The 63,634-nt window shown below is 34.1% G+C and overlaps 4 protein-coding genes across 4 annotated transcripts; 2 read left to right on the top strand and 2 right to left on the bottom strand.

Moving 5' to 3' along the window:
• The first annotated feature begins 12,473 nt into the window (after nt 1-12,473).
• LOC105802966 (dnaJ protein ERDJ3B) lies at nt 12,474-17,611 on the top strand. The gene is made up of 10 exons (XM_012634889.2): nt 12,474-12,884; nt 12,963-13,111; nt 13,222-13,351; nt 14,088-14,199; nt 15,642-15,758; nt 15,919-16,005; nt 16,579-16,638; nt 16,818-16,895; nt 16,973-17,044; nt 17,140-17,611. Exons 1-10 carry the CDS (start codon nt 12,814-12,816, stop codon nt 17,296-17,298), a joined length of 1,035 nt encoding a protein of 344 aa, XP_012490343.1. The 5' UTR covers nt 12,474-12,813; the 3' UTR covers nt 17,299-17,611.
• Nucleotides 17,612-28,448: 10,837 nt separating this feature from the next.
• LOC105802962 (phospholipase A1 PLIP2, chloroplastic) lies at nt 28,449-32,187 on the top strand. The gene is made up of 5 exons (XM_012634885.2): nt 28,449-29,380; nt 29,988-30,488; nt 30,622-30,681; nt 30,902-31,318; nt 31,396-32,187. The coding sequence occupies exons 1-5, from the start codon at nt 28,694-28,696 to the stop codon at nt 31,975-31,977; spliced, it is 2,247 nt and encodes a 748-aa protein (XP_012490339.1). The 5' UTR covers nt 28,449-28,693; the 3' UTR covers nt 31,978-32,187.
• A 2,548-nt stretch (nt 32,188-34,735) lies between these two features.
• Nucleotides 34,736-36,196, bottom strand: LOC105802963 (uncharacterized). The gene is made up of 3 exons (XM_012634886.2): nt 35,865-36,196; nt 35,558-35,777; nt 34,736-35,138 (listed from the first exon to the last, which is right to left on the bottom strand). The coding sequence occupies exons 1-3, from the start codon at nt 36,068-36,070 to the stop codon at nt 34,923-34,925; spliced, it is 642 nt and encodes a 213-aa protein (XP_012490340.1). The 5' UTR covers nt 36,071-36,196; the 3' UTR covers nt 34,736-34,922.
• Nucleotides 36,197-53,340: 17,144 nt separating this feature from the next.
• Nucleotides 53,341-56,180, bottom strand: LOC105802961 (uncharacterized). The gene is made up of 3 exons (XM_012634884.2): nt 55,780-56,180; nt 55,270-55,667; nt 53,341-54,802 (listed from the first exon to the last, which is right to left on the bottom strand). The coding sequence occupies exons 1-3, from the start codon at nt 55,843-55,845 to the stop codon at nt 53,554-53,556; spliced, it is 1,713 nt and encodes a 570-aa protein (XP_012490338.1). The 5' UTR covers nt 55,846-56,180; the 3' UTR covers nt 53,341-53,553.
• Nucleotides 56,181-63,634: the final 7,454 nt, after the last annotated feature.

Below are 63,634 nucleotides of genomic sequence, written 5' to 3' on the forward strand. Positions count from 1 at the left end.
GATCCGACCCTAGAATTCTTAAACCCTAAATCCCTAACTCTTAACCCTTGACATTTAACCCCTAAACCTTAAATCCCAAAATCCATACCCCCTAATCCTTAAAATACCATCCAAAAAATCCCTAAATATTTAATAATCATAAAATAGTTAAAATCGATTAAACCTTAAATCATAAAACATAAACCCTAAACCCCTAACCACTAACCCCGAATCCCTAACCCTATCCCCCAACCCTTAACCCCTAAACCATATTTAATATAAATTAAAACACACTAATTAATCTAAACCCTAAACCTAGACCTGACACTGAATCCATAAACCTTAAATCCCTAACTCTTAATCTCTAACCCCTAAATCACAACCCTTAAACTAGAACCCCTAATCCATAATCCCTAATTCCATAATCTATAAACCTTAAAATTGTAACTCCTAAACTGGCCTTAAATCCTAAATTAACCATATACCCTAAACCATATATATTAAACCATAAACTATAATTAATTAAATATTTTAAAATTAATACTATCGTATCTTTTACAATTATATATGAAATTATTTAATATATAAATTAAAAATCAATCAGTCATGTACCCAAAAAATTTTAAAATTATTTTAAATAATAGTATTTTAATTTTTCTATTTTTAACAAATATTTTTCTATGTTTTTTATTTCAAATTATTTCTACGTGTCATTATTTCAAATTTATCTATTTTTAACAAATATTTAATTAAAAATAAATTGAATTTTAATTAATATAAATAAACAAATTAAATAGTAAATAGACAGATGAAAAGCCCCGAGAATTAGCGGCGCTTCTTGAAAAACGCCGCTAAAGCCCCAAAAGGTCAGAAAACGATGTCGTTCGGCTTAGGTTTTTTGCGGCGTTTTTTGGAAAAACGCCGCTAATGTTCATTTTTAGCGGCTTTTTATGTAAAGCGTCGCTAATGCTCGATTTTTAGCGGCGCTTTTTTGTCCAAACGCCACTAAAAATGCCGCTAAAAACCTGTTTTGGTGTAGTGATATAGTGATGAAATGGGTAGTGAGTTGGTATTGGAATCAATTCCACTTCCTTCGCCTGTCTTCGGATGAAATCTTTAACTATCCCAACTACGTATGAATTGAGTATTCTTTCAATTGAAAGGTGAAGGTAAGACTTGATCGTTGGGACGCAATATTACAAGTATTATAGGAGGAATTGGGAAATTAAATATATGCATGTCTAATGAGATGGCAACATAGTAGCAAATTTTGGCAAATCGGGCAGTTTTAGCTGATTTTTTTTACTTCGAGTTTATCTAATTTAGCTTTACTTTCGAAAGATGAGAATTTTCTTGAAAAATTGTTAAAGCATCGAGATAAAGCGAAAGCAACTCAAAAAGGAAAAAATGCAATTTATTGGAGTGTTTAAATTTTAACTAAAATTTAAATAAATGAGTCTTGAGTCCCTTTCAAACAATAGGTCAGTCTTGTTGAGTCGAATGACCTCAAGGGAACACGGAGGGTGTGTAACTCCCCCAACTTGTATCCCTTACCGGAACCGGGTTATGGAGCAGTACCAGAGTTTACAGATAAAAATGACATAAATTTGATTATTTCATATAACATAATATTCATGTCAGAAACCAATCAAACTCATACATATTGTCCCTTATTCGAGCCCTCAAGGCCCAAAATACACGTTAGAAATAAGTCGGGACTAATTCAGAAAGTCAGGAAATTTTTCGGAATACATTAAAAAATTTCAAAGCTGCAGGGGTCACATGGCCAAACCACACACCCGTATGCTAGGCCGTGTGAACATACTGACTAGCAAACCTTTACAAGCCACAGAGGACACACGACCGTGTCACCTGACCGTTAATCACACACGACGGAGACACATGCCCGTGTCTCTGACCGTGTGGATGAAAATAAGCTATTTTATAAGCCATTTTTCTCACTCAATTTGGTGTCAACCTACAATCAATGTTGTGTATATAAACAAGTCATATTATAGCATCTAAAATCAATCCCTAAACATGTAGTATATTCACATAAAATCAATATGCCCTTAGGCATCTTAAATGACCAATACAATTATGTTTAACCATATATATCATGTAACCAAGTAATCAACTAACTTTTATGTCTAATCGCATTAATACACAACATGTAAAACATTTACTAAAACTTACCATTTGGTACCAGTTGTACCACTTATTCAATAGCATAAAATACATATACACTTACTATAACATAGTACCAAATCACACTAAGTTATAAAACATTCCTCATATGCATTTTCAACTACTATTTTGTCTTTCATTATTCCACACATCAACATCATAAGGCAAATTAAGCACATACTAAAATACCAAAACACAAACCAAATATATGACTAATCTCAACAAAACACATATAGACCAGCATTTAACCAAAATAACCTATACATGTCATTTTAACCAAAATCAAAACATTCAAAAGTACCGATAGAACCGATGGATAGTGTGATATAACTCTGACAAGCTTCCAACCCAATCGAGCTTCTGATAATCTGTGAAATAAAGGATAAACAACTACGTAAGCAATGAATGCTTAGTAAGCTCGTACAAACTTTAAACATAATATTCCAATTTAATAATAAATTTTATATATTAAATATAAAGCTATACCAATGCCTAAAGATTTATCAACTACATAACCACTTGCTCATAAATGAGTAAGTCTATCAACATCATATATATATTCATTTCTAATTTAATAGGATTTTATAAACATTATACACCATCGTTAACCTTTTCATAAAACTACGAATAACTTCATTTACTTATTTTCCATTCTATTAATTAACATAAACTTAAATAACAACATCAATTAACTAATTAATATATTTATTCATAACATAGGTAAGTTCAACCATAACATACGCAATTTCTCATATATATATAAGTATATTAATCAACTCATCAATCCCTTTATCATCATATCACATTTCAATTATGAACTTACCGTTTCATTTGTATAATACTAGACATAAGTATATACATCAATCATAATCTCAAGCTTGACATAAGCTTAATCACCATCATCAATACACAGGTTAGTACATTTATGTATATAACTGAGTTTCATGTTTCAAATCACTATCCCATTTTCAATTCTCATACAATATCATCCAATATCAATCATAGTTCCGTTTTATTTAATTACCCCTATTAACACGACTCGGACTTGGACGGATACATGGACCCAACCAAACACACCAGTTTGGCACCCAGTGCCTCATCGAATAATTTGAAGTAGTAAATTGACACCTAGTGTCTCATCGATTAAACCGAAGTAAGTTGCCACCTAGTGCCTCATCGAATAAATCCGAAGTAATAAATTGACACCCAGTATCTCATCGACTCGAAGTCGAAGAAATCCCTGAATTCTTCCAATCTTATGGCATGCCATCTATATCCGACTCAGCCTGATACAGTTAATAGGGTTCCAATTCATTTTTCAAATACAATCTGTACAAGCCCAATTTCACCCGGCCCATACCAACAAAACAAAAATGGCCTATTTACAAAATTTTAACCCAATTAACCCACTACCCAAATTTACCCATTTTGACCCTGGGCCTATTACAAATAAAAGACCCAATACCCAATTACAACCAACAGGCCCAACACCAATTTACCTAACCCTAGCCTATTTGCAAAAAAGAAAAAAAGAAACAGCAGCAACCCTAGGTGCGCCGCACCTAGGGCCTTCGTCCACCTGCTCTGCCACTTGCGCCGCGCACGTCCCGTCGCCCAATTGCTCACTTGCAAACAAGCAAAGAAGCACACGCAAACAGCAACAGAAACAAGAAAACATCATGTATAAAAACTAAGAAAGGCTTGTAAAAAGGGGGGTACTCTCCACGATTTCGAGAAATAAAAAAATAGTTTGAATAGATTCAAAGAAAATAAGGTGCTAAGATCTGTGTTTTTATTTATTTATTTTTCTTTATTTTTTTCTTCGAAATACATATATCTATACTTTCTTTCTTTTATTTTTAAAAAAATAGTTTATATATACAAATAAATTAGAAATAAAAAAACTTACCTTGAACTCCGGCCACCGCGCACGGCGGCCAACGGCGGTTCCTTCGCCGGATTCTGGCCAATGCCCGGAGGGGAGTTGAGAGAACAGAGAGAGAGAGTTCTCTGTTTTTTTGAAAAAATGAAGTGGGGAATGTTTTTTTTCTTCTTTTTTTGCTATTTATACAGGTCATTAAACGACACCGTTTTGCCCTTAGGGGTCTGGTGCCAAAACGACGCCGTTTTGGCCTTGACCCGCGCGGTGACCCGACCCTGGGGGAGGATCCGCGCGTTTTTGTTTAAGGGTCTATTTGCGCAATAGATCCCTCCTCCTTTGCGTTTTGTTTTAATGTGGTCTTTTATTTTTTTTCTAATTTTGGCCAAAAAGTTTGGCTGTTGTTTCAATTTGGTCTGGAGGCTATGCGCTCAGGTTTACCAAAGTGGCACCGTTTGATCGATGGGGAATATTTCCCTTTTGGTCCTCTTCTTTTTGCGCATGTCTCGATTTAATCCCTTATGTTTTTGTTTCAAATTCGCCCACATACTTTCGTTTTTATTTCAATTTAGTCCGTATTAATTATTTTAATGTTATTATTGTTATCACATTACATCATCATCATCATCATCATCATCATCATCATCATCATTATCATTATTATTATTATTATTATTATTATTATTATTATTATTATTATTTGTTTATTTATACGTTTTAGATTTTAGATTTAAATATACATAGATATGTATCTTTGATTTATATATATATATATATATATATATATATATATGTATGTATGTATACTTCTATACCTTATATACTTTAGATTTCATATATAATACGCATTTTCATGATACATATATAATTATTTTACAACTTATATATGTGCATATACATATTTATATATTTATATATATATATATATATATATATTCTTTTTTATAATTTGTTTACTTATTTATTGTATATATCTATATATGTATTCTTTTTTAGTATATATATACATTATCATTATCTATTATTTATATGTATTTACTATTCTCAAATTTTGTTATACATATACATAGATTTTATTATTTATTTTATTATTTTATTATTTTATTTATTTATTTATTTATTCTCATTATTGTTGTCATTATCTTATTTGATATTTATTTATTTATGTGTTTATTATCTTGAAAGGCATTGTAGTCCTTTTTGTTTATTCATTTATCGTGTCATGTATGCAATTCATTTGTCCTTTTATTTTGTTGCTATTGTTCGTATTATTCGTGCTCGCATTATTGCATTCATTAACATTTTGTTATGCATATTAATATCCTTAAAAATTTTTCAAAAATAAGGCAATGTTTTGCGTTTGAAAGTTCGAGAAAATGTGCCCTAATGTGTTGGGTTTCGATCATTCTCGTTCGACCAAATAGCTAAATATCCTTTTAAAATTTCAAAATAAAGCAATGTTTTGCGTTTGGAAATTCGAGGAAACGTGCCCTAATGTGCTGGGTTTCGATTACCTCGTTCGACCAAATAGCCGAATATCCTTTTAAATTTTCAAAATAAAGCAATGTTTTGCGTTTGGAAATTTAAGAAAACGTGCCCTAATGTGTTGGGTTTCGATCTTTCTCGTTCGACCAAATAGCTAAATATCCTTTTAAAATTTCAAAATAAGGCAATGTTTTGCGTTTGGAAATTCGAGGAAACATGCCCTAATGTGCTGGGTTTCGATTACCTCGTTCGACCAAATAGCCGAATATCCTTTTAAATTTTCAAAATAAGGTGTTTTGCGTTTGGAAATTCGAGAAAACGTGCCCTAATGTATTGGGTCTCGATTTCCCGTCGGACCAAATAGCCAAATATCATTTTATATCTTAATCTATGCCATTCAAGTTTTTCAAGATCGTATTTTAAATCTCTTTAAAGTTTTCAGTTTTTCGACACTAAGACATTAAGTAATCAACTAGGTACCAATTTTGGGTGTATCAAGGGTGCTAATCCTTCCTCGTGCGTAACCGACTCCCGAATCCGTTTTTCTGAATTTCGTGGACCAAAAATGTTGTTTTAATAAAATCAAATCATTTATTAAAAACAACTACTTTTTAAGGTGATCCGATCACACCTTATCAAAAAGGATTGGTGGCGACTCCCATTTTAATTTTCATTTTCAAAATCCAAGTCGACCCCGTTTTCATCAAAAAATGGTGTCAACACAACCAATATTCATTTCAATTCAAATAATCAATACATTCAATATATATATCAATTTCAATCTATTCAATCGACTTGAATTCAATTCAATAACAAAGTGTCAAATACTCAAATTGCACATGCTAACATCTTTTATTTGATTAACAATGTCCCAATTCACATAATTGCTATATAAATAACTATTTACATATCAAACCACAATTGTTTATACATTGGCATTAGCCATTCAATACTCAATTCATGAGTACATAACTCACGTATCTCATTTAGTCACAACATATCTCATTTTCATTTATGTTTGGGTCAATATTCAATAATTAACAAATCTTTCAAATTCATGTAACAATTTATCTTATCGAGATTTTCCATACGAAGAACGACTTACGGATAAGAGTACATCATCAACAGAAGCTCATAGATCTAGTCCACCAGAACACACCAACATAAGCTCGTAAGAGCTAAACAAAAGCTCGTGAGAGTTGATCCACCCAAATCACTTCAAATAGAAAGCAAAACACGAGAGTTCGCAACAGATGCTGAACCCCAGTTTACTTGGGTAATATTTCAATGTCTCCCTCCAATACCACCATACACCAATTTTATGAATGTACTCAAATCCCGCGTTCAATCCAAACTGAGTATTAAATTCGATAATATATTTCCAATAATAATTTAATTCCAACAATAGAACACACACACACACACACACATATATATAATATCCATCACCAAATGACATTCAATTCAATCAAAATTATACAGGATATAGTTCATACGAACTTACCAGGCTAAATTGCAGAAATACCAAGATTCAGAGGCATTTTAGTAATTTTCCATTTCCCTCAATTTTCCACCCGGTCTTGATCTAAATTAATAATTTCATTCAATTTATTAATTTAAATAATAATAAAAATTTCATTTCATGGAATTTGGTCATTTTTGACATTTTTACAAAATTACCCCTAAAATTTTACTTTTATTCAATTTAGTCCCCGAGCCCAAATCATGTAAATTAACCATTTTAATGCAAACTCATGCTAGAAGAATATTCATGGAATTCAATACATCCCAATTTTGCAATAATTTCATAACAAACCATTGTATTTTTACTATTTCAACAAATTAGTCCCCGATAAAATTCATCAAAATTACTTAATAAAATATTTTAAATATCAACAAACATCTTAAATTCATCATTTACCAACTAAAATCATATAGATTCATCAATTTCAACATTCAAAATCTTTAACAAAATAAAAAATTAGAGTAAGATTTAGTTGGACCTAATTGCAACAATCTCAAAAACATAAAAATTACAAGAAACGGGTAAGAATTGAACTCACATGAAGCAGAATTGAAGAACCAGCTCAAGGAGCTCTCCCATGTCTATTTTTGAACCGAAAATTGGGAGAAGAATAAAGAATTGTCTAAAAACTTTCTAATTTCACTTTTATTTTATTTTAATTTCAATTTAATTACAATTTTGCCATTTATGGCTTTATTTTATTATTCTTTTCCATGTTATGCCGCCTCATCTTTTCATTGAGGCATAATTGCCATTTATCCTTATTTATTTATTAATCAAGCCATTTAGTCACTTTATTATTATAATTAGCAAGTTTTGTACCTTTTTCAGTTTAGTTCTTTTTAATTAATTAACTATCGAAACGTTAAAATTTTTCAATGAAACTTTAATAATACCTTAATGACACTCCGTAATATTTATAAAAATATTTATAAAATATTTACAACTTAGTTTATAGAAACGAGGTCTCGATACCTCATTTTCTAAAACCACTAGAACTAGGTTTTATCACTCGAATCTAATAATTCATTATAAGACATAAATTACTAATTCAAAAATTTTTTAAACCATATTTTACTCGTAAATATTAAATAATAAAATTTATGAGCTTACTCGCCACATTTGGTGGCCTCAAACCACTGTTTCTGACATCACTAAAAATCGGGCTGTTATAAGGTGTGAAATGTATGTATCAGTTACGGGCTCCTTTTTCATGGCGTGACATTCTACTCCACTTTTTCTCTCGACACCCTTGTCGTGTCCTCGAAATGAAATTGGTCTATCTTCTCTTAGAACTATCATAGAGCCTCGACAAGTTCTCAATTAGCCTCAGTATCGAGAAGTCCCCTCCATTGAACAAGGTTTTCATGCATTGATCTGTAGTACTTCTGTCGAATCACTTCGTCTGCCATGATACACTCAACATCACGATCATAGGAGGCCTTTAACCCATTGGCGCTCATTTGGACTTACCTCAAATGGGATTCTCCTGGTCCTCATTGAAAGACTTAAGCACACTGACATAGAACAACAGATAAACCTTAAATTTTATTGGCAACTTTAGTTTGTAGGCCACCTTACCTATCCTCTTCAAAACTCTAAAAGATCCCTTTGTGTAAGCTAATGTGGCACAAAATCAAGTGTAATTTAGCAAGGACTAAGTCACCAACTTGAAATTGCACATCTTTGTGATTTTGATCAACCCACTTCTTGTTGCGCTTACTTACCTTATGTAGGTAAGCTCTGGCTAAGTTATTCTGCTACTGCCAATCTTTAGCAAATCAATAAGTTGTTTGATTTGGTCCTGCATAACGGGTCGCAACAATGTTAGGTATGAGTAGTTGTTGCCCCGTCACTGTCTTAAACGGACTTTAATTCGTGGCCCGACTCTACTGCAAGTTATAAGAAAATTATGTCACATCAAACAACTTTGGCCAATCCCTTTGTGTGACACTCACATAATGCCAAAAATAAGTCTCTAATAAGATATTTACTCTCACAGTTTGCCTATCAGCTTGCGGATGCATGCTAATGGAAAAGTTCAAGTCCGATCCCTTCAACTTGAACAACTTTTTCCAGATTCGACTCATGAACTGTCCATTTCAATCACTAACTATAGACTGTGGCACTCCCTAATATTTTACCACATGTCCAACGAACAAACGAGCTGCCTCCTTAGTAGGGCACTTATTGGTTGTTGGAATGAACACTCCATACTTGGAAAATCTGTCAACCACAACAATAATACTCGTAAACCCGTCAAATTTAAGCAAACTAATAATAAAATCCATGGATATACTCTCCCATGGACATTCTGGAATGAGTAAAGGCTACAAAAAAGTGGTCGACGTTTTCAACTGTACCTTGTCTTGTTGACACACTAGACAAGTCTTCACATAGGTCTCAACATCATCACTTATGTGATTTTTTGTGGTAAATTAAGCTTTTTTTAACACTTAATGAGCTTGTATTCAAGTGATTTTATATCTTTTTAGTATATTTTTAAAATTAGTTAGTTTTGAATTTAAGTTTAATAAAATGAGCCTTTAGTGTTGTTTTATGACCTGTTAGGCCAATCCGGACCTAAGAAGGAACTAACATGTTGATTAAGTGTGCAAGACAATATTTTTTGGCCGATGAGTCAGTGGATTGCCCTAGAGGTCACAACATTTAAAGGGAATATTGCAACAACGAAGCAAGCCTCTACACTTAGTAGAATTTTGAATCCAAGTGGTAAGCTACGAGAGACGATGTCACGACATCCATAAGCCAAAGTCACAATATCAAACTTCGAGTCTAGAGAGGGAGCAGACTGCCATAAAAGTCGCGACACCGATTCGATAAGGCCCATTTAACTGCCAGGGTTATTTCTGTCGACACAATCATAATTAACCTGTTACACAGCTTGTAATTAACCTAAATTGGTCATGTAATATAAACACTATAAATATTAGTTCTTAGAACCTGATTAGAGGGTTCAGTTCAGAAATTAGACTTTAGATTTCTATTCTTAGTTAGGGTTTAGTTTTATTTTCAATTTCTTTTAAATTTTTAAATAGTTACTTCGATTTCAATATTAGTTTCGTTGTTATTTTCTCTTTATCATTATCAATAATCAACATCTATTAAGGGTTCATGATTCAAGCTGCAATTAACGATCTTCAGATTTTGAGCATTCTTTCTCTCTTCTCTTTTATTATTACGTGTAATTAAATGTTTAATAAATTGATAGGAGAGTTTTCATCTAGAATGCCTCGGAACTAAACCCTGGGTTGAAGTGGGATTGGTTAGCTTGGGTTAAGGGTTTTACATCTAGTTAGTTGGCTTAAGTTAACTGGATAAAACCCTAGAATTGACGACTCTAGGAAGTCACTTAGGTAGATGAGGCCGAAAGGATAATCTATTAACTCAGTTTAATTTATTAGGTCAAAAGATAAGTAAATTAAGTTAGTCAATTAATCTACTTATAGGCCGAAATGTAATTAGGTTAGTTGTTAGCTAATTAGCGAAAAACCCTAGATCTAAGTTAACCATGAACATCGAAGTGAGCCACCCTTGTGTCTGCATAAATTGATTAAGATTTTGGTATTTTGTTGTTACTTTATTCTACAAACCATCTTCTTTTTATTCTATCATAATATGACCTAGATGTGAGTAGTATTTAGACCTAGTTAGTGTGTTTATTCTTGCTGTCAATTTAGTTTTAACAAACCTTCTTTGGGTATGGTCCTAGGAATACTTTCAAAATGTTTTGTTGTAAAAACAAAACTATATTAAAATTTGATTTGTACACTGGTAGACACCACACATATTTTCATATGTAATTGCCTATTTCTAAGCCCCGACGCATGCACGCTGGGACTCGATCACCATGTGAGGCCAATTGTAACACCCCTATACTCGACTCACTATTAAGTTGAATATAGGAATGTCACATTTGAGTGCTACAGTAATCTTGGCTAAATTCAATTATCTGAACCATTTTCTGATCATATTTTAACCCTACGAACATGTTTTTAACATATTTTCAATGTACAACTTAAAATTGACTAAAAATTTTTAGTAAAAATTAATTTTGGATAATTTATATGCAGAACAGGCCCAAAGTATCAGTACTAGCACTAATGTATCAATACCTAGGCTTAGGTATCGATACCCCTGTGTTGTATTGATAGCATACGAGTTGAAGCCCTGAAAAAGACCATACGAGTTTACAGCTCTCTTCTTGAGGATTTAAGCCGTCCTTTCTGAGAAACTTATAGGTGGATTTGACTGAGAAGCTCCCATTAGAAGACCATTGTGATATCATAGTATCGAGTCCAACACGATGGTTTGGAACCGAAATACCAGCAATGTTGGAGAGAATATTAACATCTAAGAAACTTCTTAGATATTGCCAATCCCAATCACCATTCGTCAACACCATCTCCCTAAGAGAAATGGATTCATCAATTAGTAAAACATTACGACAATAATTAATTAGAGGACCAAACCCAACGACCCACTTATCAGTCCAAAACTTTATACGATTATCATCACCCACTGACCAGCTAACACATTGGCACACAAGAGGCCAAATCTTTGCAAGTGATCTCCAAATAAAGATCAACAATTCCTTAAAATCTCTACCGGGAAATCATCAACTATCTTATATTTAGCTCGTAGGAAATGAACCCATAAAGATTGTTTATTGGAAAGAAAATTAAACCCCAATTTGAGAAGAACAGAATCGTTTTGATTCGTAAGGCTTCTAAGACGAAGACCTCCATTAAAAAGTGGTTGAAAACAGTCAGACCATTTAACTAAAGATGGCTTTTGACTAACCATGGATCTCCTACAAATGAATCCCTGAGCAATCTTTTCAACCTCTTTGCAGATAGAAATAAGGATCTTAAAACTTAAAGATTGCTTGAAATAATTATGTATTGATAACAAAATTGACCTTGTTAGAGTGACTCAACCCGCCATTGAGAGCAACTTGGCATCCCAACTATCCAATTTTCTTTAAACCTTCTCAACAATAAACTTAAAAGTATTTGTTGTAACTCATCGATGAAACAACGGCATATCCAAATAGAATCCCAAATCATCAGTCATGCTAAACCTCAATATACTACAAATCTCAGCGGATATGTTGCCATTGGTGTTTTTCGAGAAAAAAATATTTATTATTGGCCCATTTACTTTATGTCTCGAAGCTCCAAAAGAATATTTATTTTTGGCCCATTTACTATATGTCTCAAATAGAATCCCGGATCTTAATAGCCTGATCTACACCCGCAACAAATCACAATTTTATAAGTTATGTGAGGTATGAAAAACTTTTTAGACCTTATATATATGATTTTAAAGTGCTGTGTAAATCAATAAATTTTACATCATCCAGAAAAACAGATATAGGACCCAGGAAGACGGCAAATCCATCACGTGTCAATACGCTATTGGTGAAAACAACAAGAAGCTTACGCTCATTGGCCAGTTTTCTCGAGAACACGTCGCAAAAGTCGTTTGATGCCTCAAGCTTCGCTTCGTTTCCCAGTTTCGAATTTCAAGTACTCCAACTGAAAAATAAAAAAACCCGATCCATTAGAGAAATTAAATTATAAAAGCAGCGCCAAAGCTTAAGAATCCTTCACCTATTCTCTCTCGAAATATCAACCTTTTTTATTTTTGTTGTTGAAATTGAAGATCTGATAAAAAATTTGTAAACATTTCTTAAGTTCTGGAGAGATCCAATTTCTCTCCTGATCTCAAATCCATGGCGCTTCCTCGGTCGAAGCTACTTCTTCTGCTGTTCGCTTTGTCTTTTGCGATCGTCGCCATTGCAGGGTATGCCTCAATCTTTCCCGTCTCCCTCTCTCTCAAAAAATGCGTTTATATATGTTCGTGGTGGTGTTTTTGCTGCAGGAAGAGTTATTACGACATATTGCAAGTGCCGAAAGGGGCATCCGATGAGCAAATCAAAAGAGCGTATAGAAAGCTGGCATTGAAGTACCATCCTGATAAGAACCCCGGCAATGAAGAGGCCAATAAGCGATTTGCTGACATTAACAATGGTAAAAAAAAAAACTTGTTCTTTATTATTATAATTTTTGAAAAATAAGTTGAGTGATAGATATGATTGAATTTTCTTCTTTAAACGATTAATTGCTTTGACAATGATTAGCTTATGAGGTGTTGTCGGATAGCGAAAAGAGGGGCATATATGATAGGTATGGTGAGGAGGGCCTGAAGCAGCATGCTACCAGCGGAGGCAGAGGGGGAATGGGGGTCAATATTCAGGACATTTTCAGCTCGTAAGATATTTGAATGTTTATATTCCATTTCCTTTATGTAGCGTTTCATGATTGTTTCTTAAATCTATGAATTTGTTAAGATGCCGACCAGTGAATTTCGAATTCTTAAAATATTTTTTAATTTGCTAAATCCATGTTTTTATGCTTTTCATTTTTACCATTTACATATAAATAAAATCCAAATTCATGTTCCTAAACTGAGTATTAATTATCTTGTTAGCTATTTAGTTGTAGTTTCGTTTAATTATCTTGACATCTATTTAGTAGTAGTTGAAATGCTATTATAAATGGTGTGCCGACATTGTACCACAGTTTAGAAGCCAATTAATGTAGCTTAGGTTTATCTTAGGCATGCTAATGTTTCCCAAATTCAGGTTGTCTATAATTGATGTTAGATTTCAGAACCTTTATTTTTTGTACATTACAATTTTGGGGAGGATGAGTTACGCTAGGTTTGAACACTGGTCTTGGGTGCCAACATGGAGCTTCTTAATGTCTTGCTCCTTTGGGTTGTTGCGAACCTTTACATATGTTTCCGTGTTAAGTTGATGATATATGAAATCAACAATAAAATGTAACAGATGTCAAGAACGGTTTCAACTTTTGAAAACCATCTACCTAGCCCTACATTCACTTAGTTTAAACGTGGTTATCCATCAATTTTGAGGAATTGTTTACTTTTATATATTTTATGCTAAATTCAATTTTAATGTTGACAAGATGGTGTTTTCTTCAGGTTTTTTGGCGGAGGGTCGGTAGAAGAGGAAGAGAGAATTGTGAAGGGCGATGATGTAATTGTTGAATTGGATGCAACACTAGAAGATTTGTACATGGGAGGTACTCTTAAGGTGAGAGTATTATGTGCTCCACTAAAATTTCCAAATCGGTAGTTGGACTGTGTTTGGTCATCTTGACTTCTGTGGAACCGAAGATTTTTGTGCATGGCTAGTACCTTATTTAACGTCATAGCTGAATTGTTAGTCTCTGTAAAGGGTTTTGAACATATGCATGTTTTGTACTTGTATTACCTTCTAGTGTCACGGGGCTAGACCTTTCGTCTCGCAATCCGTGCGGTCTTAGGCGATCCGTTCGTCTAAACTCGCCTAAGTCAGCCTTAACTCAAGTGAGGATTCTTTTAGAGTGGAAGCGATTTATGCCAAAAGTAACTAACCAAAGAACAACAGAAAGTCACAGAAAAGATTGCACATAAGGTGTTTGAGTAAATGCTCTCAGAATTCTATTACTCTTAAGAATTCTGGATACAATGGAATGAGTACAAATGAGGGGAGGCTCTCTATTTATAGTTGAGCTCCCCAAAACCGACGGTCAAGATACATTTACATTGACTGACGAGATTTACTATATCCCTTGATTTTAGGGATTTAAAAGATAAGCCTTGTTAAATCTAATGTAATCTTTACAAGATATGATTCCCTCTATCTTCTAAGATTAGTTACCATATTAGCCTAAGTTACCATCTCTTTATTATCGGGTCAACCAGACTTCAATCTGACAGGTTTCTCCAATAGCTCTTTGAATCGGGCCAGTTGTCCTGGGCCAAATGATCCCCATCTAATCAATAGACCTCCATTGGATGCATTTGGTGCGATGGTCACGGGCTTTGAACTTTGGCCCGTGACACTAGGCTCGAGAAGCTGGTTTGTGAGCAGAATATTGTATGCAACTACAGTTATCGCTTTCTCAATGTATTAGTAGTCTAAATATCATATCCATCTAATAATAATTAAACTTGTACATGCAAGCGTCATAGGTACTTAAGATATCTAGTATTTTTTGTGGACCCTTTGCAAATGACAAGGCTAGATTCTCTCTTTGGAGTTTTAATGTTTATCAGCTATAAGGCATCATAGGGTATGGTATAATGCATATCAAGCCATGTAATGTCCTGGCCTGTCTTAGCTAGGAGCTAGATTATTAAAATATTTCTTCTCTTCAGCCTCCTTAGGGCGACCGTCAAAAGTGTAAAATAAAGTTGTTTGGCCATCTTTGGATCTAGTCCTTTGTACTTGACAAATTTGTACTTTGTTCCAAATGTTCTATTTCTTGGAACGCTTGGAGATCAATGAATTTTACATTGATTATCCTGAAATAAAGATGAAGTAGATAGGATGTGCATTATTTCTTCTTGTCCTTAACTTGAGCCTTTGTGGGGGAAATCGAAGGAGTTAGTAGCTTGGTGTTTGCCTTTCTCTTCCCTTTGCCTATGACCTTCCTTGTCAGTATTCTTATTTTATAAAAAGAAATGTAACATTATTCTCAAATTCACCAGGTTTGGAGGGAGAAAAACATCTTAAAACCAGCTCCAGGTAAACGCCGCTGTAACTGCAGAAATGAGGTCTATCATAAGCAAATTGGTCCAGGGATGTTCCAACAGATGACTGAACAGGTACTGTGGCTTTGTCTTTTTTTCTTTTTGATTGATATTTATGTTTCATACTGTTATGTATTTTATCTGTTTCCTTGGCCTTTTTACACTGTCAAAAGTGTCATGTCCGATGTTGCTATGATCAGGCATTTATTATTAGTCTCCAATTCTCTTTTCTCAGGTTTGCGAGCAGTGCCAAAATGTGAAATATGAACGAGAGGGATACTTTGTCACAGTTGATATTGAGAAAGGAATGCAAGATGGACAAGTAGGTTTTTAAAATTATTTTTCTTTAATTTGTAATATTTTCCTTCGTATGCTTGTTGAGACTGTTGTCCTGTTTTTCTTAATTAATGTTAAAAAATATTGTCGTGTTTTAAACTTGGGGAATGTGATAGTGGACAAGCTGTTCTGTGATATGAAAAGTTTGTTTCTTGAATTATCAAAATTATTCTGGGTGCTTCGATCTATTAAAAATGACAATTATAACAACTTCAGAATGATTGATCATGTATCAGGGTGTTCCGACTTGTTTTGACATGCTTTCTTGTTCATCATTAATCCAATGTGGGGGCAAAGAAAGAGACAAAGGAATGTAATTTAGTAAAATCTCTGGGGATTCTTAATGCCATGTTTAAATGGAGTTCTTTGTTTTGGTGCAGATTCATTCATTTGGCAATTTCATCTTAATTACTTGTCCAACTACAATTATGGGATTTTGTACTTTCCGTCATATTGTAGTTTTATCACACTATTGCTAGGAGTATAATAGTTGTATTTTCATCTAGTCCGTGGTACTGTTTTTAAATTTGGAATAATGTGTTTCCTGTATGTTCTACAGGAGGTGGTCTTTTATGAAGATGGTGAGCCTATTATAGATGGAGAACCTGGAGATTTGAAGGTTAGTCTTTAACCAGTGATGAAAATTTTCCAATCCTTCTAAATAGATCAGTTAATTGTGCTACTTGCTGGCCATTGGGCAAGGCCGGTAGATTCCTGTCTCCAGAATCATTTGCTGCCTTTAGTTAGTATATTGGAACTTGCTCGTTCTTGCTCACATAAGACTTGCATTTTCTGTAGTTCCGTATTCGTACAGCACCCCATGACCGATTCAGGAGGGAAGGCAATGACTTGCACACCACCGTCACCATAACACTTGTAAGACGATTTCTCCATGTATATCTACATTTTGTCAGAAAACTAAAAATTAATTTTCTTGTCATTATTTGCTCTAGGTTCAAGCTCTTGTTGGTTTTGATAAGACCATTAAACACCTTGATGACCATTTAGTGGAGATTGGCTCTAAGGTAAGCATAACATGTCCCATGGAGATTTGATTTCATGTTGTCCGCGATCAACAAAATGACCCAAAATAAGAAATAATTGTGTATTGCATACTTAGGGTATTACCAAGCCGAAGGAGGTGAGAAAGTTCAAAGGAGAAGGAATGCCATTGCATTTTAGCAACAAGAAAGGAGACCTCTTTGTCACCTATGAGGTTTTGTTCCCCACATCACTTGCGGAGGATCAGAAGGCGAAAATCAAGTCAATTCTTGGCTAGGATTAGAACATCCCATTTTTTTTGGCTGCTTGGGTTTTAAGCTATATTCCCACTGTAACATTCGATGAGGATACGTAGAAAATAGGAAATCTAGTGTTCGAAAATTTTCTTACCAATTCCCTCCTTCATTAACAAAATGTATTTTTTTTGGAGGCGTTTGTTAGCACAATATTCCTTTAGGCTTGGGCGATATATATATATATATATATTGCTTAGCATAACTTGTCTTGTTTCTGTTTATTTTTTGTGTTTCACAAAATAGCATGAAATGGGGAGTGAATAATGGAATCAATTACTATGTATTCTTCCAAAATCTGCATAAAAATATTGACAAAAAAACTCGTTTCTAGTTCGCTTGTTTTATACAGAAAAACTTAACTACATACTTGTGTCATGGGGATAGATCTTTAGTTTTGCAATCCGTGCCACTTTAGGCGATTCCATCGTTTTAAACGTGCTTAAGTCAGCTTAATTCCTACAAAGTGAGTATTCTCGTAAAATTCCTTTAAGGCATCAATTTTTATAGCAAAAACAACACAAAACCAAAGAATGCTTAAAAGAACACAATAGCCACAGAAAATAATGCACAATAGGTATTTAAGTAAACACTCTCAATTTAGTATTCACTCTCAAAGAATATAAAACAATGGGTGATTTAAAATAGAAAGGAGGTTCTCTATTTATAGTTGAGCTCTCCTAAAACGATGGTATAGATTGAATTACATCGACGAATGAGATGAAATTTATCCTTACAATCAAGGGATTTACAAGATTTACACAATCAAATCAAATCTAATCTTATAAGATATTATTCTACTCAATATTCTAAGATTAGTTTCCCTATTTAACAAGGTAGCGCAAATTTTCATATTTGCATCATTGGACCACCCGAGCTTCAAATAAACATGCTTTTTCAACAGTTCTTTGAATCAGGTTAGCTCTTATGAGTCAAATGATCCCTACTTAACCGATAGGCCTCCATGAGATACATTTTGTGTGATGGTCACAGACTTTGCACTTTGGCCCGTAACATTCTCTCTCATCCATTCTTGCAACGCATTTGTTGCACATTTGGAACAACACTGACTTGATTCACCTTGGAACTCTCTTGATGCCTTGGCTCTTTCTCGACTAGTCTCACTATCGGGTTGTCCCTCCACTCATAAACTTCACATCAGCTTTCGTCACCTCTTAGCTTGATCCGTTCACTCGTTGGTACATCTCGTTGGCAAGAAGCCCTTGCTCTCACTTGCTCACATTTTGACTTGCCTCGATGTGGATCCTTTTGATCCACACAACTAGGCTTCGACATGCCCATAGCCATTGGATTCCTCGCTTTAGAACTTTGAAAGGGCTCCTATGTTCTTTCCAAGCCAATGGTAAGTCAAAATGTAAAACATTACCACAGTATTCAATGTTTACTTCACTCACAGCATTTACTCAGATCAAGTGTCTAGTTAGCATCACCACTTTCCCAAAGTCTGATGCACAACCCACCTTTCCTATAAGTGGTAGCTCCTCCAATGATTCAATAGAAATGAGTCTCATTGATCCTAGCTTCAAAGTTTGCATTGTTACTTTTTCTTCTAAGTCTGATGCACAACTTACCTCTTTCTTAGGTGGAAGCCTTTCTGACAACTCAGCAAGCTTCGTTTCTTTCCCAAGATTGAGCTTCATTGGAACTAGCTTTAATGTTTGTATCACTACTTTTCCCCCCCAAGTCCGATGCAAAACTCACATCTTTCTTAGGTGGAAGCCCCTTCGATGACTCAATAAGCTCTGTTGTAGCCTTTCTCTTGACTATGTCTAACTTGGATTGCTCTAGATAATTCCGCAACTTAAGTAGACAACAACACAAGAAACATTTCACTCGCTTCTTTTTGTTCCTCTTTGCCCTTTTGGCTTCGACTCTTCTCATGATTGAACTAAGTCTCATGGGCGCTCGGTCTGACCCATTATCCCCTTCAACGGTAGACTTCATTGGACAGTTCCGCAACCTATGCGGACCATGGCACAAAAAGCACTCCACTGCCTTCTTCTCACTCTTTTTGGCCTTCTTGGCTTTGACACCCCTTGCACTCAAATCAAGTCTCTCGGCCTTACCTTCTAGCTTGTCATTCTAAAAAAGTGTGTATCTCTTCAAACATCTCTCCAACATATGTAAATCGTCACAAAGAAAACATCTCAACTTGTGGTTTCCCATTACCACCATTCTCGTTGTCATTGCCATTATCTTCCTCATGGTTCACCCTACATACACTTCTTTCTTCGAGCTCGAAAGGCTCAAGCTTGTCTTTCCTTAAATTCTGCTTGATTACGGACTCTGCTACCATCACTGCTTTCGATAGCTCTTGGACACCTCCACGTTTCAATTCCTGTCCGACCCACGACTTTAACCCATTCTTGAAGGTAAAAAACACCTCATTTTCGTTCACATTTAAAATTTGGAGCATAAGTTCCCTGAACTCTCGAACATACTCCCCAACTGTGCCTCGTTGAATAAGCTATCGCAATTTTTCCCGGGCTTCCTCCTCGACATATTCTGGGTAAAATTGGCCTTTCACCTCATGTTGGAACTCTTCCCAAGTCTCAATCTCACTAAGCCTTTTACTTGTGGATCTACTCATCCACTATAAATCGAAAAATCAGTAAGAAACATGGTAGCAATATTTACCTTAATTGCATCGTCCATAATGCCTTTGCCACAGAAGTATTGCTCCATCCTCCACAAAAAGTTGTCCACCTCGCATGCAGACGTTGTCCCCTGAAACTCTTTCGGCTTCGGGACATCTACCTCGCAATTGAGTGTTACACTCGACAATCCTCTATCCACGGCTGCTCGATACAAGGTAATCTCTCTCTCGAGCTCCTCCATTCTTGTGTTCAAAGCCCTAGTCGTGGCTATTGTTTCCTCTTTTAAAGTAATCATCATGGCCTAACATCATTCCTCTCTATTAGCTTATTCTTAGTGGAATTGAGCAACTTGCATCTTTTCCACATTGGACTCGAGAGACATCATCACAAAGTCTATGAGTTGCTCCTTTAACTTTAAGTCGTTTGTGCGTCCCTCGACCATATCGAGTGTCTCCCTAACGTCCCCTATGGACTCATCAAAATTGACCATTCATTCCTCTATAGCCAACAACATATCATTCAATAAGATTGGTTTTTTGGCTCATTTACGGGTCTCCATTGGCTCATTCTGATTGGCAATTTCTTTCGACACCTTTACGGTACCTTCACAACCAAAGCTTGGATACTAACTATCACGGGGATAGACCTTTAGTCTCGCAACTCGTGAAGCCTTAAGCGATTCTTTTGTTTCAAACGTGCCTAAGTCAGTCTAACTCTCACAAAGTGAGGATTCTCACAGAATTCCTCCAATGCACCAATTTATAAAGCAAAAGCAACACAAAGCCAAAAGAATGCTCAAAAGAACAAAATAGCACAAAAACAATGCATGAGAGGTGTTTAAGTAAATGCTCTCAATTTAGTATTCACTCTCAAATAATACAAAATAATGGGTGATTTACAACTGAGGGGAGACTTTCTTTTTATAGTTGAGCTCCCCCAAAATCGACGGTATAGATTAAATTACATCGATGGACGAAATGAAGTCTATCCCTACAATCAAATGATTTACAAGATTTACACAATCAAATTAAATCTAATCTTATCAGGTATTATTCTCCTCAATCTTCTAAGGTTATTTTCCCTATTTACCAATGTAGTCTAATTTTCCATATATGCATCATTGGGCCACCCAGGCTTCAAATAGACAGGTTTCTTCAATAATTCTTTGAATCGGGCCAGTTCTCATGAGTCAAATGGTCCGGTCACGGGCTTTGCACTTTAGTTCATGACACTTGTACTATGAAACATTTGATTTGCAAGGTGTCATCAGGGGTGAAACTAGAAATTTTTTTAGGGGGGCCGAAATTAAATTGTAATTTTTACAATAGTAAAAATGCAATTTTACCATTTGAATAGCTTATATTTTTTATAATTTTTAAAGGATTAAATCAAATTTTTATCATTTTTAGGGGGCCAAAATGTAATTTTACCTTTACTATTTTAAAATTTTAAAATTTTTAAAGGGCCTAAATGAAAATTTTTCTATTTTAAAAGGACCGAGACCCCTGCTAACCCCGTAACTATGTTACTAAGAGCCATATAATACGATGTAATATATATATATAATTTTTTTAAAATGAATCATATATTTAATTGTGATTTAAAAGTTTCTAAAAGCAAATGCATATACTAAATTATTTTACACGCACTCCACGAATTGAAAGTTCAAATGTGAGCTAAATTTATTTCACATGCAAAACTCAAAATGCAATACAAATGATTTTGTTTACTTCACTTTTGTAATTTGGACCATTAATTTTTTTTAAAATTCTAATATTCCTTTTCTAGATAAAACTAAAGATAAAAAGTTGCTCAAAGAATTTTTCAAGAAGGTAAAAGAACATATAGATAATTTTAAATTTAATCTAAAATAAAAAGAAGAAAAAGTTAAATTAGACTTACGAATTTTGAATATTTATCCAAAAGGGACAAAATTTAGATTTAGAGTTTTTTTTTTGAAAATTTATCCAAAATGATTAGATAAAAAAATAAGTTAAGAGAATTTTGAGATTTTATCCAAAAAGAAAAAATAAAATGTAAACTAAATTATAGTTAAGGAAATTTTCAAAGTTTATCCAAACTGGTAAAATTTTTGGTTCTCCAACTTTACCAAATATAAGTTATTTTAGTCATTCATTTAATTTTTAGTATTTTTTCCCCTTAAAGTTGTGTCATTTGTTAAATCACCTCAAAATAAATAGAAAAGTTTATGTTTGTTAACTTTGCTGATGTGACATACACATTGATGCCACATTAGCAATTAGTTATTTTTTTAAAGAGGGCTAAAATGACTTTTTTGTAAAGCTGAATGGCCAAATAAATCATCATGCCATTTTGAAACTATCACATTTCATATATAAAATCAATTAAACAAAGCTATTAACTCTTTTTTAATGACCACCGAACTTTTTTTTATACAATGTCTAAACTACTTATTACCTCTTCACTCACAAATTAAAAGATAATGCACATTTAAATGAGCTTGAGCTCACGTGCTTGTTGCACCAACAATGATGCCAATAAATTACAACTCAATCGGCATGTCCACCTAATTTTTTTTTCTCTTGTCTAAAAAGGGAAAAATATTATTATCCAAAAAAATAATAAATCATTTTACAAATATCCAAATTCGAGAAATAAAAACAATATATTACAACTGGTAAAATCTTAGAACTATCCTGAAAAATTTTATTTAAGAAACTATCTTTTTTTTTTTGTAAATTTGTCAATTTACGCTGTTTTTGGAGAGAGAAAGGAAAGCGCGTCCTACAGAGCATGTTTTCATTGCCACATCAGTGAAAGTGTGCCCTATAGGACGCATTTTGTGGAGAGATAAAGTAAAATGCATCCTATATGGCGTGTTTTCAATTTGTTAAAAAAAATTTCTTTTTTTTTCTTACGGTTGGAAATTAAAAGTTAGTAGATTTATTTTTATCCGTGTTTGAGATAGACATGGTTATAGTTTTAAGGAACGTTTGAATTTATGGTGGTTCCATGGTGCTAGGTGACCTACAACTTTCATTTGTGATGTGAGTATGGAGCCATCACCCAGGAAGTCGAATCGCGTTGCAACCCAAGGTCCTAGTTGACGGTGATTATACAGTATCAAGTTGAATTGTAAATAGGACTTCAAGTTTACAAAAATTATGCTGTCAAGGAATAGAGCATAAATTGGGCCCCAGTTAGTAGCGGTTATGCAAGCACGACAACCAATTTTTTCTCGTCAGATGAGGATGCTTTGTAAAACCCAAATAGAAGCACGAGGAAGAAAAACGCAGTGGCGTTTTAATATAATCAAGTATTTCAATTTATCCATGTCCATTAAAGGCGGTGACCCCATTATTATAACCTATGACATAATAGTGTGTAACATATTTTACTAACGGGGTCACTTCCTTTGGTGGAGATGAACAACATGAATTACTTGTTATACTGGAAAGCCCCTGCGCTTTTATTCCTTGCACTTCTATATGGGTTTCATAAAGCATGATCCTTTGACGAGGATAAATTGATTGCCGTGCCCGCATACCGTCAACTAGGGCCCTAATTATACTCCATCCTTTGATAGCAAAATGTAACAGCCCGATTTTCAGTGGTGTTGAAAACCGTGGTTCGAGACCACCAAATCCGATGAGTGAGCTCGTAAATTTTATTATTTAGTATTTACGAGTCAAATGTAATTTTTAGTGATTTGTGTTTTAGAAGGATTTATTAAGTTAATTGGTCTCGAAAACGAGGTATTGAGACCTCGATTCTATAAAAATATTTATGGAGTGTCATTAAGGTAGCATTAAAATTCCGTAACATTTTGGCTTGTGTTGATTGCTTTTTTGGGATTTATTGATGTATTAAAATGTTGTGTATAGGTTGATATCAAAATGGGTGAGAAAAGTGGCCCTAAAATGGTCTATTTTCGTCTACACGGACAGAGACATGGGCGTGTGTCTCAGCCGTGTGTGACACAAGGCCTAACATATGGGCGTGTGTTTCGACCGTGTGTCCCCTACATTTATTAAATTGCAAAACAGAATGCCCAGGTTTTTGCACACGGCCTAGCACACAGGGGTGTGGCTTGACCGTGTGACCCCTGCACCTTAATTTTTAAAACACACGACCTAGCACACGGGCGTGTGGCTTGGTCGTATGACCCAAGTTAGAGAGTTACACGAGTATGGACACGGGATAGGACAAGATCGTGTGTCTCACATCGAATGCACATACAGCGTAAGACATGAGCGTACCTCTTGGCCGTGTGAGCTACACGGCCTGGCCACACAGGCGTGTGTCCCCTGCACCTAAGAAAAATTTTAAAATTTTGGGAAATTTTTTTTGAGTTTTTGGTTTAGTATCGATTTATTTCTAATACGTATTTTGGGCCTTGAGGGGTCATACAAGGGACAATATGAGTGATTTATGATTGGTTTCTGATATGTATATTAAATGATATAAAATGTTCGTATTTGTTCTGAAAAGTCTGGTAATGCTTTGTAACCCTGTTCCGGCGACGAATAAGGGTTAGGGGTGTTACACAAAACCTTTGTAAACTTGAAGCCTTAGTTACACTTCAACCCGAGATGGTATAATCATCGTCAACTTGAACCTCGAGTTACAAAGTGATCCCAGTTCTCAGGTGATGGTTCCATACTCACATGACAAGTGAAATTTGTAGGTTACTAAGCTCCATGACATCACCGTGAACCCAAACACAACCTAAAACTATGACTATGTCTCCCTCAAAGTGAGAGAGAAATAAATCTTTAAACCTAAAAATTTCAACACACAAGAAAAATAAAAAAAAAACAATTTAGAGAAGACTCAGATGTGCATAAGTAGGGGATGAAGAAAGAGCATTTATATAGGGGATGGGGTAGGTTTAAAGGGAAAATTTTTTTATCTCGGGTTGCAGGAGCTCAGAAGCAGTCAAGTTGACCTAGTTGAAATGGCCAAAGAAGCAATCAAGTTGACCTAGTCCTTAGGATAGTGTGATTTTGCGAGTTGATCCGATCTCCTGACCACAAAATGTAATTTACAAAACAAGGACAAAGCATGAGTAAGCTTACTTAAAGCTTGGTAAGTTCGTTAAATCAAACGATAAATCTTACCAAATTTAACATAACAAATCAAATTATAAAATTAAATAACAAAGTTCCTATCAATCACAGCTCACAGCAAGTGAGTATTGTACAGTACATTAATTCAAATAATATTTCAAAGTCATTGTTTAGTAAGATCTCATTTCAGGTAATTTCAGGGTATCACGAGTTAACTTCAGAACTTTGACTGGCTCATAGTGCTACTCACACAAGCTGTAGAGAATCCACAACACATGAAGGATCTCAAGCCAACGCTACGGTTTGTATCATCGGTACATAGTACTTGCTAAATAATCACCAACTCAATGTTTGATAGACAACACCAGCTCAAGGCCTGATAGATAACACCAACACAAAGCCAACTAGACACAGAGCCCAATAAACACATTGACACAAAGCCTGCTAGGCACAAAGCCCGATAAATACACCGGTACAAAGCCTGATAGATAACACCGACTCAAGGCCTGCTGTTTAGAAACATCACGTGTTTACCATATTCATTTATTATTTATTCTCAAATCATTTAATAGTTTAGTTTAACATTGGATCTAATTATAATAAACATGTAATATATATGGAATCATTGTAACATAAAAGAAATATTACAAACTTACTTGACTAAACTGTAGCACGATAAGGTACATGAACTATTCTGTAACTTCTTTATGCCTCGATTTTCAATCCATACTTAATCCAATCGAAGAACTCAAGCTTGGCCGAAGCTTCCGTGCCTTAGCTATGATGTTTCGGTTCTCTCCCCATGAAGAAGAAAGGAAATGCTAATTTTATCTTTTAATTTCTTTAATTTAACTTACCTTTTTAACCATTTACTAAATTAACCCTTAAATATAACTTATAAAATTACTAAATCATGTTCATATTTGTCCATCAAATGAGATTATGATATAATTATCATCTAAGGAGGGTTTAATTGTACAATTGGTCCTTCAATTATTTTTAATTATTGATTAATTAAACTTTATTTCAATTTAGTCCTAAACTAATTAGGACTGAATGAACAAATAGTCCAAAAATTAGTGGATTTAATCATACACCACCGCTTGGACTTTTTGACCATGGTCTAATCACCATTTTAGTCCCTTTAGTATTTTAAATCTATAGAAATTAACTTTTACCTCTTTTATAATTTAGTCCTTTTACCTAAATTAAGCAATCACTCATCAAAATTATCAGACCAAACTTCAATTCACCTATAATAAGACTTTTTAATTATTTAGTAAAAATATTTACAGCTTTAATTTACTAAAACGAGGTCCTAATACATCGTTTTCAATAACCACTTGACTTTTGAACCGAACCACTTATACTAACTTTTAATTCAATTGGTTAAAATTCCTCAAATCAAAATTCATTATAAAATTACTATTGAATCGTATAATTTAAATACTAATTATACGAACTTACTCGTCAGATTTGTGGTCCCGAAACCATTATTTTCGACACCACTGAAAAATGAGTTGTTACACTAGGTCATTGAAAGATCCAAATTGGTTCGTTAAAGCAGTGATGGGTGATGAAGGTTTATAATTGTGAGGTGAGAATATGCGAAACTAGTTTTATTTTGGTTTAAGCTTTTGCCTTTTCATTTTTCATAAACATAAAAAAGATTTAACAAATGGAAAACATAGAAAAACTACGTTAAAAGAAATGGAGAATGGAGAAAATCAATGGGAGAAACAAAAGATAAAGGAAAATAAAGAAAAAAGAAAGTTAAAAGAGCATAAAAGAAAAATTTAAATTACTCAAAACGAAAAATATGAGGATCAATTGTATAATTTAACCTAAATTTTTATTTGAAATGATAATTTAACGTGTTATTACAACTTACCATTACACTATTAACGGCAATTAATGGCTTAGTAACTAAAATGTTACAACATGATACCGTAAGTGATTAAAACGTAATATTTCAAACATAAGTGACTAAAATGTAACTTGAGATAAATAAAATTGATTATTTATTAAATTTACCCAAAAACAATAGAGCTACCCTTTTACAACGACAAACAAATAGAAAAGTGTCCTCAAAATAAAGTAATGAACTAAAGTGAAAAAATAAGGAGACAGACAGGTGCCGAAAGGTGGAAACGTGTAGTGAGTCATGTAGAGGCGTGTGGATCAAACTTTAAGGACACGTCATTAGGCTTGGTTTTAGAGTTTCTACTTCATCTGCAAACTTTCTAATCTAACGTGGCAAAAAGATATTACCCCCCACTTCCCCATACATTTTTGGAAGCCAGTGAGTCAGTCAGGCCAACCCATTACGCCACACGGCACGAAACTCCAACACGCCGTCGTTTCCACCTCCTCCCAATTCGAAAAAAAAAATATCGCTTTATATTTTTTAGCCTTTGCCATTAACGGTATTAAGAAAATAACAATCAATCAAAAACTCGTCATGTTTTCCTATTAATCACTAGTGTGGATGGTGATATGAGCGTTGACTTTGTTGACCAAACAAAAAATTTTAAAAATTAAAAATCGTAAAATATTTAAAATATATAAAATTGTAAAAATAAATATGTAAATAATTATCAAATATTGTTAAAAATATTTTAAAATTGTAAAAAATTATTAAAAGTTATAATTTTTAAAAATTATTAAAATCATAAATAATTATTAAAAAATATAAATAATTAACAAATTATTTTCTTCTTCTTCTTCAACTTTCTCTACAAATTCCAAAAAATATAAGGAGATTTTCTATGGTTCATCTACTTTCTTTTCTTGATTTATTTTGGTATTACTAATTTCAGATTAGTAATCTTGAAATAATAACAACATATGATTTGATTAAAAATTGTAAAAGTTATTTAAAAATTATGAAATTGCCGATTAAATTCTACTGGTTCATGATTTTTAAATAATTATTTTCACTTTTATTAATAGATTTCACAATATTCAATAATTTTTACAAATTTTAAATAATCTTTTATGATTTTTAATAATTTTAAAATATTTTAATAATATTTAATAACTATTTATAATATTTAATTTTTTAAATAATTTAAATATTTTTTTACATTTTTATATATTTTAAAATAAATTTTTATAAATTTTTGGTCTGATAAACGTACAATCAATGCGGTTAATAACCACGTCATTGTCCACATCAACCGTCAATAGGGATATATGATATCTTCTTATTAGTTGCTATTTTTCTTTAACACCGGTAACTGCAAGGGTCAAAAAGTGTAACAGAATTATAGTATAGGTATCAAAATGAAAAAAAAAAGGTACAATGTGAGAAAATAGGTATAATTCAGGGGCCAAACAGTGAATAAAGCGAAAAATAAAACAGAAAATGGCTCAACCTATTGCCGTTGAGAGTTGGATACGGAAACAACTAAAATTTGCCTAACCTTTTAATGTTATTATAATATCTCTCTTTATACTGATAATATTACTTTTTGGGTAAAGAGAATTTTGATGAAGGATTTTTATAATCAATAAATCAGGGCAGAAGAAAAAAAAGAAAGAAAGTCGAAAACGACTGTAGCAATTCAAAGATTGTTTGGTTACGTTTAAAAGGCTTGCTTCCCGAGATTCCTGCCTCCTATTCCTCTGTAATCTTCATATTGTTTTGTTTAGTATACTGTTATATTTTTACGTTTTGAAGAGTACCCAGAACCCAATCGTGTTCGTGAATGGATGGGCTTTGTTTGAAACCGGGTATTCATGGGATGGCGCCGGCGATCTCCGTGTCCGTGCCTCTGGAATGTAGGACTCACACCGCCCAAGTGAGTGCGGTGGGTCGTTCATCTGTGGATCACAAATCGGCATCCTCGTCGTCGTCTGCGGCGGGGGTCCCTCCTCAGAGGACGGCTTTTTCCAGGTTCTCGTTTCGTCACCCCTTGAGATCTTTGTGGCCCGGTGGTGGAGGTGAAGGTGGAAATAACAAGAGGTACAACGGGATGGCCGTCGACGACGCTGTTTTGGTGGAGAATAATAGCGGGGAGGCTAGGATGGTACACGAGGAGAACGTGAGTGGTGGGGCAACGGCGGAAGGGTGGAATGAGAATTGGGTTTTGAAGATTTTGCACGTCAAGTCGTTGTGGAGAGAAGGGGAAGAAGAAAAAATCAGCGCCGACGAAATAAGGGACACCGAAGAAGAAGAAGAAAACAATGGAAACGGTGTCGTCAATGAGGATGAAGAAATCTGTGAATTCTGTAGAGTTGATACTGCTGATGATGATGAAAATGAAAAAAATGAGATTGAAATCGATAAAGATTCCTTCTCCAAAATGCTACGAAGGGTGTCTTTAGCTGAGGCTAAGTTATACGCTCAATTGTCGTATCTCGGAAACTTGGCTTATGACATTCCAAATATCAAGGTAACATTCACAGTTTTTTTTTTTGTTACTATTCATTCATATTTTATCGGTTCTGGGTTTCTAAGACCTGAGATTAAGTAATCCAGTTTGTAAATTTTGTCTTTCTGAGAAGTTCTATTGATTTTTCTATTAAGGCTAAACTTGAGTGCTGTGATTTTTTCTTTTTTTTTGAAACTCTGGATCTAGCTGAATAAAGTCTTACTGCATTCGTTGTTAGCCAATTGGTTTCTTGCTGTAGTTACATGAAAGATGGTAGAAACCAAAGGTTTGCAATTTGCAGCCGTGCTTGAAGAGATTTTTATTTAATTGTGATGATTCCTTTAGTAGCATGTTAGTAGGCTTGGGGTGGTTTTGCTTCAATAATTGCATCTTGGGTTTGTGAAGCTTTTGTATTTTGTGTGGACCTAGGAACTGTTGAAAATTTGTTTGTCCTTCGAAGATAATTTCTTTCTAGCTATTGTGGGCATTGGCTTGATAATTTTTGTTTATGAAACAGTTATTTCTCTATAGATTTTATCCTGCTTCGCAAACACACACATTCCTATTATGTCTATGAAGAAATAACATGTTTTTTTTCCTTCCATTTACCTATTGGGATAAAAACCAGCCACAAAATCTCCTAAAATATCGTGGTTTACGAATGGTTACTTCATCAAAAGAGAAGAGAGAACTGGGAACAAAAGCTGAGAAAATTGGGTTGTCATCTGAAAATCTAAAGACACAAAGGGATGAAAAGGATGATGAAGAAGGCCAAGAGCAGAAAAACCTTGGCTCCCGGATCAGTGCCTCTGCTGCATATCAGATAGCTGCTTCTGCTGCTTCTTATTTGCATTCCCATACAAGGACCATACTTCCATTCATATCATCAAGTCCTGAAAACAGTAAGGGTCCATCCAAAGATAGCAGTGGAAGTGCCAGCAGTTCTGATATGATAAATTCTGATGTGGCTTCTTTAATGGCAACCACAGACTCTGTGACTGCCGTGGTTGCTGCTAAAGAAGAAGTCAAACAGGCTGTTGCTGATGATTTGAACTCAACACATTCATCACCTTGCGAGTGGTTTATATGTGATGATGATCAGAGTGCTACAAGATTCTTTGTAATTCAGGTAGGTAGCATAACTATTTTTTAACCATTTCTTATGCCATTGCCTTTGACACTATTATTACAAGACCTGACTTATATTTATCGCTTTTCTCTTTAGCATTTGGTTTTACTCAAATTATGGGGTGTATCTGCAGGGATCTGAGACGCTGGCATCTTGGCAGGCAAATCTACTTTTTGAGCCTGTTCAGTTTGAGGTAATTTCTTGACAATTTTGTTTGGATTCTTAAATGTGTAAGATGCTTGTACAAATTGCATCATATTTCAATTTCTTCGTAAACCTATTTAGATAAGAGAATAAGGAATCCTCAACCTCTGTTTTGGGTATGCACTATACAGTTAAGAAATCATAGAGGAATGGTTAAAATGTATTTGTTTCCTGTTATTGATACTTGCAATACAATCTTCTTGGTTTAGGGATTGGATGTTCTTGTGCATAGAGGTATATATGAGGCTGCTAAAGGCATGTATGAACAAATGCTGCCAGAAGTGCGTTCCCACTTAAAATTGCATGGGAAGCGTGCAACTTTCCGTTTCACTGGACACTCTCTTGGTGGCAGCTTGTCACTATTAATAAATCTCATGTTGCTGATAAGAGGTGAAGTGCCAGCTTCATCCTTGCTTCCTGTTGTAACATTTGGTTCCCCAAGCATCATGTGTGGTGGTGACAGTCTTCTTCGCAAACTTGGGTTGCCACGAAGTCATATTCAAGCAATCATAATGCACAGAGACATTGTTCCCCGTGCCTTCTCTTGCAATTATCCTGATCATGTTGCTGAGCTTTTAAAGGCTATTAATGGAAACTTTCGCCACCTTCCTTGTCTTAAAAATCAGGTAATGTTTCTGAAATATTCAAGATCTATATGCAACTACATTAGAATATGGAACCAACTCTTCTTTTCTTACTACAGAAACTACTGTATGCACCAATGGGGCAAGTTTTGATTTTACAACCAGAAGAGAAATTCTCTCCACACCATCATCTCCTTCCTTCAGGAACTGGTCTATATTGCCTAACTTGTCAGGTGTCAGATAATGATAGTGAAGAGAAGCTGCTCTTGGCTGCACAGAGAGTTTTATTTAACTCACCACATCCACTTGAGATCTTAAGCGACCGTTCTGCATATGGTTCTGAAGGAACAATCCAAAGAGACCATGACATGAATTCTTACTTAAAATGTGTTAGAGGCGTGATACGACAGGAGCTAAAACGCATCAGGAAGACCAAGAGAGAGCAGCGACGCAAGATCTGGTGGCCCCTGGTATTACCTCACGACATAAATGCGGGTGGTATCATTCTTGGGAGGTCAGTAGCAACAATGAATGCGGGGCAAGACCAATTCAACTTTGCTGGCGTTTTACAAACAGGGAGAGAATCCTTGAAAAGATTCAGTAGGCTGGTTGCATCACAGCACATGCATTTGTTTGTGGTTCTTTTGTTGCCTGCCAAGCTGTTACTCGTAGGTGCATTTAGCTTGATCAGTCTCCGCTGATCATCTTATTTGGTAGGCCATTTAATGTTTGTTCCTAGAGGTGGCGAGCCGATTCTTTATTCATTGAGTTAGATAAGGAAACTCAAGACATTTATTCTTTTTCTTTCTTTTAATCAGATGAAAATCTCAAATAGATTTATTGAGATAGCATTTGTTTATGAATTATAGGAAATGAAAAGACCCCAAAAGAGAAGAGAATTACACTTTGAATTACGAATGCACTACTGGATTTCATATTACGTTGTCCCCTTGGATCACTGGTTCAGGAGTGCACAATGATGGTGAAGTGATGTCTACTGTGCCCTCTTTGCATGGAGATATCAGCAAAATATCACGCTTATCATATCATGGACAATGACATTGAACTTGGTGGATCAGATTTACTTAACCATCGTTAAATATCTGAGTCACAATTTCAATGAGTAAATCGTGCACAAAATATGTTACAATATAATGCACGCAATTTGCTTGGTTTCATATGAAGAATGAACCTTCAGACGAGGTTGGAGGGAAAGAGTTAATTGCGGCCATCATCCCCAAATTATGATTCTTATTCTAAATTAATTCTTAAACTTTAAAACATTCAAATACATCCTTAAACTATTGATCTTATATCAATAAGAGGCCATTGAGACGTGAGATTTTTTGTGACATAATTTAAAATGATTTTTTTTCAAATAAATGAATATTATAAAAATCTTGGTTTGAGATTTTCAAACTTTTACAAAACTAGCATTCACTCCTTTTTATCGATTTTACTTTATTTTTATTTTTAATTTTAAGAGTTACGTAACAATATTTTACCTTAGTTTAACATTTTCATTTTAAATTATGTCATTTAGTGATCAAATTAATAATTTCAATAATAGGACTTGATTGATATAACATCAATAGTTTGGAGGTTTAATTAAAATATTTTAAAGTCTGAGGGTTAATTTAGAATGAAAGTCATAATTCAAGGGTGTCTGGTGCAATTAACTTAGGAGGGACATGAATATTCTTCTAAACGTGGGAGGAGATGTTTTTGTTGTTTCGGACAATTAGGAGGTGAGCTGTTTTTGGGTGTGGCTAAGATAGAATCAGTCATTCCAACCAAGATTCTTTACATTTCGTAAATAAGCCACATTAAGCACATGGGTGAGTCCCATGTAGGGATTCTAAATAGTCGACAGGCTTAGCCAAGCCACGAATAAAAGTTTTCGTCTGCGTGGCGCTGCATGGAAAAATAAGGTTCATCTACAAACAAAATAAGAGTCCCCACTGGCCCTCCGGTCCAATATGACTGTTCTCCTTAATTTAAAGCCTATCCATCCAACACGGCAAAAAGTCAGCCTGTTATTATGGATGAATGAAGGCCTAAGTCTCCCTCGCACGGCGCGTTGCAACAGCGTTTACGTGTGGACTTCAAGTCCATCGTTATCCGCTACTTGAATTGCTTAACCAGTTCAATTCATTCGTATTTCTGTTTTTCTTTCGTCTATCATCTTGTAGGAGGGACGAAAGTGGGACGTTGTGGACCATTCTTGTAAGAGCTGCCAAATTTATAAATGTGACTGAAAATCGGCAAGGGGGGCTTTAAGGACCAAACCAACCAAAGTTCCAAGTAATTTCTATTTCCTTGGAACTAAGGAACTAATCCAATTTAGTTAATTTGTTATTAAAATTAAAGCTTCAAATATCACAGGGGAGGGGACCGACCTTGTTACCTTGCCTAGCCTTGCGGAATAGGCTGAGTCCGTGGGGTTAGGAGGGTCGTAGCTATAACTGGACAGCCCAAATGGTGGGCAAAAGTGGCCTAAAAATTTGGTCTCACATTATTATTGGCTGATGTACTATACTACTCTATCTGCGGTAGCGGACATCGGATTTGCTTGGAACTTTTCAGCTCGAATTCTGAGGCAGCGGCGACTTGCATTTCTTTGTACTTTTCTTCTTCGTAATGGATTTAGCTGTAGCAAGCGTTGTAACAGATTTTGGGCCAACCCATGCCAATGCCCGGGATCCTGCAGTCCCTAAATAGAGTCATGAAAGCTCTTTTGTTCTAATGTTGTTTAACACAAGGCCCTCAGACAATGAGTTTAGGGATCCCATGGTCATAATCTAATTGGGCTTTTGTAGGTTGCCACTGTTTTAGAAACAGAATCAACAGTCTCCTCTCTTTCCATTTTACTCTCCTCAAATCTTTCTCATCTTATCTAATTCCTAAAAAACAAATATGCTTTTAATTACAACAATAAATTCAATGATTCAGCCACGAATGGAGTTTAAAATTTCTTGCTTCTCCTCAAATCACTTTAATACATACATGTTACCAATATTAATAATATTTCTTTTAGGTAGTTTGCCAAACCCCAACATTCTAGAAGCAACTGTTCTTGAAAAATCTGGCTAGATTATAGTAGTTGAACAAGCTGTTTTGGTCCCGTTTTTACCATCATTGCATGATTAAAATAAACAGAACCACACCAAGTTTATTTTGCCCACAAAGAACACAATCTGCAGAAGGACGCAGGGGAATCCAATAAAATTAAATCAGAGTGATCAAAGCTTATTTCCATTGTTCTGAATAAGCCTACCAGTTCTTGTTCAATGAAGTAGTGTGCTGCTTACTAGGTAGATAACAGATACCACCGAAGATAAACAAAACCAAAGAAACATCTTAAATACAACGCAATCAATACTACTACATGCAAACTGCAAACACGGAATTAAACGCAATATAATTGAAAAAAAGTTTTTAACTTCAAACAATGCGATCTTTGTTAAGTGCACTAATAAGACTAGATTCTGTTTATTACCATATGGTTGAGTTTTACATAATTATGGCAGGAATAGTCGGAACAGTTCATCCAAGGGGAAACATAAAATACAGGTAATCACTTCAATCTATATATCCAGAACGCAAATTTAGAACTTGGACTTTCTATGTCTAAATTAACTGCAAACTACAGATTGAGCTTACCGGCTAAGAACCACGAATGCATGGCCAGGCTGCCAAAGGACATAATATTAGCAAGTGAAGATAATCCATGAATCATTCCAAATTTCTTGTTCATGGCTGCAAGCTTTGGATTAGTCTTTGCAGCTTCCTGATTCTTCGACCATCCAATTTCATCACCAATGTTTGCTTCTCTCTCCACTTTGTGCCTTTGCTTCATCATCTGCAATATCATACATAATCATATCACAAAGGCATCGCACTTATCCAACTTCAATTCAGCAAAATCAACAAGAAAGCCAAGATAAAATAACAAAGGCTATATCCAAAACTGCAGCAATTAATTGACTTATTTCAAAGGTTCCTAAGAAAATGTAAAACACAAACCAGAAAATGGTTAACGCTGTCAACTCTTGTGCATCATTTAACACAAGCATCCACTCATACTACCATTCTCAAAAATTTATAAGCCTAAAGCATTTTAGACTTGAAATTACAGAAAAAAAAAAATTTCTTTTTCATTTGCAAACCAGCTGAACCCTAGAAATGAAATTGAATTCCACACATTTATATTAATTAACATGACATATCAGAATTCAAATTTCTTTGATCACCAGGAACTAGATAAAATACATTAATTACCTCGATGGTCATGGGAGTAAAAACGAACAAATTGGATAGATTGAAGGCAAATGCAGAGACTAAAAACCCAAGCTGGTACTTCTCCGGCATCGTCGCTGACTTCCATGGATGCAAATAACCAAATGCCGCCACCGATATGGCACAACAAACCCCCACCATCGAGAAATAAGCCGGGAACATCTTGCTTTGTAGATTACCAAATTGATGCCTAGGCAGATTCCTAGGTAATAAAAAAGAAAAAAGAAGGGTTATTACTTGATGAAAATGTTTTCAATATTGCGATTAAGGCAATAATGGAAGAGCGTACTTGAACATGATGATACCGCCGATGAAAGTGACCCAAAGGGCAGCGCCCCAGGCGGTTGAGAAGCTCAGGAGATGAGCCAGCTTAATGAATGAGGAGAGATTTGGAGATTTTGTACCATCCGATTTTGATCCGAAAGTCTCCGGCGAGAATATTACGCCGACAGCCAAGAAAGCTACCGCCGTTAAGAATCGTGTTATCCAAGCCATATCTCCGATTATCTAGAACTTGGTGAACAGAAAAAATGGGTAGTTCCAAGTTCTAACTCTATTTTCTTAGGTTTTTTTTTTTTTTTTGTTCCGCTTTTAATATTTTGAAGTGCAGTAAGTGGAGATAGAACTGTTCGTGGGTGGAGTTTGTTCAGGGTTTAAATAGAATTTAGAGATATATTAATATATTTTATATTGTTCAATTCTATTTGGATCTAAATTATAATTTTCAGATTTTATTTATATTTTTAAATAATTAAATCAAATTTATTTTAAATTTATCTATATTATTTTTAATTTAATATTTAATAATTTTTTTATTTTTTATTTATTAAAATTTTATATTTAACTATATTTTAATATTTACATTATAATATTATTATATATTATTATAGGTTTAATATTTATATATTATAAATTACATAATATAAAATATTATAAACTTAACAGTAGGTTTGCTTGAATTCGGGCAAATTACATATAAAAGCTCATTTTTTAAAAAATTTACCGACATGAGCCCGGTATATAATTATTTACTGGAATGGCCCTATTTCCCCGAAGGCGCGTCCACGTCAACGCGATGTCAGGAGACGTGGCAGAAAAACGTGTCCCTGAGGAAGCGTTTTGCCTACGTGGACAGAAATCGCTCCTTTTGCCCGTGTATCCTGTGATTAGGGTTTTGGGTTATTGGTTTAGGGTCAAGGTTAGGGTTTTAGTGTTTTTAATTTAGAGTTTTAGAGAAAAAATTAAATAAATAAGGGATTAGGGTTTAGGGTTTGTCAATTAAATTAATTATAATTTTTTTAAAATTGGATTAGGTTTCGCGTTTATTGTTTTTTAATAAAAAATTAATTAAATTAGGATTTAGGGTTTAGGGTTACTTGAGTAATTTAATTAAATATTATTTAAAAATCGATAAGGGTTTAGAGTTAAGGGTTTTTAAGGAAAAATCAAATAAATTAGGGTTCAGGATTAATTGAGTAAATTAATTATAATTTTTTATAAAATTTGATTAGGGGTTAGTGTTTAGGGTTTTTAAGTAAAAACTCAAATAAATTAAGGTTTGGGGTTTATGGTTAATTAAATTATTTGTTAATTTAAAGAAGCTCCCACATGGACGCGCTTTTGCTACAGTAGCTCCTGAAAAAATAATTTCAAGTAGATGTTTCTGAGCAAATAGTGTCAAAAACGCTTTAAGCAGGATGATTTGTCAACAGAAGTACTAAAAGAAGCTCCCACGTGGATGCGCTTTTGCTACAGTGGCTCCTGAAAAAATAATTCCGAGTAGACGTTTCTGAGCAAATAGTGTCAAAAACGTTTTAAGCAGGATGCTTTGTCAGCAGAAGTACTGAAAGAATCTCCCACGTGGACGCGCTTTTGCTACAGTAGCTTCTGAAAAAATAATTTCGAGTAGACGTTTCTGAGCAAATAGTGTCAAAAACGCTTTAAGCAATATGCTTTGTCAGCAGAAGTACTGAAAGAAGCTCCCACGTAGACGCGCTTTTGCTACAGTGGCTCTTGAAAAAATAATTTTGAGTAGACGTTTCTGAGCAAATAGTGTCAAAAACACTTTAAGCATGATGCTTTGTCAGCAGAAGTACTGAAAGAAGCTCCCACGTGGACGCACTTTTGCTACAGTGGCACATGTTTGGTTGAGGCTATAAATGATGCAAAATTTTTTCTCAGATTGCATAACTTACAGAAAAAAAAATTTAGAGAGGCTAAGAAGGATAGAAATTGAAGATGAGTGAACGTATTAGTGCTGCTATTTACTATGATTGTGAGGTTTGCCACATCGAGAACGGTGTTGTTTTTTTATCGGAGAATATAGTGTGACTGGTTTTTAACTAAAACATAGATTTGACAGAACTTCGTAAAAGAATTAGGCGTAAAATATTTGGAACGATGCCAATGAAAGTTCTGTCTATTACGTATCGATTTTGTTATTTTGTTGATCTTGTGACATATGACTCGTTCGACATAAAATGTGCTCGTAGCTTGGAGGCAATGGTGCAGACTCATCTCGCTAGTGGAGCACCTTATATTGAGTTATATGTACAATTTACATCGCCAAATGATGCACTTGCGACTGGTGTTCGAGAGGTATACGCGACCCCTACCCGACACTCGGTTAGTGGGTTACAAAACACGGAACAACCCATGTTTGGTAGCAGTGTGGAATACACAACCCCCGTACAACACTCTGTCGATGGATGGGACATGCACATCGGTGGGTCGATGTTTGATGATGGAAATACATACTGGGGAACCGCATCCACTTCTAGTGATTGGCAATCTACATCGAATTGGGGACGTTATGAAATGCCCAGAAAAAGGGATGATGTTCTCCTTACGACGTCTTCCGGTGAGAGGACTTCGTACGTTACAGATGATGGTGGGTTAGAAGATGACTCCGATGTGGATCCACCTTGAGAGCCCGGGCCCGATGATGCAGAAGTTGCATTATTTTCTGAATCAGAGCCTATTCCAACCGAACCTGAAGATGTTAAAGGGGTTCAGATAAAGAAGAAGATCCACGATTCAGGGCATACTCACCTCCAGCCCACATGCATAATGTCAATCTGTCTGCAGGTGATGCGTTGGAGTTTCCAGATCTACTACATCGGTTGCGTGATAGTACACGTTCGGTACTGGATTTTGGTGAATTTGAAGTTGGTAATCAGTTTTCCAACTAGGATAGTTTTATTGGTGCTTTGAAACAACATAGCATCAATAATGGTGTTAACTACCACATCGTTAAGTTCAAAGCTGATAAGTTTGAGGCGAAGTGTGCAGTGCAATACGGCACATGTTCATGGAAAATCTACGCCTCGTTGAGGAAAAGGACAGGGTTGTGGGAGATTTAAAAGTACAAAGGTCCACATACATGTGCTGCAGGTACAGTATTTAGGGCTTTTGAATAATACTATTTTTATGTAATGTTGCATTATTTAATGTACTCCGTTTATAGGTATTTCACAAGATCATCCCAAGATGGATTCAGCTATGTTAGCTAGCTTGATACTACCTACGGTAAAGGCAGATCCCAGGACTTCAGTGCCAGTATTAATTGCCAATATTCGTAGCCAAATAGGGTACACACCCTTTTACCATAAGGCCTGGATAGCTAAGCAGAAGACGTTAGAGAAGATGCATAGTGGGTGGGACGCTTCATATAATGAAATCTGGCAGTGGTGTCAAGTGCTAGAGAGATACGTCCCAGGTTGCATAACAGACCTTCAAACGGAACATGCGTACTACAACGACCAATTGCTACGTGGATGTCAAGTGTTCAAACGCTTGTTTTGGACCTTTAAGCAATATCGAGACGCATTTTCATACTGCAAGCCATTGATACAAATTGACGGTACCTTTATGTTTGGTAGATATACCCATCGGCTAGTGGTAGCAGTGGCAACTACAATGTCATGAAGTTCTCGCAGTTTTTATATGTCAGAGAATATTGGAAACCCTCAAGTGGTTGTAACTAGACTTGTCCATGGGTCGGGCGGCCCGGCACTGGCCGACGGCCCGCCCGAAATATGGGAGGGTTCGGGTAAAAATATAGGCCCGAAATATGGGCTTGGGCAAAAATTTAGGCCCGTTTAAAAAACGGGCAGACCTCGAACAAAATTTTTTGGCAGGGCTCTACCTACCAAAATATATTTAAATAATATATATTTTTATTTTAAAATATAATAGTTTAAGTTTTTATGTTTAAAAATATATATTTATTTTATGTTTAAGTTATTAGTATTAGTTTTCATTTCCCAATCCACCGTCTGTCTTCCAATTCCAAATCCCTAACCTTATCGTGCCTTGACTTCCTTGACTGCCGAAGTGCCGATCCACCTCCACCGTCAAGACCTCCACCGATCCACCTCCGGTCCTCCACCCACTTCCAGAATCAAGCGTTTAAAGGTTTGTTTTTTCCCGAATCGCCAAGTAGAAGCAAGCATACAAGGGAGTTTGGTACAGGTACGGGTTTGCTCATCTTCTTCGATTTCCTCTTTTCATTCTCTTTAAGATACTTCATTTCTTATGATTATTCTTCTTCAGGTTACTCTTTTCTTTGTTTGCCTGCTGAACCTTCTTTGTTTGTCATTTCTTTCTTTCTTTTATTTTTTTTGCAATGCCTTAGAAGATGCAAAAAACCTAGGAATAGAATTTGTCTCCACTTATTGGTAATCCTGATATTTCGATACCAACTTCCAATTTTGATGGATGTCTGTTAGACTTGCTCTTTTAAAAGAAGAGCCTATGAACACTTTAATTAGAAGTATGAAACTTTTTTTAAAATTAAAAAAGCCCATAAGAAAACTGGGGGAAATATTGAAATGATGAAGAAGGGGTCTGTAAGGAAATTGATTGCTGTTTAGTCAACAGATTAGATGAAAAGGATAATCAAACTCAACACCCCATTGCGTGGGGCTAGGAACTTTAGATTAGATGGCCAGCCACGTTCAGTCCCACTCCATTCCACAGATGTGAAACGCGTCTCAACACTCATTAAATCATTTTTTTTTACAAAAGCCCAAGGCCAAATTGTTTGAGTTGATTGAACGTTTGGACTAAATGGTTGTTTTTTTTCCTCTCCAGTTATGGAACTATATTGTCCTCATTAACCTTGTTGTTTTGGTCCTCAAAGTAATTTGCTATGGTCTGATATGGTATATGAGGTTTCGATCCCATGAGCTAATTTGCATGTATTGGTTTGTATTTAGTTTCATGTTTATTATTTTACTCTGAGGTCAGCAAGTAATTGAATAGGGAATACATCTAGCAGTATTTTAATCTGCAGTACATGATTTTAGTAAACATTAGGATTAATGTATTTTACTTTTTCAGGCATTAGGTACCAGATTCACTCAATTTGTACAGCCTGTATTTCAAAGGTGCATAAATATCATCCAGATTCCAGACTCAACAATTGGCTAAGGTGTTTATCAATTTGACTTTCATTTCTCTTCTAGTAAGCAATTTAGGTTAATTTGTTCATTTCTGCTTTTCTCTTTATGGTTGCCTGATGCTTTTATTGGCACATGTTCATTTTTATTCACTGTAATAGATTTTTTATTACTAGATGTATTGGTATATGAGGTTTCAGTCCTCATAGATTTTTTACTGTAATAGATTTTTTACTTCTAATATATTTTTATTCACTGTAATAGATTTCATTAATTTCTTTTTGGTACATATGTAATTTAGCTTATAGAATAAGTATGAATATCTCAATTGGTACATATGTAATAATTTGCCTATGGTTTATATATAAATTTGAAATCTAATAAATGTTTTTGTTCCATTCAATATTTCAATTCCTATTCATTTTTGTTTGCATTTTAATTTTGTTTGATTTTCCTCTACATAACGGTAACGAACTTTCAAAGTTAAACTATTTGGTTATGATTATTTAAACCCATATTGTATTGCCAAGTTTGAATAGATAATTATGAGTTATGGCAATTCATTATATTTTGTTGCCTAATTTGATTTGATGTCTTAACTAATCGATGCGTTCGACCTATTACATCAATGCTTGCTGATTTTTTTATTATAATTTTATTATGTTCCGATTATATTTTGCTAATATTATTCAATGATTGCGACCAATTCCAAACCACTTTCATGGTAAAAAGTGACGTTATATTAAAAAGGGAAGATGTGATTTTACATTAACACAAATTGGTATTTGGTTGGGTTCTTAATTCATTCTAAGATGCACAAATTAAAAAGTGGCGGTTAAACAGGGTAATTTCAATTCTAATCCAACAACTTACCTTTTTCGGACAAAGCGGTTAAACAAAAGTTGGTCAAAGAAAGGTTAAATTCTATTCTTAGTCTTCTACTTTGTGAAAGTTATGAATTTAGTTTTTGTAAATTAATTTGATTAAGTTTAGCTTGGGTGTTTTTTAATTGGTCAGATTTTGAAAAATGTAGTCTTAGCTTAAAAGGTTGCAGTTAAATTTAATTACTAATATTATACTATGCGTATAATTATAAATTTGTCAATATTCTTTAATTAGATTATTCTAAATCTTTATACTCTTTGAATTTTGACATTTTATCTTGATCCAAATGATATTCAAGTGAGTAACATGCGAAAATAACAAGTTGATAGTGTTACAAAATAATAATAATAATAATAAAACATCAAGTTTGTTTTACTAATCAAATGTTAGATTTTGTTACAACAATTAATATAATTAATACAATTAACAATTAATACAATTAATAATTTGATAAATTTACTAATCAAATGTTAGATTTTATTACAACAATTAATACAATTAACAATTAATAATTTGATAATTTTACTAACAATTAATTTTAATAACAATTAGTTTTAATTTTATTTAAAAATAATTTTAATTTTAATGCAAACGGGCGGGCAGGCTCGGGCCCCATATTTTTTTTCGGGCGGGCACTGGCAAAATCTCGAGCCCATATTTGGTCGGGCCGAACTCGTCCTACCCGGCCATGGGCACCTCTAGTTGTAACTAGCCTGTTCGAAGTGCATTAATGCAATGGACTCAGATGCAGACAATCAGGAAAATAATAGATCCTCACACATGCATGGTCATTCGTATGTGGCAAGACCATAAAAAATTGGATGCAAAAACCATATGCAACTGCATCATTCTGTTGGTGAAAAACATACCTACCATCGCTGTATCGATCCTTATTGCGGACATGCAAGCTCAATTCAAATACATGGTTTCCTATAGCAAGGCATGGTGCGCGAAGCAAATGGCGATGCAATAGTTGTATGGTGACTAGGATGCGTCATACAATAAACTTTAATGGTGGGTAGCCATAATGCAGAAGTATGTGTCGGCAACAGTGATTGATTTTCAAACATTGCCACAAATAGGCCGGGACGGCGAGATAGAACCGAGGAAATGAGTTTTCCATTGATTGTTTTGGACGTTAAAGCCGTGTGTTAGGGCTTTCCCTTACTGCAAGTCGTTGGTACAGGTGGACGAAACATGGCTTTATGAGAAATACATGCAAATACTCTTTATTGCAATTGCACAAGACGGCAACCGCAATGTACTTCCTATCACATTTGCCATCGTGGAAGGTGAGAATTTCGAGTCGTGGTAATTTTTCTTGAAAAATCTACGGAGGCACGTTATTAAGTAAGACAACGTTTTCCCTATCTCGGACAAATCGAAGGAACTACTTGTTGCAATACGGTGTTTGGTGGTTCCATAAAGGTCTATTTATTGCATCCAACACATCACAGCAAACTTCCACAGATATTATAAGAATGAAGAATGGTGTAAATAAATCGTGAACATGGGTAATGTTCCAAAATAGATTTGTTCATATTTCATTTTTAGAATCTTTTTTTAAAAAATTAGCGGTTCGTATATATTTGATAAGTTCTTTCTCAAGATTTATCAGTTTGTATTTTTTTTAAATCCCTAAATTTATACTTTGTAATTTTTAAAATATTAGTTTAAAATCGCATGCACTCGTTAGAACCGCGAAGATTCAGGCAAAGTTTCGTAAGACTTGAAGCTCATATGAACTCGTTACTCGAAAATTGACATCTTCGACAGTGGTTGGTAGAATGGAGAACTGACAGTGGAGTCAAAATTACGATGATGGGTATCGGTATAGTCAAATGACGACCAACCTCGTAGAGGCAATCAACTTCGTCTTGACGCGTACACCTCATCTACCGATTTCTGTTATTTTCTTGGCAAAATTTTATAGGCTGGCCACATTTATGTCAAGGATGGGGATGAGACAAGTAAAGTAGATACAGGCCGAGAACGTATACGCTGAGGTCGTCCGAAGGCCCATGGCATAACCCCAATGAGGGCGTAGATGATAAACGCATAATTGTATTCGCGCGACTTGGAGACTTTCCCAATTCAATAGTACGTCAACTATCGCTCGGGTCTTCCGTCGAAGTCATACGTAGCTAATCTGTGAAATAGGCGTTGCGAGTGTAAAAGGTACCAAACTCTTCAGTATCTGTGTGTACATGTTCATGCAGCGTATGCACTTACAAATCTAAACGTCGAACAATTCATAGACAAGGTCTACACGCTGTAACGCACATTACGTATCTAAGAAAATGAATTTCCCCTAATACCGGATGTCTTGAACTAGGATGTTCCTATTTTCGAGATATTGCCAAACCACAATCTTCGTAGACATCCTAAAAGTCGACCACATTCGACGAGGTTTCGAAAGGACATGGATGTCAAGGAGACAGGCAAACCCAAACAGTGCACTGTAGCGAACATCCAACCACAACCAATCAAGTTGCTCACATCGTGTCTATGTTACTAGTCAATCTTCTTATGATGCAAGATTGGAAGATTACGAGTGATTTTTTTTTTATTTTTCCATAATTCTTATGATTTATCTATGTGATTCAATTTTGTATCTGTAAATCAATTTTGTATGTAAAGATAAAAAGATTAAAATATGGTTGTAAAATTATGTAAATTAAGAACCCCAAATAGTAAAATCCACGTTAAAAAAACGTAAAAATAAATTAAAAAGTTATCAACTGAAAACAATAAAGAAATCTCATCAATTAAAAAATTAAAGTAATTAAAGAAATATATAGAGAAATGAAAAAATAAAAATAAACAATCGAGTTTAATAAAAAATAATTTAAATGAATAAATTTAAAAGAATAGAATTTAATTTAAAAATAATTAAAGAAATAAACTAAGTAAAGAAATAAAAAATCAACAATCGAATTTAATTAAAAGATTAGTATAAAAGAATAATTATAAATTTAAAATAATATAATTTAATTAAAAAAAGAGAATAATTAAAGAATTAAAGTAAATAAAGAAATATTTAAATAAAAAAATTAAAAACCCCATCAATAGGCCTGACATCAAAAAGAAATAAAGAAATTATTTAAAGAATTTGATTACACTTGACAGGCTATGGGACGCGGGCTTGGTCCATAAATGATCGGCATCAGGCTTTGAGATGCGGGCTTGGCTTTTAAATGGTCGGCATCAAACTTTGAGCCTGACAGCAACAAGCCGTGGGCCTTAAGTGGACGGCACTTGACCCATGTCAGCGGTGCGTCGACCTTGTGATGGCCGGTTTCAGCCAGCACCAACGTGACCCGACAAGCACGGGTCACAGTGTATTCAGGTAATTTTTTTCTTTCTTTTTCTTTCATTTATTTTTCATCACACCCCTTTTGGTCCCCCACTATAAAACCCCTCATTGGAACCCCTATGTGATACCACCGCAAGTTTCATTGTTGGCCCCCCTTGACCACCCCTGATCATCGAAATTTTTTCCTCATTTTTTCTATAATACTGAAAGAATGTAAGTTAATACAACTTTTTTTTACAAAATTAAAGGTTTTTCAATATTTTCTTAATTTTTTATATCATTCGTGATAAATTGTTCGATTTTTATGTAGATATCGGAATGGATCCTAATTCTCTTCTAAATCACGATAACCACATTGCAAAGTTTGTTTACAATATGGTAATTTTTTGATCAATTGAGATTTAAACAAAATTACAATAATTTGTATTTTTAATGAGAAATAAAACATATTTTTTACTATTTTTGGAGGAACGGTACTGAGTTATGAGACCTCGACTCCATGATCCGAAATATTTTCCCCATCAGATAATTCTGTTATTTTTTAATGCCGTGGGGTTTGGGGTAGCCGTGTACATTAAGATTGCTGACCTATGGGCCGATTTAATATCAACCCTAGTGGAACGATGGCGCTCGGAGACACACACATTCCACCTCTCGCGTGGGAGGCAACAATAACACTGCAAGACATAGCAGTCCAACCGGGGTTGTTTATTAATGGAGAAGTAGTGACCGGGTCGAGAAAAGTGATCGATCTGTGGGGCACTTGCGAACGATTACTAGGAAGAGTGCCCCTTCGATGCTGAAGAAGGAAAATTAGAAATTCACGTGGTTAAGAAATAACTTCGAACATTATTTACGTTGCAACAACGTTTATTTTGCAACTCATAGGTGAGGTATTGATGCCGGGCATAAATCAGAATAAAGTCTATATTATGCACCTCCCATTACTAGAAAACCTAACACAAGCCGGGAATTATAGTTGAGGTTCTGCAGTACTGGCGTGCGTATATTGTGAGCTTTGTTAAGTGACAAAGCCATCTACAAAGATCATGGGCGGTTGCTGCCTTCTACTGCAGTCGTGGGCCTTATACTGGATGTCATTTCTGGCATCAGTGAGCCACTAACCGCGGGCCTTCCCACTCGTAAATAGGTGATTGATCATTCGACTTTACCATTTGTTTCCTAATTGTATAGTATAGTACTTTTTGCATGCAAAAAATAATCCAAAATATGAACGTGTATTTCAAAGGGGCAGCGATATCGGGAATCGGACGATCATACATCGTGCCCATATAGCGCTAGATGGTAGAGGCTCACTTTGGGGATAAGGTAAAATACACTTTCGAATTTTTTTTTCAAATACAATAATTGCAAAAAAAAAATTAACTTAGCTAAAATGTATGCTCTATATTGTGCAGTTTCTATGGATATCAAGGCGTCGTCAGGATCTTGATAGTTTTGATTTTTTATTGTAAATATTTACTTTGTAATTATTCTTCCAATACGAAAAACGAATTTTTAACGTAATTATTTGTGGGCATAAATGAGTACAAAATATTAAGTAAAAAATATAATTCAACAAATAATAATACGTAACACTTTTTTTACATATACAAGAAAATACGAACATCTTAGAAAATTGATATACTAAAATATAAAATTTTACCAACAAATAATATGGACTAAAATATTTTTATAGATCTAAAAATAATACAACCATTTTACAAAACTGATATTCGAAAATATAAAATTCAACCAACAAATAATACGGACTAAAATTGATTTACAGATACAAAAATAATACCAACATTTTGAATTGTAGTTTCTTTATAGTTAGTAGTCTTCTGCTTGAATCAGGTCTACGTTGCTTTTAGTAATTTTGACCAGGTCCGCTCACCATATTCTTTAACCGTAACCGGTCTACACAGTTCGCCATCTATGACAGAGGAAGCCATCCAACCTTTGATGGCATAACTTTTATAGTTCACGTGACGGTATATAATTCAACTCTGGTAAAACATGAAAGTGTATAATTCAACCTCGAAATTCAGTTATACACTTCCAAGCACTCTCATCTGCAATCCATTACATGACACACATTTGATGGTACACTCCCATTTGATGGTATTCTCAACAATTTTTTTCCCATCCAATAGACTAAGGGGATGCCGACTATCAGTGTCCCAACATTATTTTTTTAAATCTGGTATTGGGGTGTCGGCCATCAGTGTCCCAATATCCCAATTTTTTTAAAAACTGGTATAAAGATGTCGGACGTCAGTGTCCCAACATCCAATTTTTTTAAAATTTTAAAAGGGGTGCCGGCCATTGGTGTACAGCACCCCCCAAAAAATATATTTTTTTAATTTGATAAAGGGATGCTAACCATTAATGTGCCAACACCCTAATTTTTTTTTCAAATATTGGTATAAACATATACCAGTATAATATGGGGTGAAAAAAATACGATGGTGCCAGGTATCTAGTCCCCGGCACCCAAAAAATTATTTTTTTAACACCTAACACAATCATTTGGGTGATTGTTTTCGAACCAAGATTTAAGTAAATAATTGTTTTTTTTGGTGATTTAGGTAAAATAACCCTTGTATTAACAAACATAACAAACTCAAAAGAAAAACAATTAAAATTGGAAAAAGAAACCTACCCATTAAGAAGTTTATAGTTTAGTCACAACTCGTATGTGGTTTTGAATGTTGGTATGCTTCTAATCTTTGTGAAATTCGTTCTCACTTCACAGGGGCGAATGTTAATAGGAATTAGGAGCTTTGGCCTTGGTTTTGAAATTTTTATTTCAGTTTCTAAATATTTTAAAAGTTTTAATTATGCTCCAAATTTTTTTAAAATTTCATTAATTCCATAAAAAATTTAAATATTTTAATTAAACGCTATTACCAACTTGGGGCTTGTATGGATGAATCTTACTATTCCGAGGCATTCGTTTATTGTATGGTTAGCTATGCAAAATCAGGTTTCAGTGAAGTGTAGGATGATAGCTTGGGGGTACCAAACTGATCCAAGGTGTGTTTTAGAGATAATCTTTTTGGTTGTTGCTCCTATTCGCTTTGGGATTGTATTTGGGGTTTTTGGTTTGCGAATGATTCATCATTCTTGGCAAGATTGATTTAATTAGCTTCTTATTCATGAAAAGAGCATACATGGGAGAGCTCCAAGACCAATTCAAGTTTTGTTCAATACATTAAGAGTTTTATTAGTGATAAGCTTGTTGATAAAAGATTGTTGTAAATATTTTTTGACATTTGATTTAGGGGTAAGGATTAAGTGCGAGTTTAGAAAGTAAAATTTTTTACTTCTGCTTTTCGGATAAAAAATACTTCTCAAGCTCGCACTTAATCCTCACCCCTAAACCAAATGTCAGAAATATTTACAACAATCTTTTATCAACAAGCTTATCACTAATAAAACTTTTAATTTATTTCTCTTTTGAGTTAATAATTTCTCTCTGAGTTTTTTTTTTAAGAATTTCTCTTGAGTTTCTTTTAGAAGAGTTTTAACAATCTTTTTAGATTGTGGGGATCATCTTCAAACTTTTTCTTATCTCGAAGGAAAAATTAGAGCCGTTTGAAGGGGGTTATGGATTCTTCGTGTTTCCAAGGCTTTTAGGACTTCTAAAGTCATGTTCTATCTTTCCATTTAACTTCTTTATTCGCTTCCTTAATCTTTGATTTATTATTTTATTTTACTTATTTATTTTAACTTTTTTATGTGACTTGGATTCAATTTCATTTCAGGTTGTATCAAAATCTAAATTTCTTTCCGAACGGCTAGAGCCCTAAGTCAAATCCGCGACTTTGACAAACTTTACGATCCGCTTTCGCGTTCATCCATCCCATCCTTTATCACCCCAAATACAATCTCAAAGCAACCTAGTATAGGAGCTACAACTAAAAAATATTTTTTTAATCTCAAAAGCACTTTTGAAATGTTAAAAAACATCTTGTTTAGGAATACTTTTATCTTAAAAGTATTTTTTATCCCAAAAATATTTTTAAAAAGTAATACTAAACTCATCTTAAATATAAATAATTTAGTTAAAGTATATGTAGCAAGAAGTTGTCTACTTTTTTGGATGAGTAAAAATTTACTTAATCCAAAGGAAAAAAACATTGGGCTTGTTCCTCATTAAATTCCATATAAATAGGTGATAGCAGCATAGAAGAAAGCCGAATAATAACAGTAGTGAAGAGTAATGATATATCTGGAAGGTACCCTATTTCTAATTGATCATAATTTTCCTTTCCATGTTCAGCTCTCTTTGGTTGAAAACTTTTGTTGCTTAAAGTAATTAACTTTAGAGATTTCCACATCTATCCCAGATTTCAAATTGTTGTTGAAATTGAATGAGGCAGCAGAAGAGCCTTATGAACGGAACAAGAATGGCGTGAGTGAAGAAAGTAGCTTGCGTTTTATGGAATGATCATTATAGTGTAAGGAGATTGCGTGCTCCTCCTCTGCTATGTTTCGCATATCTTGTATCATTACAACAATAGCAGCAGTATTTTCCATGATAGTCTATTAAAGTGGGTGACATGTAATGTTAGTACGTACAAAGATAAAAACATGATTCTAATTACTATATCATTAATAACCGGATAATATATTTTTAAGAAATATAATTATTTAGAAAGAGAAGAAAGGCAAGCCGTCCGTCACATGGAGCAGCTGACATCAAATTTATTCATATGCCGCCTACATTCTAACACCATTAACTATTTTTCTCGGATTTAAGCTTATTTTCTCTTCATAATTTGGAAATAACAAAAAACGAAATCTATTTTGACTAAAAATTCATCCAATTTTCACGGTTAAAACTCTACTTTCAAAATATTCTGCTTGCAGCCCGAACCAACTTTTTATTTTGATCAAGGCTAAGGATACGAGCTTTTGGGTTTCAACTTAAAAAGTTTGAACACAAATACTTTATTATTTCATCAATGATCTCCCTTTGACCTCACCTTTACAAAATTGCTGCAAAAGAATACAATGTATCAAAATCTACATAAAAACTTGTGTACAAAAATGTAAACAACATGAACATCACTTTGAAAAAGTAATGATAATCTGAATTGGAAAAACACAAATACTAGAATGTCTTTCTTTCCTTTCCTTGAAGAATCAAAAATGTTTCTTAATGTAAATTTTATTGTATCCTCAATTACATAACTAAAATGTTCAAAAGATTCATGCTTGTGACCAGTTTTCAGAGTTTGTCAAATGTAATTGCAACGCTTCTCTGCATCCTGGTATTAGTTTTGTTGAGTGAAACCATCCATGTTGGGAATGTTGTGGACTTTCTTGGGGACTCGTCCATTGAGGTGGTTGAAACTTTAGGTATTCGCATGGCTTGTTTGAGGGATTGGACAGACTAGGGTGGTTTTTTAGTCAAATTAGCTTAATATTCCTCTAGTAGTTGGACTACAGCGGCTGATGAGCTTCAAAATGAGTAGGTAGGGTGGTGCATCTTGAGTCACGCGAAGCTAATATGCTAGAGGTCCAACTGTTGCTATGTCAAATTGTCTCGTGGAATTGAAAAAGTGTTTTTGATGGAGGAGTCACTGATTGTTGGGGTTTTATATATGCATATACATTTGGGGTAAGAATTTGGTTGATGCATAATTTCCATAAATTAGAAATTTTATGGATAAAAACAGAGCTCTTAGAATCGCTTGGTAGGAAAGGAATTAGAAGCAATGATAATTAGGTGAAACTAGGATTTCTGATTTTATTTTAAAATATAAATATTATGGTAATTACATATTTTATTTATTTAATTAAAAAAATCCTTGAAATTTCAAAAGTTAATAGGGTGAGATTGTCTAATAATTGTTTGTACGAAAGGGTTTCCCATAAAAATATTGGAGGCTCACATCACATGCATGTATCTTGTTGTTTGATGGTTGAAAAAATTTAATCTGCAAATCAAATGAAAGGATGATGATTGAGGAACCAAATGATGTTTGCTAATCTTCCTCACTAAATACTTGTTTCATATGAGATGGAGTGATTCTTTGTTTGGTCTCCATGAAAATCAAAAAGTCATAAATGAAAGATGGTCTGTATCAGTCATGGGAAAAGCTGATAATGTCTCACAAAGGGGAACATTTAATTACACAACTATATAATATTTTTTAAACAAATTATATTAATCGATATCTTTTGAATTTTAAAGGGGAGCCGAGAAGACTCTGCCTATAACAACCTAATTTGTGTCGTAAAACATAGAAGATTAGTAGCGATAAGAATGTGTTGGATGAACAAAGGTGTAATTGTATTAACCAACAGCTTTATTCATTGTTACCGGTTCCGTCGTATGCAATTATGTGCATTGAAGATTGCAATGGAGAATAGTGCGATGCATGCCTGGAAGGCCAGAACGTAATTGATGCCCCAAAACTGTAGCTTGAACGGACGTCACCTTTACTAAAAGCCCTTTGTATGAGTCTTTGATTTTTCCTTGCTTGTATGGCAGGGACCTGACCTCACCTCACCTCACCTGACTTGACATTGTACTTTTTGTTATTATTTTCTTCAAACAGGTTTTGTCAGTTCAATCTAAAGCCACGTTTTAATAACGCTGATGTATATATGCACTGAAAGCGGGATTTTTACTAAATTATTATAAAAAATAAAAAATAACTAAAATATTATAACTTTTTTTTATTTATTAAAATATACCAAAAAAAAACCTGTGGTGGCACTAAAGATGTCAAAGAGATTGGCGGCACTAATTGTGCCAAAAGACTAAAATGTAACTATTTGTAGTTTCAAGGACCTGACATGTAAAATTATCATTTTAAATTTTGAAAATGAATTGCTGCCGCTGTGCGTGTGGGGCGCACTAAAATTGAAATGTGATTAATTACCTTCTAAACCCTCCTTATTTTAATTAAGTAATAAACTCTAATTAGTTAAGTGATAATTAAGATACTTAGAATTCTAATTAAGTAATAACTCTATTTTAATTTAATAAACTATTCTCATTTAATAAACTCTATTTTGGTAATTTGATGAGAATAGTTTATTAAATTAAAATAGAGTTATTAAGTAATTTGATGAGAATAGTTTATTAAATTAAAATAGAGTATTACTTAATTAGAATTCTAAGTATCTTAATTATCACTTAACTAATATTAGATTTAATTAAAAATTAATAGAAATACTGGCATGCCTTATTGAAAAACCGTAGCAATAATAAAACCGATCACCCATAAATGTAACTCAAATACAAAAATAAATTATAATTATAAACTATTCTCATCAAATTTAGTAAAATTTTAAATAAACTATTCTCATCAAATTACCAAAATAATACATAAAATGCTAATTAGTTTATGCTTTTTAAATAGCTTTATTTTAGGTAAAATATATTTACTTTAATAATAAAATAAATGGCTTTTATGAGTAAAAATCATAGATTAAGAGCTTATTTAACTACAAAAATAGGTTGAGGGCTTGTTTATTAAATAAAAAAGTGAGTTAAAGGGGAATAAAAAGAAAATAATAAATAAGGAGGGCTTAGAAGGCAATTAGCCACATTTTAATTTTAGTGCGCCCGGCAGCGATTCACTTTCAAAATTCAAAATGATAAATTTACATGTTAGGTCCTTAAAACTACAAATAATTACATTTTAGTCTTCTGGCACCATTGGTGCCACTAATCTCTTTAGCACCTTTGGTGCCGCCACAAGTTTTTTTTTTTTTGCAGGTTTTTGTTTTGTTTTTATATATTTTGGTAAATAAAAAAATTTATAATATTTTGATAAATAAAAAAATTATAATATTTTAGTTATTTTTTTTATTTTTTTTATAATAATTTAGTAAAAAACCCACTCAAAGCCAAGCCATGGAGCTCACATCTCAGAGAAGGGGAGGGTGGTAGGAGTGCTCCCAAACCCAACCCCTCTCTCCATCAAGTGGATAAAGCAAAGCATAGGTCTGGAACTAGCAAATAAAAAAATCTAGTGGAATGTCAGGCTGAAGATAAAATCAATTAATAAAAATGAAATGCCTACAAATAAGACCAAAAAAAAAAGAGAAGACCAAACTACAGCTTCACCCCATTCTAAACGTTAATATCCATTGAATTAGAGAATATAATGAAAAATCGTTTTAGGCCAAGGAAATGCAACCAAAAGTAGAAATTGAGTAATGATCATTTCTGTACATGTGGTAGATAAGCATAAAAAAGAAGAAAGAGGATGACAAAAATTTCCGGCAGGATAAAATTTTACTATTTTTTTTGTACAAACAGGTAAAATGGGGCATAGATTCTCCTGCAGGTAATCATCTCTAGCAACTTTTTAATCTTGTCCAGACAATAGACTTGTAAGAAAGAATCAGCAACTGAGAGCCTCATATTTCATTGGAAGTGGACGATTAAACCCAACTTGTGATAGCAAATTCCCAACTGCTGCAAGATCCCTGCAAAATACACCTTGAAACGCGTTTGTACTGGATGTTGTTTCGTTTTCACTGGGATTAGCCCTCCCATCGCAATCCGAGGCATTTGATGAATTTACTGAATAAGCGAGAGTAGATTCAGGATCCAATTTAGAGCTAGAATTTTGGGTCTGTGGCACTTGAACTGTAGCTTTCTTCCTTCGCTTCTCAGCCGCTTCTTCATCCATAATTGTAGACATGACGCTGGAATAACCTTTTTGAAGCAATCTGTAAAGAAGCAGAGCCGACAACTTGCCTCTGTCTTTGACCGAGTCAACATCACGCTCGTCAGCGAACTCGCAACTATCGATAAAGTTGGTAGCTTTATCCGGCTTGTGCCTCAAACAAAGCAGCAAATGAGCTCTCTCAAGCTCAGACCTTGAACACCCACGACGTAAACCGATCAATGCATAGTAATCGACATTTGCAGTCTCCCCGGAAGCAACCCTTTGCTTCAACTGCTGAATTTTAGTGGTCAATGCGCAAAGCTTCCCTGGAATCTCCCTGTACCTAACGTTGTGACGCTTCCAGACAGGCCCTGGAAGCTTCCTATCCCGCAAGATGGAATTGTAAAGTAGTTTCAAGTGTTCAAGGTCGTGCAAACAATCAGGTAAACAGCGTATTGTTTCCAAAAGTGAGGCCCTGGTGTCGAGCGCTTGGATGCAAGCTGGGTCAAGAGCAAGCGTTTTGTTGCAGTCGGAGATTGACTCAGCTATCCGACCCGATGCCTTGTAAGCAGAGGCTCGATGCATATAACACTCTGCGAGGAAGCCCTGAGGGGCGAGACGGCGGCCGTCCACGATCTTGGAGAAATGGCGTATGGCTTCGGAGTAGAGGCCAGCATCTAAAGCGGCAATGGCAGCGGTTCGACGGCGGAGGAGGAATTTGATATGGGATAGAAGCTGGGAAATGTTTTGGAATTCAGAGAGAGATGTGGGATTCCGTGGAGGCGTAGAGGGAGGCGTTGTGGCGGCAGAGGAGATGTCTGATGTAGTAATAGTGATAGGGAGGGAGAAGCTATCATCGGACCTGCAGATGCTTTCACGGCGGAATGCGGCGGATGCTAGACGCTTTCCGGTTTGGAGGAGAACCATAGCGTCCTCCATTAGGCCTAACTGACAGCACGCTTGGCCTAGAACCAAGTACCTGTATCAAAATAGAGTTCAAAATTACTCCCATGCCCTTTTTGCCTGAAAATTCAGTCTAGATCGGGCTTTATTTATTATTCTTTTCCTATGGAAAAAATTAATCACTTAATTATAGAAGAGGACTATAGCCAAATTGCGTTTCTTAACTTGTTTATTTTTAATATTTCTGGGTTCACTTAACTATTGGTTAATTTTATTTTGTTTAAAACTTGGGTACACAAAATAACAACCAACATGATTCTCGTTTCTATATATGATTTTCAGGAACATTTTAAAATGGTAGCTAATAGTCAACTAATAACACCATTCCAAAAAGGAAATATAAAAGAGGCAAATTAGCAGATGGTCAGAAGTTGGAAATCCCATGAAGGCAGGCTCTGCATTTACTTCAATAGCACTAGAATAGAACATGGTGTCCTCTGATAACAAACAAATAAACAAAAACCATAAGGAATGTAAAATTACCTCCATTGCCCTTCTTTGTCGCAGTTTTTACTTAACCCAGACATAACTTTCTTCTTCAAGTCGGAGACAGAGAAACACTTGAAAGAAGGGTCTTGGGAGTTAGGAGGAGGGAGAAGGTTGACACGCTCCCTGGAGAGGGGTTGGGAGGAGTTATCAGAGGAAAGGGAGGCGGAGTCGTCGCTGGAGATCTTGATACTTGGAATGTAGTCTTGAAGCATGTCAGCAACGTCCTTGAAACGTCTCAGATACAGCAAACATCTGGCCTTCAGTTCCAGAGCTATCTCGAAACGGGGCGACAGAGCCAATGCCGCATCTAGAAGATTAAGAGCGGAAGCCATCTCGCTTTGTTCTTGCGTCGCCATAAGGCACCTTGCATCCTTAACATACTTTTCTACAAGCTGCGCAGATCAATGTAAAACAACCCCCATTTCAGTCAAATGCAGAGTTAATACGATCATTTTTTTTAAATGAAACTTCGTAGAAACTGAATGAAAGATCAAGGCTTTTTACCTTTCTATTGCTAACCCACCAGTGTTTCTTCTGATCATTAGCACTCAAACATGGAGAAACGGCCATGGTTGTTTTTAGTTCACTTTTTCCTTGTTGAAGAAGAAATAAAATCAATCAACCATTAACCCCTCTCTCTCCCTCTCTCTTTTCTTTCTTGCTCCCGAAGCATGCATATATACATATATGTTATGTATGAGGAGCAAATTAGAGAAAGAAACGGTGGGAAAAGGGAAAGTGAGTGGGAGAGAGAAGGAGAGAGAGGGGAAGAATGGAGAAAACGTTAATAAGGGGAAGGTTATGGAGAGAATTTGTTCTCTCCATGAAAGGAAAGAAAAAAAAAGAGAAAATTGCCAGCTTTGACCTCAGAGCAGGCTTTCATCCTTCAACTTCATAGCTGGCATCATGCCATTTTAGATTCTCTCTCTTCACTATGCTATGTGGCCTATGAGACTAGGCCCCAGACCCTCGCAATTAATAAGATTTTGTAATAAAAAATACAAAATATAAAATAGGAATGGGTTGTTTTAGATAATAAACTGGTTTATCCGGTGAATGTATGAGTCTGACCGGATAAACCCGGTGAACTATCACGGGACCTCCGATTCAACTACCGGGATTGAAGGGAAAAGATAAAAGGGCAGCAAATTGCCCCAAAAGTAAGTAACTAAAGAGAGTGTGTAAGCAAGCATCTTCCAGTTATTTATTTCTGATCACTTCAAAATGACCCAAAAGTCCTCCTTTTTCTAGAATGTTTTTGAACTGCTGTTTTCCACTTGTAGGGATTGTCGTCGGAACATTATGGTCCATTAGAGTTATTTGAGGGTTTTAGAGGGATGGAGGTCACCCCAATCTCTCAAGACCTGATGGTGATTTTAATGGCTGACAACATGGTCACCCCCACTCTACTTGGGGAACATAAAGGTTTTTATTTGCCCATTCTTCTCTTTCATCATCCTTTCTTTTGGTTTGCTATCCTATTTTTCCATTATTATTGTTGTATTTAACTATACATTAATTTTGATCAAATGTGCATTGTCATACATAAAATTTTAACTTAATTTAATTTTCACATTTTACTAATAACACTATCCGTTTAACATTATTTTTGTTGATATATTACATACATAAATAATTACATTAATTGAATATAAAAATAAATATAAGTATTTATTTCTTTAAATATATACAATTGAATTAAAATTAAAATTTTATGTATATATATGAACCACAATTCAAGGTTAACATGTATGATTGCATCAAATTAAAATTTATGTATCAAATTACACATTAAACTAAAGTTGGTGTAGAAATTCGATATTTATTCCTTATATTTAATACAAAATTTAATGTAATATATATTAATAATTTATGTTATCCTAATACGTTTTACAATTAGTTGGTTATTTATGTTACTTTCCCCATGTCATAAGTTTATCGTTGCTAAATCCACTATACAAAATTGATTATTTCTTAAATGCTAATACATATTTGCATAATTAGTGGAGACCCTGAGATTCATTACATGTATTTTCCATAACCCTTATCCCTTTTTGTAATGGAAAAAAACAACTCCTACTATTTATCCATGTATAATTTGTTTTTAAGATTAAATTTCTGATTTTATAATCAAGAAATGAGGTGAAGGATTAAGATTCTAAATGGAGAGGAATTAAGAGAATGAGGAGAAAATGGTAATTGAGTAGCATTGAAGATATAGGGAGCATATTAAAAGGGGGGAAAGAAAAGAAAGTGACTGTTCGATGGTAAGCCACAAGAATCATGCTTTTTCCTTCCCTTTTTATTTATTTTGGATCACTCACATTGATTATGAACATGAAGATGGATGGATGTGGAAGATGGGGTTTTTGTCTTAAAAGCCTCTCCTGCTAACATAACGTTGGATTATCATTTCACCATCAGTTAAATAAATGAATATGAGTAATCACGTTCATTTAAGTTTAATTATTAACTAATATTATTATTGTTTCTGCATTTACTTTGATTTATAATCTTACGTTTATATATATAATCTATTTTTCTATTCATTTTCCTCTCAATTCTTAAATTAGAGTAAAATATTTATTTAAGTACACTTAAATTTACGTTCTCTTAGTAGTTGTGGTAATACCAAAGCCAACTGAATTATTGTTTTATTGTTTATGAACATATTTTTAAGATATACTATTTTAAAAATTAACATTAACATACATATCTTTAAATAAACAAATAGGAACTAAACATAGATAAATTTAACTCATTTATAGCTTTGACATTAAATTTTATTCAATTGTTGCTTTTAAAATTTCAAAATAGTGATGTTCATGGATGGTCAGGTCACCCAATTTTTTAATCTCAGCATTCAAGTATCGAAATAAAAAATATTGGTTGATTAAGAAAATCAAGAAGTCGAAAATAGATCCAAAGTGTTTGGATAGTTTAAAAATATAAGTTAAAATTTCAATATTATTCAAATTGAATCTAATATGTAAAAATTATTTATATTTAAAATGGTGAAACTAACATTTTGTGAGTTATTGATTAATTTTATTTTCTTGATTTTTATTTTAAATATTTATAAAAATTAAAATTTTATCTAATAATAACAAAAAACTATAAATCAAAACTCATTTTAACTTTATCACCTTAAAACCCAAAGTAGTGAAGAAATATCAAGAATTAAACTAAATCGAATTGTAATCAACAATGAAAAATAAATAAAAATAGAAGAAACGAAACCAAATTCACTACTATTCACACCATACATTAACAAAAAATTATTTTATGGATTCTTCCCATTGTATCATTCATGGTTCCTTCCAATAATTTAATGATATTTCAGTAATTTTTTTATGTCATTAACACGTAATTTTAGTAATTTTTTATCCTGAACCCTAAACCCCGAATCCAAAATTTTAAACACCAAACATCAAACCTCTAACCTGAACTTGAACCCAAACACGAAATTCATAGTAACAAAATTATCCAAATTATGTGTCAATAACATTAAATATTATTAAAATATTAAAAAAATAAATAATATGATAGAAATAATCCATAAAATAATGTATCCACGTGAACCCTCTATTTTCAAATGGAACAATTGCCCCAATCTGGCTTGACTCCACGTGTCATTGGTTGATGTACATACCCATATTACTTGGCTTCAATTTCAATTTTCAACAATAAAATAATGATCTCATTGTGGTGCAATGCGACTTGGGAGGTCATCATATATCAACAGATTCTACTTACACATGACGCTCCCAAACCACGTCTTTCTATTTTTTTCCTCTCCTATCCTTTTTTTCTTTTTTTTCTTTTTTTACATTCACTTACAAGATTCAATTTCAGTTTTAGTCCCTTTAATATGTTTAAATTTAAGATTTATTCTCTATATTTTAATTTTTAACATAAATTGGTATCTATATTTTATATTATTATTAATTAATTGAATAATTAATGTCATTAATTTTTGGTTAAAACAATACACGGTTATATATAATTTACCCTAAGAATCTTAGAGACGGGCTATCTTGAAATTTAATATTTAATCTATTTTTTACATGATTTGATCTTTTTACTATTATAATGTCATTAATTAGTCTAAATATTTAATATTGATTATTTCAATCAAAATGTTGACATTATTTTCTCTTAGGAATAATATTCCAACAAAAAGATTTATTTTATCATGACGAGTTTGAATAAAGGTTTTTAAGAAGAAAAAAAATCTATATAAACATTTTTTTTCAAATGTTATTTTTACTGTTACTTGATTACCAAGTGTATTTTTTAAATTTCAAAATATCACATTAGTGAATTTGTAACACTCTGTTACTCGACCCGGTCGCCAGGTTCAAGCTACAATGTGTCACATTCATTGATTGAGCAACTACGATCAAATTACATTCAATCACAAACCATTAAACATTCAAATATAGCTAGAACATGTGTATCAAACGATACATAATCGTTACCAGGTCTTATACAAGCTTACGAAAGTTCTTCTAATCACCCGAGGCTAAAATAGGACAAAATTATTAAAAAATTAAGATTTTTGGTTGACGTTGCAATGCCAAGTGTTCCTCGTTGCAACGCAACTCTCTGTCACCACATGGACTTTGCTTTATTTCTCGTCATGACATCAATGGTTCATCATTGCGACGTGTGTAATGGCCCAAATTCAAAGTTATCGGAATAGTGGTTTCGTAACCACAAACCCGATTTAAAGATAAATTTATTTTAATATTTTTGCATGAATATTGATATGATAGGAAAATCATATGAAAATATCGATAGAAAAATTTTACCGATTTAGTGGTTAGTTAGAAAAAGAAATTATTTAAGAAATTGGGTAAAAATAAGGTATCGAGACTTTGATCTCGTAAAACCGAGTCAAAAATAATTTTATAAATAATTATGAAATATTAGTAATATGGTATAAAAATTTCGTTAGAAAATTTTAATGTTTGGATAGTCAATTACGTAAAAAGGACTAAATTGAAAAGGTGTAAAAGTTACTAGAATGATTAAATAGCTCAATTGTTAAATGAGGAGGGACATAAATTGCAAATAATCCCAAAAGAAGATATTTTGGGCGGCATACGTTGAGAAAAATCAGGAGAATTGAAGAATTAAGGGTAAAATTGGAATATTGCAAAAATTGCTTTAAAAGTTAGGACTAAAGTGGAATATCTAGAATTCTCTTCATATTTTCTGCATTCTCATCGGAAAAAAATGTCCCAAGGGTTTCTTCAAGCTGGTTTTTCATAATTTTTGCACCAAGTGAGTTAATGCTTGCCTTTTTCTTGTAATCTTTGTGTTTCTAAGACTTTTACAACTAGGTCCTATTACTAAATTCATTAGCTTTTGATTTTATGAATGAAATGGAATGTTTCTATGAATATGTGCTGGAATTTTATGATGAAATAGAATGAAAGTGAAGCTTTAATTTGTTTATGAGATTATTTTATTAGGTGATTTCAATAGAAATTGATTTGTAGGACCTAATTGTGAAAAAATTTGGAATTAAAGTCTAATGCTAAAATTCTGATTTCCAAAGGTTATAGTTTAAAGTGATGGAATAATGTGTTAATTTAGGAAAAATCAGCTCAATTGAGAGGTTAATTGAGTAGGGATGAAATTATCATTTATTGAAAGTTTAGGGAAAAATGGTAATTAACCTCATGCACTAAAACAGTTTGGACAGCAGCAGTAGGTTAACTTTGAAAAATCACCAAAAATTGTAGAAATTTAATTAGAGGATGAATAAAATATTAAATTAAAGCTTATTGAGTCTAGTTTCTTATAAAAGAAATGGTGTAAGCAATGGAATTGTAAATCATGAGATATAATAGGTTTTGTGAGACAAGGTCAGAATGAATTCGGGTTCCCCTGTTCTGACTTTGGAAAATCATTAAAAAGTGTAAAAAAATGGTTATGAGTTATAATTTATATGGTTAGAATCCTTGATGAGTCTTTTTCAGAAAAAACAAACGGAAACATCATTCGAATTCTGTACAATGAGATAATTAATTTTTAGTGAAGAGGGGTCGGAACTGTCAACAAGTGAAACAGGGGAAACTTTAAAGAATAAACTGTACTTATTGGCTAGGCCAAAAATTCTGAAAATTTTATGGTAAGAAGATATGTGAGTCTAGTTTCAGAAAAAATTAACGGATCTTAATTTGGAGTTACGTAGCTCAAGATATAAATAATTTAGTGACTGTGACTCAGTAAGATAGCTTTGAATGCACTATAAATAATAATGGAATTTTAGAGAATGTTACATATGAACATGAAATGTATTAGATTAATGATTAAATTTATTTATTTAGATCCAGAAAATTCAAATACGAAGCTAGATCGAGGAAAAGAAAAATTTCGGGATTAGTAGATTTTTATTTACGAACAAGTATCGAGGTAAGTTCGAGAAACTTGAATTATATTCCTAAATGCTTGAAATGTTTGTTATTGATGTGAATATGATTTGGATGTTTATTGTATGATAATTGATGAAGTATTGATATATTTGATAAAAAGGGGAAGAAATCCCGGTTGAATAAAAGGAAAATTCGATGGATCTCTGAAAAGGAATTGACGGTAAAAAGGATCTAGCCCGGACGGGTGATCCTATCCTGATATAGCCCTCCCGAAGAATATGTGGAAAATGGATTTAGCCCGGACGGGTAATCCGAATTAGGGTCTGAATTTAGCCTGGATTGGTAATTCAGATCCAAGCTCATTAGAGTAATTGTCATTGCAGGGGATTTAGCCTGGACTGGTAATCCCGACAATACTCTGTGAGTTTATATTACAGTGATTTAGCTCGACCGGTAATCCCACCGTAAGGATGAGGTTCGCGGGAGTGTGCTCTCTGAAATGGAAATGTGCGCACATGAATATGAATTGACGGACCCGAAATTGTACACTAAAGTGTACCTCTGAAAATCTATCGAAATTCCAAGTAGTTCAACGGGGTAAATATGGAAAAATAATAAGGAAATGGAAATCATAGTATTGATGAGCTCATCAATCATGATATATATTATTGATACGTGGAAATTATTGGACTAATTTGAATGTTGAGTTTGTGCATGATAGGGGAATAATGTATGGAATGGGTGTATGAATGTTTGTTACATTGTATGGAAAATATTAGGTAAGTATAATTCTTGTTACATGAGCTTACTAAGCACAAAGTGCTTATCCTGTTTCTTTTTCCCCTGTTTTGTAGTGTTAAGAGCTCAGAGGTCGGATTAGGTCGGAGACGCATCACACTATCAACCTCAAAATCTCGGTATATAAAGAAACTTTATTTTGGAAATCAATGGCATGTATAAGCTAGTAAAGTAGATGTTAATGTGAAATGAATGTATAGTTAGCCATTGGTATGGCTAACAAATTTTGGTTTTGGTATATGATGAGATTATCTTATGAATACGATAAATCTATCTTGAAAATACATTGAAATGGATTGGTTGTGTCGGATTGATCTCGGTTTAAAATTTGCAGGGAAGATTAGATATTTATAAAGGGGTTATATTGAGTTTAAAAAAAAATTAGTAAAATCTGGTAATACCTTGTATCCCATTCCGGCGACGGATACGGGTAGGGGGTGTTACAACGTGACTCACTGTTTCCAAAATGGACCAATTTAAAACAAGTTTAAAAAACCTGCATAATCTCAATCACAGCTAAACAACACTATTACAACAACATATGAAGCAAAACATACCGATATGATACTTTGAAATGATATTAAGCCACTACGTTCCAAGTTTAATCATTTTCGATACAAACTGACTTAAACCCGAGGTACATGCCATTTGCAATCAAAAAGGGTACTTTACAAACTTTGTTGAGTCGAAAACGACAGTCTAGATGCTAATTTCACTTCCCAGGGCTTCAAGAATTACTTACACCTGCGCACAGAATAAACAACTGTACACCAAACGATAAAGCTGAATGGTACTTTCACAATTGAAGATAATATAACATAAAGTAACATTATAACATGCTATGATATTTGCAATCTCAATGTCTACTAATACATATTCTATATTGTAACATAAGTATATAATCAATTTCATATATCAAAACCTATGTTTTTAGCCTTTAGCTATCAACACCAATTCACAATTTAAAACATTCAAAATCCATTCATTCTGACATTCAATATCAAGTTCATTTCATATCAAAATTTGTTTAACGTATCGCCCAAACCTCTTTTTAGAGTCTATCAACTCGTTCATATTCATTCCAATACTATATTCTATTCGTAATTTATTTCATTACATTTTTAACTTTTCCAATTTCAGATATAATGTTACGTCCGATGAAACCCTAGTAAAAC

The sequence above is a fragment of the Gossypium raimondii genome, chromosome 11 (assembly GCF_025698545.1).
Source record: "Gossypium raimondii isolate GPD5lz chromosome 11, ASM2569854v1, whole genome shotgun sequence".
Taxonomy (NCBI): domain Eukaryota; kingdom Viridiplantae; phylum Streptophyta; class Magnoliopsida; order Malvales; family Malvaceae; genus Gossypium; species Gossypium raimondii.

What these genes read in the sequence shown, in the direction of transcription:
- LOC105802966 (XM_012634889.2), top strand. Translation starts at nt 12,814, where the DNA reads ATGGCGCTTCCTCGGTCGAAGCTACTTCTTCTGCTGTTCGCTTTGTCT. An exon ending in ATTTGCTGACATTAACAATG is followed by an intron (nt 13,112 to 13,221) that starts GTAAAAAAAAAA and finishes GACAATGATTAG; the next exon opens with CTTATGAGGTGTTGTCGGAT. An exon ending in AAGGAATGCAAGATGGACAA is followed by an intron (nt 16,006 to 16,578) that starts GTAGGTTTTTAA and finishes TATGTTCTACAG; the next exon opens with GAGGTGGTCTTTTATGAAGA.
- LOC105802962 (XM_012634885.2), top strand. Translation starts at nt 28,694, where the DNA reads ATGGATGGGCTTTGTTTGAAACCGGGTATTCATGGGATGGCGCCGGCG. An exon ending in CAAGATTCTTTGTAATTCAG is followed by an intron (nt 30,489 to 30,621) that starts GTAGGTAGCATA and finishes GTGTATCTGCAG; the next exon opens with GGATCTGAGACGCTGGCATC. An exon ending in TTCCTTGTCTTAAAAATCAG is followed by an intron (nt 31,319 to 31,395) that starts GTAATGTTTCTG and finishes TTCTTACTACAG; the next exon opens with AAACTACTGTATGCACCAAT.
- LOC105802963 (XM_012634886.2), bottom strand. Translation starts at nt 36,070, where the DNA reads ATGGCTTGGATAACACGATTCTTAACGGCGGTAGCTTTCTTGGCTGTC. An exon ending in GGCGGTATCATCATGTTCAA is followed by an intron (nt 35,778 to 35,864) that starts GTACGCTCTTCC and finishes TTTATTACCTAG; the next exon opens with GAATCTGCCTAGGCATCAAT. An exon ending in TTACTCCCATGACCATCGAG is followed by an intron (nt 35,139 to 35,557) that starts GTAATTAATGTA and finishes ATGATATTGCAG; the next exon opens with ATGATGAAGCAAAGGCACAA.
- LOC105802961 (XM_012634884.2), bottom strand. Translation starts at nt 55,845, where the DNA reads ATGGCCGTTTCTCCATGTTTGAGTGCTAATGATCAGAAGAAACACTGG. An exon ending in GGTGGGTTAGCAATAGAAAG is followed by an intron (nt 55,668 to 55,779) that starts GTAAAAAGCCTT and finishes TGATCTGCGCAG; the next exon opens with CTTGTAGAAAAGTATGTTAA. An exon ending in GACAAAGAAGGGCAATGGAG is followed by an intron (nt 54,803 to 55,269) that starts GTAATTTTACAT and finishes ATTTTGATACAG; the next exon opens with GTACTTGGTTCTAGGCCAAG.